Source organism: Prinia subflava, chromosome 7, assembly GCF_021018805.1.
Source record: "Prinia subflava isolate CZ2003 ecotype Zambia chromosome 7, Cam_Psub_1.2, whole genome shotgun sequence".
In the NCBI taxonomy this organism is placed as follows: Eukaryota; Metazoa; Chordata; class Aves; order Passeriformes; family Cisticolidae; genus Prinia; species Prinia subflava.
Window position 1 is genome coordinate 10,160,919 of NC_086253.1, and position 72,089 is coordinate 10,233,007.

The following is a 72,089-nucleotide window of genomic DNA, read 5'->3' on the forward strand; positions in this document are numbered from 1 at the left end:
ATGAAACTGTAGCTAATCTACAGATGGAAAGACAAAATCTCTAAATCTCAGAAGTTTTGATTCCAATCTGACATCTAACTTCTCTTTATACTCTCACTCACACAGGATATCTACACAGCAAGTATTTAGCCTCTATAAAATAGGCTTCAAAGAAAGCTGAACTAATGGGTAGTGATGGTAAAAATGAAGGAGTATAATGACAGCAGCATGTGAACAAGTTAGACTTAATGCTTGAATTCCTTGTGGATCTAGAGCTTTTTTATCAAGCTGAGCTGATTCTTACTCCACATAGTATTTCATCCATTGCCAAAGCTGGATTCATGCCATTTTAAGGCTGTGGATCACGTAGGAAGCAACGATAGAGAATTTACATAAAACAGCCATTTTATGCCTTCAGCAGCTACTTTCACATACAAATGTGGAATTATATAAGGTTCGCATTTGGATGCAAAAATGTTCTCTTACCACTTCTGCAAACAACAGGAAAGTTTCTGTAATTCCAGGACATTTGCTGGCTGGCTCGCCACCTGCAGGGATGCCAGACGTGGAGGGGACCAGCCCTCACACATCTGTGACAGAGCTGAATGCTGGTGAGATCACAAAGCCTGTATAGAGGAGGCAGCATGCTATAGGAACAGAAGCTATTCTAGTTATCATAGCACTGCACAGATAATAAAAAAGTAGTTTTAAAACTAATTTACTCGTCTTATCAGGTGTATATTTGCAACTTCAATGAGTCAAGCACATATTTCATTCCCCTTTTAGTGTAAAGAAGAAACAAAACACTCAAAACCAATCTTTTTCCAGCTTCTTAACCCTGACTTTCTCCAAGCCCACCTAAAAGGCTCCACAGGCAAACTCAGGAAATCACCCTTTTCAACTAAACACATCCTACCCAAAGGTGAATTCTCAGGGTACACATCAACAACTGGAAAATAACTCAAAGTCTGTTTTTCCTCTTTGCACCACTTGGAAATAATCTCCATCAACTTTATTTTACAGGGGCCTCCTCCTCAACAAACTTACCAGCATGTCTACCACAATAAATAAGCATCCTAAGGAACTCTTCTTACTCTACAAATAGCCAAACAAAGGCTAACTCAGGCAACATCATCCTTTGGTTAAGTTCAAGTTCATGCAATTTCCTCTCTTTTCTCAACTCTTACCCTCTCAATAAGCAAAACGTTTCTCTAATTCTTACAGCAGTAACTACTCTACCAGCTGTGTTCCCTTTCTGTGCTGTCCTGTTTCATGGGAGTTGCAGTTTCCCTACCTTATTCTATTCTTTCCCTTAGTCCAACAACCTTCGCTGAATATCCAACATGCCCCTTAGTGGGTAATTCACCTAAAGTTCTTTTTTCTTTTCTGAAATGTGCAAATTCTGTCCTGTCTGTAACACAGGACTGATTAGAACTGAACTCAGCATGTGATACCCAACACAACACTGCAAACCAGAGCTCCAGGAAAGGCTCAGAGCCCACAGCAGTTCCTGGCAGTAGACCAGGTACTCGTACTATTTAGCTTATTGGATAATGTGGTACATGAGCCATGAGTAAGATGCTGCTGCAATTATCAGGGTCATTGTGATCTAACAAGTGCTGCTTCTTTCAAGATCAGAGGAAAAATGCAAAGGAGGAAAGGAGAATATGCAACACTTCAGTCAGTTCTTTGGTCCTATCCTGCCAATAGATTTAGAGCCTGTTTAATCTTCATGCAACGGACTGCACCCTACTGCTCGAAGTTAGGGTGTGTGGAACTGTTTTGAAAAGTGTTTCCAGTGTCACCTTTCATTTTTTTCCTCTGCTTTGTATTAATTTCCTTCCTTTCTTCTGCAGATTCCCTGAGCTCTTACAGAGTTCTCACATGGCTAATTCACTCTTACCCCTAGATTTCACCTGCACTCACTTTGTGTCATTGCTCCCACCTCCACGTTTCTTCTATAGGAACTTTTTTCTGTAATTTTAATCTTGCCCTTTCCTCAGTAGGTTTTGCAGTCAAAGTCTTGTCTCGGCAGATCAGAGCAGAGTTTTCACACTATCAATGTACAAACTGGGCCAGAACACAAGTCCTTGTCACAAAGCTTGTACAGCACATACTGAACTTCACAAGTACTTAACAGGTATGAACTATGACACCAGTTCAATGATTGTCACTGAGTAATTATTAAGTTCACTGCTAAGTTGATAGAATCATAGAATTGGTTAAGATTGGGAAAGATCTTTAAGGTCATCAATTCCAACCATTTACCCAGCACTGTCAAGTTTACCACCCTGTCCCTAAATGCCACACCCACCTGTCTTTTAGACACTTTCAGCCATGGTGGAGTGATACACAACCTGCGCAGCCTGTTGTAATGCCTGACAAGTCTTTTGATGATGTTTTTTCCTAATATCCAATCTAAACTCCCCTGGTACAACTTGAAGCCATCTTTTTTTTAACCTGACACTTGTTACTTGATCCCACCTGGCTACAACCTCCTTTCAGGCTGTAGAGAGTAATAAGAGCCCTCTAAGCTTCCTTTTCACCAGGCTAAAAGGCCCCGGTTTCCCGAGTTGCTCCTCACAGGACAAGTTCTCTAGACCCTTCATCATTCTTCTTAAGGATGTGCATTTAAAAGTTAAACCTTTTCAAGAAAATAATAGTCTGCCAAAGAAAATCGTAACTTGCTCAAGCTACTAAATGTTCATTTGTTATCTGATACACAGAAACCCCACCATCCTAATATTATTAAACACATTTTCTACTTTTACTCCTTACTTGGAAAATAAGAAAAGGACAGGCCAGGCTGGATGAGGATTTGAGGAATCCAGTCTAGTGAAACATGTCCCTGCCCATGGCAGAGGAGTTGAAACTAGATGATCTTTAAGGTTGCTTCCAACACAACTCATTCTGTGAATCTATGACAGTGTGGCCTACAAACCCTTAAAAACCTACACCTACATCTGAAGGCTTCCACAGTTACTTCCCAGAATGTTCTTCTTGCAAACCAGTTACTGTGAATCAATAAAAAAGCAAGGAAAGGACTAGGAAGGGTATTATATAGTGTTACTGCACAGTAATGTGGAAAGGAAGCTATCAAGCCAGGAAAGAGTGAAATCTCTCTCATTTCTGACTCCCAAAAGCCACTAAGAGTTATAAGAAATCACAAATCCTCCTGTTGAGGAACACATTCAGTGCAGGTAGCAAGGTGAGCAGCTACAGTGAGCTGCAGGCTGAGCTCTGGGTGGTGGGAGCCCCAGGCAAGAGGCTGACAAATGCCACCCTTTGCATAGGAAAGGGCCTGGGGACCTGTGGCACCACCTGACACCCAGAGATGAGGCAGGAGCTGAGGACCCCAGACTTTGTGTGCTGGGCCTGTGAGGGTATAAAAGCCCAGGAGTTCCTTTGTACAAGGTCCCTCGTCAGAAGCAGCAGTTTGAGCTGTTATTTTGTTGTTGCACCAAGTTTAAATTATTTTAAGGATTGAGACATGTGAGGCTGTGCTTTGGGAATCCTGGGCCCAGGGAGTAAAGGAACCTTGTCTGACTGTGTGAGTGTGAGGGGTGTAGGAGCCAAGCAGGGCAATTGTGGCTCAGTGGAGCTGCCTGCTGTGAAGGGGTTTCAGTCCCAGCTCAGGTGCTCTGTGTGTGGCTGCCAGAGTGGCACCTGGATGGTTGGACAGAGAAGTTTCCTTAACACTCCTTGAAAATGTGCAACAAAACGGTAATTTTCAGGCTTTGAAAATGCTGCATCGTGTACTTTTGATCTGATTAAGGATTGAGAGGAGTTTCCCAGGAAATTAAGTTTATAAACTTTTCTATTTACACAAACGCATGCTAGACAAGCCATGACAAATCCAAAAATATTTAAGTATTTTACTATACCTATTCCCTGTTAATAGAAAAATAAAGAATTAGAAATACAGGAGAACTTGTAAACTAACTGCAAAATCAGATGCACAGAAATGAGGAAAATCCCTCCATATTGTACAGATGTTCACACACTAGGCAGTCCCAAAGTCAATCATAGATTCTGTTATGTACATAAGCACAAACACAACCTGCAACATTTTATTACTGTATATGTTTTTTCTTTTTAATTATCTGGGACTGCCTTAGCTCCTCAGTCCCATGGGCATATGGGCAAGCCTCAGAAGGTAAAGAACAACCATCAGGATGATGAATGAAAAACCAGCAGAGGCGTGTTTTAAATGCTTCAGCTGAAAGGCGCCGTTTCACTTCAGGTTTAGCTTTACTTGGTGGCTTCTCTCTTCTCCAGTCACGAATATGAACTCTCCCATTTAGAACTAGGATTTAAAAACAAACAAAAATGCAGCTGTTAATAGACAGCCATGGTAATTATACTGGAAAAATTGCAGTGACTTTCTGTGAATAAAAAACACTCTACAAATGGATCACTCAGGCAAAACCAGATGAGCCATTTGTACAGAAACAGAAAGAAGTACACAACAAACCAAGACAATGCAGACACAGCACAAAGAAGACTTGACTGATTTTCCTGAGAGATGTTTTACTGGGATGCTCAATAGTTCAAGGCAAGTTTGCATCATCTTTGTAGAAGTTTGTTAGGTCATTTTAAATATAGCAATTGGGATCCTTTAGACTAAAATCATCTGAAATTAGATTGCAAGTTCTAACAAAAGTTTCAATTTCAGGAACCATAATTCTTCCCATGTTTTTAACTATGATTCCACATTTAAAATGTGATTATCAGAGTCTTCTACTACTTTCACAGTTCACTGACCCAAAAACACCCTGCCCCAAGGAGATGACAAGTCTAATCCTTCATGTGAACCAACACTGAATCATCATTGGTTGATTAGGATTCAGCACTTTGGGTTTTTTAAATTCATTTGCTGTATTAGGACCATAAACTGCACATGCACACACTTGTGAATCTCTGTCAACTCTTTAAGTGAGTAAACAAAATAGATGAAAGGAAGTTAGCCAGAGAGGAAGCAAAAAACAGATGACAAACAGCAGTGAAAATTAAGTGGGAAGAATCTGCCACTTTTAAATTGCCATGCTCTATTTTCATATTCTGCTTCAATGACACTTTCTGTATCATAACACTTGTAGCTTGGGATAGTTAACCAATACCATTCTGCATTCTGATAATTGCTATTCAAAGAGCAACAAGTCCAATGAAAGCTGAATATCACACAGTCTGCATTGGATGAATCAATGTCTCCAGGTTTCCCTGTGACAGACAGATCTGAACTCATATTAAGCCAATCAAGAAGCAATTCCAGCTGAGCTTTAAAATCTCTTGCAAAAGACGAAGAAAAATTAGCAGCTATTTATGATCAAGCTATTTACAATCATAATTTTTCCCTAGCAAATCAATCTTGTATTGGACAAGATACCTGATCTAAAGAAACTGCCACTGATCAGTTATTCTAAAACCCACTTTTGTTTGGGGTGTGTGTGTACCTCCATCCATTTCCAAGTTTTAAAATAAAGACAATTCCATAAAGATGACAAAAGACCTGTAGCCATGTTCTTCCCTGTCCTCCTAGGCAGGAGCAATGTCCTTGGAGACCACCAGAAGTTTCTTGTTATGGTGACACACTACTAAGGGAGGAATTACATGGTATCTCCTCAAGCCCTGGGGAGTATCCCTGTGATGTAAATTACTGAGATGGACTAGGATTAAAGCCAGACCTTTCTCCATAGGTAATGTGCACAGTCTCCAAGCCAATTTAATACACTCATTCCATTTACAATGTAACACGTTGCAAAACCCATTCACCTAATAGGGAACCAAATTCAGACACATAATGAAGTCCATGTGACCAACTCTTTTCAATGGATGGTAATTCAGGAGGATTTGATAAGCCAAGTGCACAGAAATCTTTAGTGGATTCTAAACTTGCTTAAGTTGACCACTGGCAACAAACAGGTTGCATACTCAGGATTGCTTGCCATGGATTAGTTGAGCAGTATTTTACAGGAGACAGAACTGTTAGGACATAACACACTTTGAAATTTGAAGCAGCTTTAAGGCTTATAAAACCTTGAAGATCTCATATTACTGCAAAGCTACATTTTGGTTTTGCAAAGCTTCACACTGACAAAAAAGCTCCAAACCAATTACACAAAGCACACTGCCACCACACATTACATCAGGGAAAAAAAAACTAAAACCAAAAAACTGCTATCAACAAACCCAGCCAGCTATGAGACCTGGTACTGAGTTCTTTCTGCCATGCTACCACAGGCTACACAAACACAAGCTACACAAACAATCAAGCCTCACATTTATAGGTTCTTAAAGAGGCTAATTTTGTTTCATGTCATCATTTACACTTTGGGGCTTGGTATGGTCAGACTAAGTCTCAGTTAAATGCTTCAGTAAAATTGCTCTGTATTTGACAGCCTCAAAGCCATCAGTACTTCTTAGGAAGAAACAAAAATAAAATGTCAAAGAATAGCATCAAATTAGACACTTAAGGTTTGTCTTTTCAGATACAGTCAGTGCAGAACATTTTGCTGATAGATGCCTTACCAATCTCATTCATAAGAACTTCACTAACAATACCTTGGAGTAAGGGGCACATAAAGAATATTCAGCTTTCCACAAAGATACAAAAAGCAGTTAAAAAACAACCTCCACAGTAATTTTTCAGTTAAATTTAACTGCATGTACAGAAGATATATTATATGGTTAAGGAAAAAAACCCTTAAAACTTCTTTACCTTCAAATACTTGATGATTGTTCTTGAGGAGTGTCTGCAGGCCTCCATATTCACTTTTCAGCTTTTTTAAAGTCTCTTTATTCAAGTGTTCTGCCACTTCTCTCAAGGAAAGGCTTTCTGCAATAAAAAATGGCAGAATTATTAAAAACTTTTATATATAAAACCTTAACACAATTCAACTTCTATATAAGGTAACGATTATGTGCAGAATGTCAGAATTATCTAGCAGTACTGCAGCAACTTTTTTCTCACAATATGATGGATGGTATGCATTTTATATGTATATTGTCTATAAAACAGCAGCTTTCATATTACAGGACTCAGGTCAGAATTTCCACAGTAAGACACACTTTTTATTTGCTCTGCTTTATTTTACAGTAGCTTGCAACCCCCATTGCAATAAGCACTGTTTATAAGCATGTAGTTAGAAGACAGTGAGTAACATATGACAAACTACAGTGAGTAAATAATAAAGTCAGATGGAAGAAAATGGAAAGATGGTAGTAGTGAGAACTGATTGCTTATACAACTAACAGCAGCTTAACATTCTTTTTGTTCCTAAAATTAAACTAAAAAATCCCAATCATGTTGTAACCTAATGGCACTTTGAAGCACTTCTTATGAAGTCTTACAGACTTACAGCTGATTATTATGTTAATATTCTAAACCATGATACTCTCCCCAAATAGGGTAGAGTTGTGGGTTTAGTTGGATTTGGTTTAATAAAAATGGATTCTATAATTGTATTTAAGTGTAAACCAGGAAAAAAATCTCACACCAATTTCAAAATATTCGGAATATTCTTCTATAAAACACAGTGGAAAAAAACGCCCTTTGATTACAACAGTGTTGTTCTCAGTGATTCCTAAAAATCTGCACATAGGCAAACAAAGGCTAAAAATCTATTCATGTAAATTTGCCGGAAAAGACATGTTCTACCAGCTAAAGATAGTGTAAAGGAAAGATGACCTCACCTCCTTGATTCCAGGTATTCGTATTTTCAACCAGCTTATCACAACATGATTTTTGGGGGGCTGCATTTAACAGCAAGTTCGCCACGTTGAGAACCACTTCATCTACAAAATCCCGAGGGAGGGAAGCACAGTTTCTGATTTGTTCTACTTTTTCTCTGGGTTGAAATCCAGGCATCCAAATTGTACCAGCTGTCTCAGTCTCATCTTCAGGAGGTTCTGAGCCTGCCTCTTTGCACAGACCACCACAGTGATGCTTGTGGTTAAATCCAACCCTGTTGTCACTCGTGGCCACAGCACAGGTCCGACGACTGTTAATAAACTGTGTTATCTGCTGGTCAACCACAGCACCCTCTGCAGCTGCATAGGTCCTGCTTTTCCCAACAAAGCTGACCTATTTTAGTAAAAACAGGTAAATCACTGTCAGTCCTGTGTTTATACCCAGCCCCACAACCTCCACACATTCTCACCACCTACAATAAAATCCAATACCAACTAAATGCTCAGTAACACCTGAGGGGTTTTTAACTCCAGTCTTTGAATATTGGTGCCCCAAAAGAAATCCAGTAATCAAATCATAATCCATCATGCTGTACAATCATACAGCAAAAATATTGTTCCTGACCCTCAAATTATTTAAAGTCAAAGCTGGACAACTCTTCCTACTCTGAAGACATTTCACTTTGAACTCCACTGGACAGGAAAAACAGCAAAATTAAGTACAAAAAAGTAAGACAGGCAGCTAGAAAAATTAACACAAAAAATAAGGATTTTTAGGTTTTCCATTATATAGAGTAACATAAGTGAAAACCATGAAATGTTTCATTTTTTCCTGTTTTTTTTCTATAACATTAAGAGTAGGATTCCCAAGAAAACAATGAGTATTTTTAATCTCTTTTCAGAGCACACTGTATCAAGTAATGGAGCTGACTACAGTCTTACAACAATAACAATGGACAAACATCCATATGCTTCAAACAGAGCAGATGAAAAAACAAAAAAGACAAAAGCTCTACAGAGGCCAAAGTTACCCTTTTTGTTGATGGAATTCTAAGGCAATCTTCTTCCACGTGAAAGCCACATACAAATCCAACCTGGGCAACAAAATCAAGATATTCTCTGTACTGAGTTTTCTTGCTTTGTCTTCGGCTGTATTTTCCATGGAAATCAAAGAAGCAGCAAGGCAGCACAAAGTAGCAACATGAATAGGAAGACCTACAAGAAGGATAACAAACTGCTGGACAGTAAGTTAATTCAGAAAGCAGAAGAATTTAACAAGCAACCTATCAAATAAAAGCAACAATGGAATTTTTTATTAAACAACAGTGCTTCATGCAATATTTATAAACTTCCTCTTTCAGTCAAACTATTAGTTTAGTCAAAAATACCGTTTCACAAAGTATTTGATGTAGCAACCCACTTTGGCAACTTAGTTTGCAGAAGTAAAACTCCAAATTACTGTTGCTGGTTGTAAAGAGTGCAACAGCTCAGGGGAAGGTAGAACCATAAGCTTGTACTAACAAAGAAAAAAAAAACACAACAAAAAACCAAACAGCTTCACACATAAGGAATAAAAACCAGTTTTGGTTTTTGAATTTCAAAAGCAAAACACTGACTTGAACTTCATGAGAAAGTAAATACTGCATCTGCGCTTCCCCACAGGAACAGAAATATTTTGTAAAAATTACCAACTTGCATCAAAAGTAGCCAGTCTTACAAGAACAACAACTGTGGAACCAAAGCTGACAGCTCGGTAAAAGCCCACATGGGTAATTAGGGAGGGGTGGTTTGGGTTTTTTTCTGCCTGTTTGTTTTTTTAATTCCTTCCATCCCACTCCCCTCCCTCTGCAAAAATACCTAGCTGCAATTACAGGTATCCATGGTGTTAACTCATCTGAATGGTTTCCTATGAGCCAGTCAGTATCTGGAAAGAGATGATCGTCACCTGGAATGATCGTAGCTTCCTAAAAAATAGAACACAGGAAGTGAATCCTATTACAGGTTTCTTTAAAGCATTTTATTTAAAGCACTAAGCAATAATATAAAGTAATACCAGCTGACAAATACAAGGTGAATGAGCACCACAGACACCAACGATGTTTTCCTCAGTTAGCAATTTTTTATAGCTACAGAGAAGTAATTAAGCAACAAACACCCACAAAATATGGCTCAGAAAAAAAGTGGAATAACAACTCTGATTAACATATCTAGAATTAAAATATATATAAACAAATATCATACACTAAATTATGATTTCTTGCCAATCTCCTTCTGTCACTTGTATGCCTGAACTCAGTTTTTCAGAAAGGCACTTAATTTGCTGTCTTGCCACCTGTAGGACTCACACAACAATTAAATAGAACACAGCTTCATTGTTATTTTCTCCTCCTTCACAGATGCTGCCCATATCAAATCCTAGTATACAGAAAACCACTCTTCACACCCTATCATTCACATATAATAAAACAACAACAAACAAAAGGAAGCCCAAATAAAACCAACAGGATGAATTCTTCATACAGGCTAAATTCAAATGTTTGTACCTCATAAATATGTTTTCTCACTTTTAACTAAGTTCAGCAGAGAAAGTACTGAAAGATGTTGACACCATGGAATTAGACACTCTTCCCTGAAAATGTTCATCAACATTAAAAGAATTATTGGGCAATTTTGAAAAAAGCTTTAGGTTTGAATTTCCACAGACCTTTAGGAAATGTTCTGAAAATGATACCCATCATCACTTTTTATAGAGAAAATTTATGGTTTAAGAGTTTAAAAATCACATGTACATGCAAAGCAGTATTTGTATAGGAATTAAAGAATAAAATAAAACAAAAACACTTATTAGGGAATTTCAGGCTATCTTGGTTACTTTACAATTCCCTCTTAAGGATCGGTATGGTGACTGTCCACTTAAAATTGTTCACTTTACATACTACAGCTCATTTTTAGGTATGTATAAACATTTCTAGATAATGAATGTAACAAGGGTTTTTTTGGCAGATTACTGGATGTTAAATTACCAATCATTAACGTGTTTAAGGTGGATTAAACACATTATTCATACTTTACATTTCAGTTTTGATCATTCAGTATACGCATAGCATGAATTATCAGAGCCACACTGCCCATTTTGACAGCCACCCCTAATCAAATTTGTATTCACCATGTCTGACAGCAGTTTGGAAACCCAAGGTGTGACCTGTTACATCCATTTACGTTGTTAGCATTGTACTGAACCACGCAGATGGCAACATCCACCCTGCAACTCATGCTGTAAGTAAAGATCAAAACAAAATCAGCTTCAGGGGGAGCAACAGGCTGTGAGCAGGTGCTTTTTCCTTCTGTGCCTCCTATGGCTACAGGAGCCTGGCAAAATCATTTCACCCTTCCTGTTCACTGTCTAACTCCTTCCAGCATCAGTCATCACTTTCCTCACCATATATTTTTATTTTTTCTTTCTGGGCAGAAAAGAGAACATGCCCACACAAAGATAAAGAGACAATGCTGTCCAGCATGATCAGATGTGACTAAATACGGTACAACAGGAATGATGGAGCACCACAGCTTGATGGTTTGGGCTGTTTCTTGAAGCTTTTCAGTAAGATCTGCTTGCAGACTGCAGCAAAGGAATACAGCAATTTTGGCAATCTGTACCCAAAATGGCAGGGTGGCAAAGAGAAGGCTACAAAACTCTGAAATCTGTGACCTCCCATCTGTGAAAAATCTTGTTCTCTCCTAATTTAATGTGTTAGCATCCAAAGACATGTTGAATGAACTTTAAACAATACTACAAGACAATAACTACAGGTGGAAAATTGTTTTACTGTATTAGGAGGTGACAATTTTTGACAGAACAGAGTAAGAAATTTTAGACCTGCAGAACAAGAAACCTCACCTCCAAAGAGCAACTGTTCATTGGCACCATGCTTTAATGAGTGTCAGATTAAGAATGCCTGGAACCAAAGTGAATGTTTCTCTGCTCAAATTGTTCATAAAAATGCTAAGAAACTTGAAATATAACCCCTTTTGCAGATTCATTTTCCTGTTCATTTTCAAAGGCTATTATTGCAATTATTTAGGTTGACTCCTTTGAGGTTCAACCACAAAACCCCAAAATAGAACATACCACTAGAAGGTCAGAATTACTTTCAAGAAAATATACAAAATTATGAGTGGCTTTATTATCTTTTATGAGCTAGTGGTGCAAACAAAGCTGCTCAATATTGATCCTCCACTACAAAGAAAGCTTGTTTCAAGGTGTGTGTGTCTGTACACGCAGTGAGAAGTCATGCCAGTGGTGCTGGGCTCAGAAATAGGCAAGTTGTAAATATGCAAGGGTACAATACAATATTTTCCTCATAATTTCCTTTACAACTTAATTTACCCCCAAGGGATGAGGGTAGCATCACACCAAACCCATGGGACCCTTTAGACAATTGTCTGTAACCCAGAATTCTTCCTTATACTTGCATCAATACAACCTGAAACAATGAAAAACTGAATAAATGTACATATCAGTAAGACTGACATACTTTTGCATAATACCTCTAAATGTGTCTCTGGTCCATACATGTCCCATATTTTTCTTCTCCTCACATCAATTCCTCTTCCTGAATGCTGAAATATTTGGACAACAGAAAGATTCAATTTAAGTACTACTTTGAGCAGAAATTTCAAATAGTAAATGTACATATTAACTTTGATTATTTCATTCATGCTAAAATTCAGACACATAACAAAAACCAGCTTTGCCATTTCAGGCAGAAGGTGAATACTTTAATTCTCTTTCTTATCTTTGAAATATGAAGGGAATTACTAGGAAACCTTAAGAATATATCTGGTTCAAAACTTTACCTGGGCATACCTATTGAGACAGCTCTTGAAAATCTGTATCTCTACAAATGTAAAAGCAGAGGTGTTGATTTTTGCTTTGGTTGTTTTTAAAATACCAAACCTTTCACAAGGTGAGTACTACTGCAGCACCCACAGGGCTCAAAGAATGCTACTCTAAGCAGTCCTTAATGGAGAATCACCTTTCAACTACTGAAGCCCAAACACTTTTTTCCCCTGTTTGAATTAAAGGGAAGAGGAAATAGACTGGAAACTAAAGCAAGAAATGAAGAATGTGTAGTATTTGAAATTCAAGAACCTTGTGCAGAACTAAGCAAAATTAAATACTAAAAAAAGTCTCATATAACTCTCATACATGTTTTTTTGACAGTCAATGTTTGTCAGCACTGACTGACTGACTGACTGAAAAATCCACATAGAAAACGGCTGCTTATATTACTCAAAAGTTTTCTGGCCACACAAGAATAAGAACCTTGTGCTAGGAGTACGTGGAACATTTCCCTAACTTCCCCAATGACATCTTGTTATTTAATAAGAGATATTCATTTCCTCTATAAACTTTTCCATGTTCTCCCAAAAGTGGAAAATGCAATTTTCTGAAACAGACAGACCCAACTTCAATGGGTTTTGTTTAGTCTCACTTTTCTTTTCTTGTTGTGTCAGAAACGATGCCTGAAGAAACTGAATTATGCTGTTGCCACATTTTTACTGCCGAAAGTACAGTATCCTGTTAGGCATTTTTAATTAAGAAATCTCAGGACTGCTTTCAAAGACATAGAAAAACATTTTCAGGACATCACAAGTAGTACTCAGTTTGGATAAAAATAAGTTCATGAACCATCTTGTGAGAGTGAAGCTATGTCAAAAATCCACATTTCTTTTTGCAGAACTAAATATTCCATTACTTTTTCCTTTTCGTGTTAGTTTCTTACCTCAGAAAAAATAGCCTTGAATTTAAATGAAATACATTAATTAAGATAAATAAATTAATGCCTTCTAATCCTCTGGTAGGATTTTCTGTTAGTAACTAGAGTAACAAAATCCTGTTTTAGCAACATGAATTAATTGATTTTGGCTATTTGCATGCCAGATAAAAGGAAAGCATAACAAGAATACTGACCCTAGGTTTTAATAATTATTTTCAAAAGCATTCTATTTACCCCTTCATTGTTTAGAATATGAACCAGCAAACCATTTCCACATCCAAGATCTACAAATGACTGTTTCTTGGTCAACCCTTTTTCTTTTCTCTCTTCTTCCCAAAGAATCTAAGACAATAAAACAGAACATATTAGACTTCTGCTCTCACGTGTCCCTATAAGAAACCATCAAAGGTTATTGGAGATGAAAGGAGAAAGCTGGCAATGCAGACTTGACAGAAAACATTCACTGCACTCACAGGTAAAATAACTTTAGAGGGGAAAACAAACAAACAAGGCCACAGTTTTTGCAGTGGAACAAGAATTATTTTGCAAAATATCAATAGTTTTCTAAGTGCTAAGCACATCCTCCACTTTGTTTTGAGTCACTGGTAGTTGAAATTGATTTGGGCTTTACAACTCTGGGCTAGAATGAGCATAAATATAAAACAAGTTGCTAAAACAATGGGTGCAAGAGAAGAACAGTGGAAAGCAAGGGAAATATCAAGTATCAAACTGCATCAGTGTCTCTGCAAGTAACACCACAGCTGCACTTATAGCCACTGTATTAAGTAAAGGGATCTAAATGCAGCTGTGGTGTTAAATGTGGAAAGTAAGCATCGATGACAGAGCTGAAAATAAACCCCAAAATATTCTTTGTAATCACTTGGTGATATACTGGTACATGTAACATCCCTTTTACTGAACTTTGAAGCAACAGTGTTACCCAGCAAGTTAGCTGCCCCAAATTCTCCCTCCACCAGCTAAGGGACTCCAAAGCCTTTATCCAAATTCTAGTCCCTGATCTGTACATAGGTAGGTATTTTTAAACAGATATGTAATCCATAATTAATAATTGGCTGTTTCTATGCAGACCATGGATTAACCTTTAGCACTTTCCAACTCTTTTTCCTTCAATGAGAAGTTAGAGACCACACATTCGTAACTCTGCACTCTGATTTCCCACTATGCCTACCAACAATCCTGAAGAGTATTTAACTATGCAAATTAGTATTTGTAACCTTGGCACTTTTGAATATCAGTTTTGCTAGAGGGGAAGAAGCTGAAGATAGACATAGTCTGCTAATCTCATGGATTATGTTTTTAGATTTAACTATCATTGCACTTTGGCATTCTAGGCAGTATCCCAGAAATCCCTAATCACCTCCCTCAGAGATCCTACCTATCCTCCAATTCCTGCAGAGTTTTTCACAACACAAATTCAAACAGCCCCATCCTTGGCCATGCCCCTGGACATCTCAACAGGATTGCAGAATTAAATTAAGTCACATGTAGATGCCATAATAACTTAACACTGCACCTACCTTTTCTGAATCACCTGTGTAAAGTACTTCTAAACAATGAGTTTCATACACCATCATATACACACCTGAACATTTTGCAGCAGGTTATTAACACCATACCTTAAGTTTTCATTTACATAAGCTGTATATTGAATTACTTTAATAACTTTCTGAAAACTATTGCTATATTAGCAAAATTATAATCACTGTAAATCAACATTCACATGTATAAAAATGTTATCACTCCAGAATTTTCTTGTAGCTACAACTGAATTCCTAATTTTCAGTGCTGAATATTAAGATGGTGGTAAAAATGGTAAAGATGAGTCTATCACATAGCTCTTTCCACAAGCCAGTATCTAAGGCTCTAAGGGGTTAAACACTTAATTATCAAAATAAATTAGTCCTCAGTGAGTATTGTAAATGAGCTAACTTACTCACAAATACTGAATTAGGTAAGATGCTAGAAGTATAGTTCAATGTAGACATGCTCTCACCACACCCTGGATGGCAAACAAAAATATTTATATACCTGCCTTTTAAAAATCTGAAGTTTCTAAGAACTGCAGGTGGCAGAATTTTCATAGAATCTTAAGTGGGTATGTGCTTGAGAAAACTGCACCAAGCATTTTTCTGCACTCCTAGCATCTGCAGCTGAACTTATTACACTTGAAGATGAGATTTGAGCTGAAATTTTGTCAAGAAAAGGCACAACAGCGAAAAACCATAACTTTCTATTTGTTCATAGTATAAAATGACCAAGTAATAGAAAAATTTGTAAAACAATAAATCCTAATATCCAACTGATCAATCTTATCACTTCTACACTAATGCTTTTGGCTTTCTCACTTAGAAATAAATAAATCTTGTCTATGTAGATGATAAATTTCCTTGTGACAGAAGACTGCAAATCTTCATACCTTCACAAAGATGTTTTTGTTTACACCTCTAAAATGATCTTCTTTAGAGAGGTTCTATTATTAGGAAATATAACCTTACAGCATATTATGAGGTAAAGCAGTTCCCTACCAGCAAGTAAGTGGCAATGGCAACATCTTCATAAACAAATTTCTCAGGATCTGTCACTTCAGGCCACACCTTCAGGAAAAAAAAAATAGAATAAAAAAAACAGATGAAAATTTATTTTCTGCATCATCTGAAATAACCTCAAAAATGCTCAAACACAGCAATTTGGATACTTATTCACTTCAGTAAGTTTCTGGACTTCTCGGATTTTGCATTTTAACCTTATTAAAATATACCCAGAGAATATAAAGACTGCTTGTTTCAACCAAACAAAGTTTCTAAGAACATTTTGGCTCCTCATTTGCAGGTCACAAGTAAACAGCTATGTCTGTTCTGTAAGAGACCATGTATCTTTTGTTTAATTTTCTCACCAGAAAAAAATCTTATCTATACCTCTGCAATACTGAGAACATGAACGTTTGTAAAATTCCTTTCACAAGGGAACAGACCTAGAATTATCCCAGCACAACAGAATATGAAGAATCAAAATCTGAAGTAGGAAGACAGAAAATGCAAGTATCATTCCCAAGTGTTACTTTCTAAATGAAGAACTGAAACAAAGACTAAAATGCTCAACATCAGCAATTCTACTGCAGAACTGCAGACTGAATTTTTGCCTTACCCAAAACTCTAATTCTCACCTCCTATGTATCTTCCTGTTAGCACAGAAATATTTACAGTAAAACCTTTCATCATTCTCACTGTATGTTTTACAAAAGCATTTACCAATTTTTTTGTTTGCAGCAAGAGCCAAGTTTGCAACAATACTGATATTACTTCATACAGCACTCTGTTGCTCTTCAGGATCTCCAGGATAAGAAAAAAAATTACAACACTGCTCCTGTAACTCAAACACATATTAAGACAGCATCTAAAGGTTTTGGAGGAGGTGTTTTATGTGTGCCTTCTAAAATGTGGATGACTATTTATTCCACTGACCTACTGCTTCCTTTTTATCACAAGTGGTGCATCCTGGAAAATGCCTAACTCCTCCAAATATTGATGTGAATTTGGCTCTAAATCCTGCTTTTCCAATTAAGTTCTTCTAAGTACTAAACTGTTTTATTCTCCACATACACCAAAAAAAACCCCAAAAAACAAAAAACATACATTATAATTCAATTGCTTCTTTTATTAAAAAAGAATTTATTGAAAGAAGCAGCTTCATAACCCAAAGTTAAAAAAAAAAAAAAGGATAATAGTACTGCATTTAATGCTAAACTTACCTTTACCATCTCTTTGTAATTTTCTTTGAGGTCCTGATAAATCTTGCTGTATTTTGCTACTGAAATGAGTGAGAGCGTGCTTTTAAACTCACTGGGCTTTTGCTCCACAGACCATTTAGCCAATTTGGACAAAAGTTCATTTCCAAGCCATGCTAGTTTGGGGTACACAATTCCATCTGAAAACCAATCTTCTGGAAATGGAGCTACAACAGATATGGACCTTAAAAACAAACAAACAACTAACTTAGTATAAACACAATATTTCATTATTTCAGCTATCTCAAGCACAGAGAAAACAAGGATTAAGTGGAGAAAATCAGCAGATCAGAGACATAAAACTAGACTGAAGAATAAGTAAATATGTACAGAAAGAATAGAAAAATAAACCAGTGAAGTTACGGAATAATGGAAGTTTCCCCTGAATCCTGTTAGCTCATTATCTCTCAATTCAAACACTGTACAGAAGAGTCCATGCTGCATTTAACACAACAAATGAAGACTCGCATATGATGAGCAATCTGATTCACAAGATAGCCAAACACTAAACAGTGAAAGCCAAATTATGAAACTCCTGAAAAATAACAGGAAAATTTAGGAGAAAAATATACCTATTGTCACAGCTCATTATTTCATCATCTCTAACTTTATTCAGATTTTATTAGAGCTGCATCCCCACATGCTCAGGACCAACCTGAAAGGTCTACATTTCTGTGACTGAAGCTCAGTGGGTTTACAGCAACTCCAGTCTGATCCTCACCCCTACTAACACCCACAGAACCCTTCTCACAGGCACTGCCACATACTCGTGATCAGAAGAGGCATATTTTTTCTAGACCACATAAAGGTACTGACAACATTTACACTCAAAGGTAAAACAGGTTTGCTTTTTGTTATTCAGGGTATTGTGGATGTTTCTTTTTAGGGAACACTATGCACTCATATCATACCACTACTGTAATTTACTAATCAAGCAGACAATTACAGAATCTGAATTGCCTACATACCAATACTAAACCATTGTGTGACTCTTGCAATAACTTACTATTTGCTTCTTCTCTCACTCCCACACTTACCATTCCTCATCTTTTATGTGTTTAAGTTGAATTTGATAAATATTGCACTTTTTAACCAGGAATTTTCCTTCATTGTTTTCCTCCAAAGGCAGAAAGGTCACGGTTCCATTGTAAACATCTGAAAAGATATGCAAAGAGGGGTTTATTATTCCATGGTGCAGCCCACCTGGTTAGCACCAAAAAGAACTGCCTGCAAACCAGTGAGGCAAGATCTAAGACAACAAAGAACCACAATGCCAGGAATAGATCTGTTTCTTGGTGTTCCTGACATCTGAAACTACCACACAACTTGAATTCTCCAAATTTACTATTCTATTTCCAAATGTCTAGGGCTGACCAGGATTATTCATTTGCATCAAACCTAACTTTTTTAATAAAGTAAAAACTGAACAATAAGATTTTTCTAGTATACAACTGCTGCTTTTTCACATCCCACAGCAAATCCAGAGTCCTGGCAAGAAGGTATATATGCAGTAATATTTACTCTTTACTTTTTACTCTTTTACTGTTTACCCAGGGCAGTTTCTTTAGAATAACTTATTAAGTTCTCAGTTTTGAAAATGGCTTTTAATTACCGTCAAAACAAACATTCTTGCAACTGAAAATGCTACATTGGCTACATAATCAATTTTCAGTGGACTCCAAATTTTCTGAGTTAGACAAAAAAAAATTGATTAGCAACAGAGTGAATGTTAAGTTGCTATCTTGTCCCATCCTTAGCAATTCCACCTCCAACATTTTTTAATTGTAAACCAACTAATTTTAAAAAATCTAGGCTTTTTCTTAGAGATACACTCTATAGATGCAGCTCAGGAGCATCTTGGCATCAAAAGAAAAAATAAATCAAAACTGCAACATAGAATATTTTTTGAAGGCACCAACTTTTTGAAGGTATCATTGAAAAATATGGGATGTTAATTGGTGTTCTTATGGGTTATGGTATGTTAGAAATTATAAAAACCACTGCATATATATGAGAATATAACCTTAGTTTCAGTCTGCCTTGGAATTCACTAAGGAGGCAGACACCACCCTGGAATTTCCATTTAGAAAAGAGACAAGGGATTTAGGGGAAACCCTGGCCTTCTCTTTGGCATCAGAAAGAAGGACACATTAAAATAAGCAATCAGTCCTTCCTCCCATGGGCAGAGCCATCAGAGCACCATCATCGCCCGGATCCCCGGAGACAAACTCCCCTCCATTCATAAACTTTGGTGTCCATTCACCCACGGGAAACCAGAACTTGACACCTTGCAACAGAGGGGGAAACTCTTTTCAGCTAACCAGAGACGACTATGAATTCGAATAACCAGCCCTGGAAACAAAAGGACTATGGGGAAATTTTGTGCCAGAGGCAGAATAAAGTCTGAATAAAATAATAAATAAAGTCGGAATAAAATCTGAGCCCCGAACAAGGCAAATTTGTGAACTCTGGCAGTGTGCCAGATACTGCATCTCAGTTCACCCTTGACGATTCCCTGGGTCAATCGTCAATGTAACTCTGCAGAGGGGGTTTTGCCGAAATTCTGCAATTCGATCCTTTTTAATAAACCAAAATTATATTTTTAATTGGACTACTGTATTGGCATTTATAGCACAGGTAAGAATCATAGGCCTCAAGAACATCCCAAGTGTGCCCCATAAATTATGATCAGTCTTTCTGAATTGTAAGTCAAGTTGTTTCTGGAATTCTGATTCTTTCCAAACCACTATTACTAGAATTTAATCCTTGTCAACATTTTTTTCCAAAATTCATCTTAAAAACGGTGTCAAGTTCTACCCTATGGAAGTTTCTTTATATTTGCGGGATTTATTGCAGCTTGTTACCGTCACACGGTGTAAAAATCCACCCCAAAGCAAAGCAAAACCGAGTCGAGCTTCTTTCTTAAGCAACAGTAAACATTAATAAAGTCGATACAAACACTTCCCCTGGGCCAGGCAGGTGCCACAGCTCCCTACACTTTTCAGTAACTCTGTAAACTTTCCAAACACTGCAGTCATTCCTCACAAGCCTGTCATTATATCTACGATCTAGTGTATCTGTCATCTATAATACGAGCAGCATCTGTGCGTGAGCAGCTTACTCACGACAGGAGCAAATGTGTCACAGCTTTTGGCCTCTGTAATTTGTATTTCCACTGCTGAAACTTCCATGTTTCAGCGCAACAACGAAAGGTAAAAATAAACCCTAAGCACACGATGGGGACCACAGTCCATCTTCGTTCCCACAAACAGGGGAGAAGAAAGCGGCATTTCTCCCATCTGAGACAATCTCGGAGGGGACAGGCCCGCGGCTGCCGCGGCCCCGCTCACCTTGCACCGCCAGCTCCCGGGCCGGGGCCGCGGCGGGGCGGCCCCGGGGCAGCAGCGTCCTCAGCACGGCGCGGAGCTCGCCGGGCCCGCCCCAGCCCGTGAGGGGTGGCGGCAGATGCAGCTGGCCCCGCACCTCCCTCCAGAGCCGGCCCAGCTCCGCGGTCCCCGCCGCTCGCCCCTCCGGCCCTTCGCCGCCCCCGCCTGCCCCCGCAGCCGCGAAGGATGGAGATATCTCCCCGCCCTGGCCGAGCGGCACCGTCCCCTCCGCCTGGACGGCGGCGCCGCTCAGCCGCCTGTTGGCCACCTGCGGCTTCTCCAGCCACACGCGTACGGCCGCCCAGAAGCCGCGGGGCAGCGCGGCGCCGCCCGGGTCCCGCACGGCCGCCGTGCCCACCGGCCCCATCGGCCGCCCGCCGCCGCCGCCGCCGCGCCGGGAGGCGGAGCGCGTCGCAGGCTGCTCCCGTCAGTTCCCGAGGCGGAGACGGCGCCGGCCGCAGGTACGTACCGGGTCCCCTCGCCCCGGCCTGCGGATCGGAGTTCCCGAGATCGCTGCGGTGCCGTGCTGCGGCTGAAAACGCGGGCAGCCGCCAGCTCCCAGCAGGGCGTGAGGCTGGAGGGTCGCACCGCGTGTGGTGCTGTGTTTGGGGAGGTCTGTGCCCCTGTGACAGCTGCATGGAAACGCCACCCGAGGGCAAACTGCAGACCGGGACTGACACCGGACAGTCAGCCCGGCCCGTCAGGGGGACATCTCGGTACACTTTTTTAACACATGACAGTACTTTACGTAGTCTGGTTTTTTGCTCGAGTAGCGGTCGGGCACCGATGGACCCGCACAGACGCGGTCCGTGCCCTGCCTTCACCCTGCCGGGGTTGTCCTGCTCTGGGCCACTGCCAGCGGCACATTGCTCGGAAATGCAGAGCCGCTAGAAAATAAAAGAAAACGAAGCACTGGTTATGTCATCTCGTAGCTATAAGGGTACAGTATCATCATCATTCTTGACAACTGCCAAGTGTGTGAGCTGTGTCATTGTTAGGTGAGATCGCTGAGTTGGGGACAGTCCCCTGCACACTGACCTTTGCCCTCGAGATCTGTGACCCGTTTTCGGTGTCCAGGTATGAATTTGAATTACTGGCAGGAGCACTTTCCACTGAAAAAGGTTTCCAACTCAACATTTCGCAGTGAAACTGCAGCAGTTCTTCAAATTGAAAGTAACATGATTTTTACTTCCACCCTCACACACGTTTCAAAATTCCAGAGCAAGACTGAAATTTACACCAAGTTTAGTCCTTAGGGCAGCCTGTTGTTACTTTCTTATTGTAACCACCTGTTTTGATTTCTTAATTAGTTTTGAAACTGTTGACTTGGAGCCAAATTCTATTAAAACATTGTGTGAAGTCAGAGAATTTGTAATATATTTTAAGTACAGTACACTTTTTTTATGAACTCAGGTTTTCTCATTTGGGTAGTATCACTGATCTACAATGTAAATAAAGTTAGATGCAATAGCTGCAGTATTGCAATGTAACTTTTTTTCTTTTATGAGTGAAAAGCCTCCAACTGATGCCTAACTTACCTATTTTCCAGTTAGAAGTGTAGTCGTATCTGTTTATTTGGCTGGAGGTTGAAACACTTTCTCAATGTTTTGGCTTTTTTTCCTTTTTTTTTTCCTCTCTTTCCAAACCCATTGCTCAGTACTGGAGCTGCATCTTCCTAGAACTGATTTGAAAGACACATGCAAAAATACTACCCTGCTGTTCTCTCCCACTGTGTTTGTATTGTTCAGAACTAGAGGATGACCTTCATAAAATGATAAGGTTGAAAGAAAAGAGAGGTATCAAGGAGATATATCAAGATAACAAGGGGGAAAAAGGAGTGGAAAAAGCAGGCTGCTGAAGTAGTTTCTGTACTTCATTATGTTCAAAGTCTATACTGAGCCTTTGGCCAGCCCTGGGCCAGGATGTCCTACCTAGACATTTGAGTTGCTTCTTTCTGCCGGTCCCATTAAATCGTGGCCAGCTTCTGCTGCCCTGCATGGTGGTTTTTGCACCCTCCAAGCACAGCCGAGATCTCTGTCTGTGGTGGCACACAGGCTGGCTGTGCTGTGAGCAGCAGAGGGCTCTCCAACACCAGCTTCTGGGAGCTGCAGAGGATCTGCTGAAAATAATGAAAAGTGAGATTCTCCTCCTGAGCCAGTGCAGTTGTACCTACTGAGAGGGCAATCCTGCAGGCTCTGTGCAGGTTTGTACTGCTCTTGCCTGACCCGTAGATGCACACAAGTTTCCAGCAGACTTCATGGGGCCTTACTCCCTTTGATGTTTAAGATGTGTTTTTTTCTTGCCTGAGTCTTCTATCACCCCCTTTCTTATTATACAATATGGTGATAACCAGTGGCGTCCCTGTTCCATATTTAGCTCGTATTTAATAACAAAGATGATGTAATTCATTTATATTGGATCAAAGCATTTTTTCTTACATTGTATCAAGCCAGTTGAATTAGAAAAGGGGAAAAGCAAGCTTTTAGTTTAGTACAGCACTCTGCAGTGCTGTACTCATACATTTAAACAAGTCCAGGGATGTAATTAACAACTCTTTTAATTTCTTTTTATAATTAAGAAACCAGATACCTGTGGTGCTTCACTTTGTGTTATATCTTTTCTTGTTTGCTACAGTTTAGCTGACAATGGCATCCACACCAAATCAGAAAGAAATGACTGGCAACCAAAATTCCTGGGATAGTTTGCTCCCAGATATCCCTAAAGGCCCACTTTCCAGATATCGTAAGAAAGCTTCCTTCAACTGGAAGGAGATGGCAGTATTCATAGATACTGAAGATATCATCCAGCTGAAGGTAAATTTTGCAAGAATTGTAAGCATGTTTTAATTGTTGAGATATCAGTACAGGTAAGTGAGGGGTTTTTTAAAAGGCAATATATTTAATAATACTCTGTAAATATGGAGCTCATGGTTTTGCAAGGCAATTATGCAGAGCTAAGTTCAAGCCACTGCAAACAGTATTTCTGTCTTACTCTGACCTAATTTCTTATGATGTTCTGTGCTTGCATTAATGTTTATGTGGCATTGCAATTGGAGATTAGCATGTGAACCTTGCTGAAAGCTAACCCTACCAAGAAAAGAGATTAACTGCAGCACAAGAGATGGTGTGGAAATGCATGACTTGGAGAAATAGGAGGAGAAAGAACCAGCTTTCTGAGGGTGGTGTAGATTTACATGGATTTAAGCTAATCCTGAATCTTTACCCTAATTATTAAAATCCTAGCAGGTAGATCAGAGAAATCAAAAAGGCCTGATTCTGCATCTGAATGGTGTGTGTTGGAGCACAGAAAAAACCACAAGTGCCCTGTGTCTGAAGGAGTTTCAAAGCTGTTTAGGCATGTAGAGTTGTTTACACAGAGAAAAGGAATGACTGCCTTTCAAAGGAAAGCACAGGAAGTCTGGATTTCTTCCTTGTTATGTGAAAGATATTTAAGGAGTTGTGGATATCTTGAAGGATATCTTGATCTGGGATAAAAAAATGCCATAATATGTTGTCTAATACAAAAAAGGATCCAAATGACAACCTTAAAAGGTGCACATCTCCACATCGAAGGGCTGCATATGATGGTTCCATTAAATGGAGCCTTTTTTTTACTTTCATCTGGGAACAGAGCAGTTGGGTTACCTTAATGGCTTTACCATCATGGCATATTTCTAACTGAATGCAAGCCCTGGAGTTTTACCTTTATCCTCAGACAGAGGGACTTCTGCCCCTTAGATTCTGCCAGCAGCTTCATATATTGAGATAGTGAAGCTGCTGCACAAAGCAAGTAAATTTTACCATATTGTTCTTGTAGAGTGAATCAGTGAATCACTTTGTGGTGAAGGAGATGTCATAAAATTCAGCTGCATGAGCTGTATATGTGGCAGACCATTTAAACATATTTTCTAATTCTCTGGAATTTTTGGTTTATAAGTTTATACCTTCCAGCAAACTATTGTAATTTGAGACCCAGCATTACTCTAGAAGAAAGTTAACTGTTTTTATTACTGCTTTTAGGTTAATATTCTCATGTCAGCTTTTTCCCCTTCAAGAACAGAATCTTCTCTGCTCTGGAAAATGATCCTCTCTTTGCACATCATCCTGGAGAAGATTTGTGCCGTGAGAAGTATCAGGAGCTGACATTCCTGCGCTTTAAAAGGCTCTTTGAGTATAACTTTCTTACTCAGCAAGAGGTGATAGAGAACCCACTCCGCATGTTTAATATGGTGCTCTTTTTAGGAATGTACGATTGGCCTTTGTGTGCCCAGTTTTCCTTACATTGTGGTGTAAGTTCAAGAGCTGTAGTGGTGTATATTTGAATTTAAGTAACTTCTAATACTATAATTCTGTTGTTTTAAGCCTATTTTATTAAAACTTTATCTTTTCTTCATCCATTCTTTTCAAAATGTTTAGAAGAGTCAGAGAGTTGTGGATAATCTCTGTTGTTAAACCCCTGTCTCCACTGGAAACATCACTTCCATGGGGGGCCTCTTTTTCCTCACCAATTGTCAATCAGTGCAAAACCAGCACAACCACCTAGAAAGTAAAGGTGAAACAGTACACACAGAGATACAGAAAAAAAATTGATGCCTTCTTTTGTTTAGTCCTCTGCCTCCTCTCTAAGGCAGCCAAAGAACTTGGTTGTTGGTGGTTGTGCGTTTGCTAAAGATTTGCAGGTATCAGAAACTTACCTGCTCTAAGCCCCAGTGTCTTAATGAAGGGCAGAATCCAGAAGGAATGAAAAGAAGTTTAAAATTTCTCACTGATATTGGTGGCTGAATTCTGTTAATCAGTTGTTTCCCAGATGGGTCTCTCATAAAGAGTGCTCCACATAGTTGGTCAAATATTATCAGTTGAATTAATTAATTACTACTATTCACATAGCTGGGGAGCATCTAGGAATTAGAGTTTTGTTGTGTGAATATCCATGTGGGAAAACTGAAGGTAGCTTTCAAATCAGCATTCTTGTTTGATCCTGAAGCAGCTACCTTCAGTTCCCAATCTGTTTGCAGTAAAATGAGCTAAAATAGTCTTTAAGTTTTTCCTTGCTCAAGGGAGCATCACTAAGGACAAGTGGAAAGTATTTTTAAGTATTTGTAATGAAGACTTGAACAGGTTAGAGCTGGGACAAATCATCGTAAAGAGGCCTTGACAAGATGAAATCCTGACTTACCTCCCTCAGCTATAATCTAATTATAGTTTACTGTGCAGCCCACTTTTCCTTATCTCTTTACTGGACACCACTATTAAAAATCACGTGCAATTTGTGCTTTTCATCACAGGACACTGATTTCATTCATTATTCTGTCTTTACAGGTATTTGCAGGTCCAGTTATGAGTGCTTCTAAAAGATTTGCACACATTTTGGAACAAACTTATAACATGGAGGTAATTTTTTCTAGTAATTTGTGAGAAATGGGCACTATTAGAATTGTGTCACTGTTAGCAGTTTTGTGTTATTTCTGATGTCTTTACATATCTAGGTACCTCTAAACAGCAAAAGAAAAGACCATGCAACCGATTCAAGCATTGAGCTTTGACTGTCCTCTTTACTAGCTCATAAACCACTTCCTGGATATGTTTTAGACTGTCCAAGTTAACACGCAGACAAAATTTGGGAACTTTTCCCGAAAGGCAATATAGATGACATTACACCAGTTTAGGCTCTGTCCAGAGTCATTTAAGAGTATCCTTCTAGGATAAACTTAAACTTGACATGTTGCCATAAAAAATCATTCTAATGGAAATGGAAATGGAAAATAAATGGAAAATAATAATGTCTTAATGCCAAAGGAACACCCAATGGAGTTCAGTGAGGACTCAGGTACTCTGCAGAATAAATGCAGCTTGTCTGATACAGAAGGTGCCAGTGCTAAACAGTTTCCCCAGTCTAGGCCATGTGGGCAGCATTCACTGTCTGGCCAGACCCTCTTTGATTTTGCAAGATAAATATTCTGAGTTCACTTAACTGAGCTTTGTGCTTCTTTTGTTGCTCTTTATCACTCCCTGTTTTGTTTTGGGTTTTTTTTTTTTGCCAAGTTGCTCTCCAGTAGCTGTATTTGAAATCATTTGAAAGCCTTGCAGTTTTAATTAATGTAATAAAGTGGTCTTGAACTGTGCCCTGTATCTCATTATTTAGATTTTTGGATGTTTTGCTCTGACTGAACTCAGCCATGGAACTAACACCAAAGGCATACGGACTACAGCCACATTTGATCCCAGCACTCAGGTTGGTCCTTGGCACACACTGTCATCCAGGCTTCCTTTCCATACAAAACTGTGTAAGAAGGGGTTGGTCCCTGCACAGGCTTCACCTCTCACAGCTGAAACAGCTCTCTCAGTTCTTTACTTGAACTCACAGCTCAGTTTAACCTAAGATCTAGGAAATACTTCCCAGTCTATTTATCTGCTTTTCTTTTTTTTTAACTGCTTAAATGAGCAATTAAAATTTTAAGCTGAGCTTCAGGCTTTACAATGAAGTAATGAGCTTTTTGGACTCTCAGGTTTTTTCCTTACTACATGTGTTCTCTCCAAAGCTGAACACAGTAAGAGAGATCTCAGGTGCTGGAATGCAGTACAGAACAACATCCTGGCAATTAAGGAATGTTTTCAAAACATTGCCAGGGTGATGAAAAAAAAAACAGCTGTGACCTGATTTTTATTATTTCTATAAATTTCTTTTTCTTTCCTGGCTACAGGAATTTGTCATCAATACTCCTGACTTTGAAGCTGCAAAGTTCTGGGTTGGTAATATGGGGAAACATGCCACTCATGCAGTTTTGTATGCCCAGCTCTATACTCCTGATGGAAAGTGCCAAGGAATACATTCCTTTATTGTACAGGTAGGGTTGAAATATTGCTAATCCTTTGATTCTTTTGGAGAAGAGTGGGTTCAAATTAAAGACTTTGTTATGCTGTTATTTATACCTGACCAGCAGATTCTTTATTTAATGCTTTCACAGTTCATTGCAATTGTAACCAGGATACTTTTTTAAAATGTTCACTGATTTTATGAAGGTTGTAGGGCTAGTTTTATACTATCAGTTTTCTGCAAAAACTTCTGAAAATACAAAAGACCTGAAAAGTCTCCAGATGATCGTGGTACTTATGTAGTTAGATCTCATCTGTGTTTTATGAAGTCCTGAACGTCTTGCACAGGGCTCAAGATGATTTATGTCTGCCAGTGCTGCAGGCTGATCTGCATGCAAACTGAAAATCTTCTACCACAGAAATCATTTTATAAGGGTAAAGGCATCAGAAAATATGGTGGTGCAATAGAAAACTTGTACGTAATCAAATGAAGTAGTTGCAGACTGAATAAAGTTTATTACAGAATTAGGGAATATCTCAAAGCTGACTGTTACATAAAAATCCCATTGGTTTCTGCTGTGTCTGTGTACACCTGAAGGAGGTTTCTGTGGTAGTCTGATGAGAGAAATCATCAGTGTTAAGGGATATTAACACAGTATGTAATTAGTGTGATCTTCTAAAGTAATTTTCATTAAAGTATCTATGTCCTGAATGAGAGGATGCATAAGTACAAGTTATATCCAGGATTATGTGCTTGAAAGAAACTGAGATATCTCTTTATCATTAATACCAGGGTACAAGTTGGGAATATATTCAATCTTTGAAAAACTCAGCCAATAACTTTCATTGTTCCACTACTGAAATGATTTGTTTCACTTCTTTACAGATTCGAGATACAAAAACTCTCCTACCAATGCCAGGTGTGATGGTAGGTGACATAGGAAAGAAGCTTGGGCAGAATGGGTTGGATAATGGGTAAGTCAATACATTTGAAGGAGAAAAAAATCTAGGTTATATCACAATGTAGTGGTGCAAAAATCCCCCTTTTATCTCTTCTATCTTTACTCCTGAAGTGTTCACTAGTGGTTTTAAATTGTTAATATTTCTACAAAAAAACAAACCAGACTGAAAGATCTTGAATTTCAGTATTTCCTATCCAAATAAACAACGTTTCAGCCTTTCTCTCTCTTTAAAATGTGAAGTGCTCCTGGTATTCTGTGAATATCCCCAGGCAGACTTGCAGTTCTAGACTCTTCAAAATAATAATAGAAGAAAGATCTAGTAAGTTGTGAGTACAGAACTTTATCCGCCTCTGCACCTACCTGGGTGTGAGACTTTAATTATTTTTTCGGTTGATTTCCAGCCCACAGTAGGGCTAGTGGTGGTCCCCAGACAAGGTTTATTTTCAGTAAAGATTAAGATTGATGAGACTGAAGAGAGAAAATATGTATCTTTTTAAAACCATGGGATTTCTAGACTGCAGCCAGGAAAGAGAAGGCGAGTTATTTTCTTCTGTATTATGTGTGTACAGCTGAAATAAAAAAGTACCTGGCTCCATTTCTTAGTCATTGACTCAAGGGCCTTTCTGTGTCTACTTTACTAACCAAAGGTATCTGATAGGGAGGAGATACAGTGAGGAAATGGAGGTAGATTTCTGCATTAAAATAGTCATTATGTAAAAATTATTTAAACTCTTGCATTAGTTACATAGCTCTATATAAAGACATAAAGGTATAAAGACATAAACTTTAAATGATAATGAAGGGGTTTACTTCTTTATGCCTCAAATTTGCTTCTTTCTGTTGTTTCAGTTTGTTACAGGTTTAGGTATTGTCCTTCAAAACAGACAATAGCAGTAGAGACAGTATAGATATCTTAAAGTATCCTGGTTTCAAATATTATGGCTTTGACTGTCTTTCCAGAAGATTGTGGGAATTTTATGGTTATTTAGCTCATTATCATTGATTCTCTGTTTCCTGAAGACACAGAAGAAATAAATTTTAAAAACCCGAATCAACACAAAATCAATTTATAGCGGAAAACTGTGAGAAAGACTGGGAAAAGAGGCATATTTAAGGCTTAGTAGGTATTTTTTCCTGCTTCTGCATTACAGATTAGTAGCCACCAGATGGCACAGCAGCATGGGCCTGAGTAATCTAAATGTTATTCAACTTCGTATTTCTGTAGAAGTGTTTAAATTCTGCTTTTCATTCTTATATTGCAGTATAGATTTATGTGCAACAGGGGAAAGAAGAGTATTCTTGTTATGTGACTTTAAATGTGTGTAATTTTAAATCCATTTCTCCATTATCTACTGGGAAAAATAGAGTATTTCTTAAAATATTGGTAATAACTGAATAATTTGAAATTATAATTCATAAAATGCTCTTTAAATGAGATACCAGTGACAACCTGTCTTAATGTCAGATGGAGTCCCAAATCTTAGTTGACATTATGTGTCATTTAAAGCAGTCATAGGGCATTTCTGTTTACTTTGTATATGTGGTTTTAAAAAATTTATGTTCAGTCAGTAGTGCCCAAAGAGCCCCAGTCATGGATATAGATCTCCTAAGTGTTAAGACAGTCCCTGCATTAGAAAGTTTTAAGACAGCACTTGCAGATTAAGAGAGAAGGATGAGGGAGCCCAAGGTTCCCCACAGATACCATTCATTCAGCTAAAAACTCCAGAGGCCTGTGGTCCTGAACTACCTCAGCTGCTTTATTTTTGGAGAAAATGTTAGATGTTAGATGTCTAATGTTAGAGGCAGGCCAACATTGTTCTCAAAAACAGAGAACCGAGTTTTGTTCTGCAAGCTTCCTGCTCGCACTGAGGTGTCAGAAGTGTCAGGGTTTGTAGATGTCTGCTCTCAGAGGTACACAAAGGTCTGGATGGGGACTGGAGAGGAGGTTCTGCATTTGTTTGCAGAGACAAGCCATGCCACCCTGGAAAATGGACTCTTGGTTGCATGATCTGCAAAATGCCAGCATCCACAGGGAGCTATTGCACAGATACTGCCTTGTCAAGGTGTTCTCCTTGGCCATTTAGCAATCTTATATCCTCATTTGTCCAGAAAAAGCACGGACTTATGTGGAGAGGAGAAAACCTTCTCTTATGCTATGACTACAAGTATTGGTCTCCACTACATGCATTGCCAGGTTTTTTTGAATGTGTGCATGAAGTCTGGTTCAACTGCCATGAACACTTAGTAAATCAGGTCTATTTCCATGTAGTTACACTCAGGATATGTTGTCACAGTGGGGATCAGAGTGACATCTCTGGCAGAGATGTTTGATTTTGTTCCTGTACTTCAAGAAATTTATGCTAATAATTTTCAATATGGATACATGGAGGTAAGTTCCTGAACACTAATGAAGGTCATGGGGAAGAAATTCCCGAGCCTCCTTGGAAAATCTTATTGATTTATGCTATATAAGAAAATAGAGTAGTTAATTGAAATTGTCCATTCTTGCTTTGAAAAACAATCTATTGGGTTGTTTGGCTGAAAGCTGGTTTCCTGCTAATGCAGAGTCTAATGTTTTTAGTAAGAGAAAGAATTTCAGAACTAATGTGGGACTTTTTGCAGTGTAAATCCATGTCTAAAATTATCTTTCAAAATAATTCTTTCAAAATAGTTTCATAATTTGAATGTCCAAAAGTCACATGGTGTTTGCAGGTCTTTCGCACAGAATCACAGAATCCCTAGGTTGGAAGAGACCATCAAGATCATTGAGTCCAACCCATGCCCTAAGCTCAACTAAACCATGGCACCGAGTGCCACATCCAGTCTTTTTTTAAACACATCCAGAGATGGTAACTCTACCACTCCCCCGGGCAGACCACTCCAGTACTTTATCACTCTTTCCATAAAAAGCTTTTCCCTCAGTCATTCCTCACAGGGTTTGTGTTCCAAGCCCCTCACCAGCCTCGTTGCCTCCTCTGGACGTGCTCAAGCGTCTCAATGTCCTTCTTAAACTGAGGGGACAGAGCTGGACACAGCACTCAATGTCCTTCCTAAACTGAGGGGACACAGCACTCAATGTCCTTCCTAAACTGAGGGGCCAGAGCTGGACACAGCACTCAATGTCCTTCCCAAACTGAGGGGACACAGGTGGACACAGCACTCAATGTCCTTCCCAAACTGAGGGGACACAGGTAGACACAGCACTCAATGTCATTCCTAAACTGAGGGGCCAGAGCTGGACACAGCACTCAACGTCCTTCCCAAACTGAGGGGCCAGAGCTGGACACAGCATTCGAGGTACAGCCTCACCAGTGCTGAGTACAGGGGCAGAATGACCTCCCTGCTCCTGCTGGACACACCATTCCTGATCCAGGCCAGGTGCCCTTGGCCTCCTTGGCCACCAGGGCACACTGCTGGCTCATGTCCAGCTGCTGTCACCAGAACCCCCAGGTCCTTTTCTGCCTGGGCACTGTCCAGCCACACCATCCCCAGCCTATAACATTGCAGGGGGTGATTGTGGCCAAAATGCAGGACTGTCACTTGGACTTATTAAACATAATCCTATTGGACTCTGCCCATCCATCCAACCGTTCCAGATCTCTCTGCAGAGCCCTCCTAGGTGCCAACAGATGTTCCCAGCTTAGTGTCATCTGCAAATTTACTAATGAAAGACTCAGTACCCTCATCCATGTCATCAGTAAAAATAGTGAACAGAGCTGGCCCCAGCACAGATCCCTGAGGGACACCACTGGTCACTGGCCCCCAGCTGGGTGCAGCACCATTCACCAGCACTCTCTGGGTCTGGCCATGCAGGCAGTTCCTGACCCAGCACAGAGTGCTCCTGTCCAAGCTGTGAGCTGCCAGCTTTCCCAGGAGTGTGCTGTGGGAGACAGTGTCCGAGGCCTTGATGAATTCCAAACAGACAACATCCACAGCCTTTCCCGCATCCACCAGGTGGGTCACTTGGTCATAAAAGGGAATCAGGTTGGTCGAACGTGACCTACCCCTCCTAAACCCCTGCTGGCTGGGTCTGATACCCTGGCCATCCTGTAAGTGCTGTGTGATGACACTCAATATAAACTGTTCCATTTGTAACTTCAGCTGCCCTGACAAAAAAAAACAAAATCGCTGTTAAATATTTTAAAATACTTTTCTTTCTCTAGGAAATTTGCAGTAATTTGTGTAATCAATGCATCCAGGAATAAAAAATCGAACTCTGTCTTTTCTAATGGAGAGTTTATACTGGTTTTGTGTTTTGTTACCAAAGTTAAATCAGACTGCCACTGGGGGATACAAATGCTCCAGTCTTTATTTTTTAATATTAAAATGTCCACCTGTTGCTAGTGCTCTGGCAGTCTTTGAAACATGCTGATCACTGAGGACCCAAAATGGTAGTAGCTGAGGAAAAAAAAAACTAATGAAAAAAATCTCTGAGTATCTGGGATTTCAGGGGCTATTTGGTAAAATGTGTGGCGGGCATAAGGAGTGGGGGGTGACACACACATAAAGCAAGAGCTGGGCTATGTGTGGATTTGCATTTCTCTTTCTTTCCTTTGCTGTGGGGGTTTTCTTTTTTTTTTTTTTTTTTTTGGTGGGGGTGGGAAGGATGTACCTTAACTACTGGAGCGTTGCTCAAATTACCCATTACTTCAGTGCACATCAGTAAATGATTGACACTGAATTGGAGAACCAGTTACATGTCCAGTTTTAACTAGCAGCAAATTTCTGCTTTCCCCTCTCCAGATATGGAAAGGATGCCCAATTGAATCTGCATGGGGAAGAGTGGAAAATCAGCTATAATTGTATTACTGAAGTGGTGCTTACCATGCCTGTCTTGTAAAACATGTTCTGAGCTCATTTGGCTGTGTCCACTGATTACATGTATACAGTTTTTTTGCAGATAAAACTTTCTGTAAGGGAAGAACTAGAGAAATGAAACTGTCATTTTACCTTAAGTCTTTGTAGGAGAGAGAAGGGTCTTTCTGGAGGAAGAATTATTAACTAGATCTGATGATAATTATGGGCTTGGGAAAACTGATGGGGTTTATTAGCTGTTTAACAGCGTTTTGTGTACAATTAAAATGTGGTCAATCTTTGCACACATACAACACACTAAGATGTTCAGCATGTTCTCTACCAACCAGTCAGGTCAGATTCAGCTTTCTGGACACTGAAAACAAAACCAAATGCCCACGAAGAAATGGGCAAAGGGGATTTATTGGACAGAAAAGCAATAAATTGCTTTTTTTGTAAAAGAATCTCTTCTGGAAATAGATGCCTCAGAAAGCCCTCACTATAATTCCTTGTATATTGTCAAAGATAGGATACATCACATGACTTCTGAGCCTTTACAAATCGCTCTTAAATGGTTAATTCGTAATTTGTTTCTTTGTTACTACAGTATCACCACCAATAATACATTATGATTTTGCTACTGCTAGTTGAAGGGCAGAACAAATTAAAGTCTAGTCATTTTTGTCTTCTGCTATTTGTTCTCTTCATGCGCATTTAGATTTTGCAACTGTCAGAGTTATTTCACTAGGAAGGTAGGAGCTATACTACATGGTTGAAGCCTAAATAGTCTTTGGAGCTTCATCTTTCTATCTGAAGCAGTAGTTGAGTGAAGATAATACCCGTTATCAGCTTCTTTGGTTGTTTGCTTCTACTCCCAGACTGCTTTTTTCTTTGAGCTGCAGTGAACGTTTATGTAGCTGTAGGGGACTCATCTAGGGAACTGGAACTGCCTGAACATTAATGAAAAAAACCCCACCAAGTTTTGCTGTCTTCAGTCAGATAATTTGTCAGGTCTCGTTCACTGCAAGGCCTTAGGAGTGGCTTTCAGTACAGGAAAAAGAGCAGAGATGTAAGAAGTCAAGTTTAAAAATCACTGCTTCCCAAATAAACAAGCTTGAGCTTGTTTAATTTTTTTTATTCACTTGCAACCTCTGACCTAAGTTTCAAACAATTGCAATAGCAACAGCAATTAAGTGGCTATAGAAGAAAGAAGAATGTTAAAATGCCTGGGCCTGTATTTATGTTATCTGAATACCATGAATACTGAATATACCATGAAAAGTGCTACTTCCACAGTTAAAGCTAGGTATTTTGCAAACACATCTTGCATATTTACAGTTTGCGTTAAAGCCATGACTTTTGCAGCAGAATCATTGACATTTCTTTGCCTTCCCCTCCTAAGGCAGTTTCTGCAGGCAGAGTTGGACACGTGTTACTGGGCTGTGGTGACATTGCTGCAGAGTGTTGCCTTATCTTCTCATTTTTATCATGTTATGTGCCTCAAAACTCTACAGCCATAGCTACTTCACACTGAAAGGCACTTGATGTGAGTGAAAATGGGGAAAGGAAGATTTAGATCTGGTGACACATTTGTTTTTTGACCCACAGAAATACAGCCTCACATCTGCAGTGAACTTCAACCAACCATTTTTGTTCCTTAGCAGAGCTCTGTCAGCTCTCAGCAGCTGCAGGAGTCTGCACATCCAGAGCTCCTCACAACACTGGCACTTGGACTGTAAGAACCTAAGTGTGAGTGGGTCTTTGTGAGCCTGTGAAGTCCATTGTGTTACCATTAGGAGGCCTAGAAACTGCTGTGTTGTTCTATCCTTGCTATTGAGCATAACAGTACAGAGCTGCATTCTTAGATTAGAGCCTTGATTGTAGGAAATAAAACTAAAATACTGCCATGCAGTTTTCCCCAGTTTCACTGTAACTCTTTTCAGCTCTAGCCTTTCCGTGAGCATAAGTATAGAATATGTGGCAGTTTTCTTTCCTTCTAAAAGTTTTTCATCAAACCTCTGAAATGTTATTCTTCCCAAGGTTTACTGTATCCCATGAACAGCCTTCCAATACCATTCATCTGCTTTCTGTTTCTGGCTGGAAATCTGCATTAGAGATGATTGTACCATCTCTAAAGTAGTCAGTAACAAAAGCTGGCAGAAAAGGCATTTTAGTGAGTCTGAAGTTCACCAAAGCATGTTTGAGCTGTTTGTACTATAGGTAACAGTTTAGTACTGGCAAAAGGAGCTCGTAGCTTTTCCAGCTGCTCCTCTTTTATCAGCATTACTGCACACCAGATGAATTACTATTGCATGATTTAAAGTCAGTGAGATTAATTTAGTTTGAAATGTTCCCTAAACTACTGGCCAAAGAACCCAAACAAGAATGCTACTATTGGAATAGCACTTCACTCTGCTCAGCTGCTCTTGGCAGAAATCTGTGTGATACAGGGGTTTTTTATCTGTGGTAAAAAATGTGTCTACATGAAGCAAAATTGCACATGGCTGTAGAGCCCTGTGATACCTATTTAAAGTGACAGCTGTCTGTCTGTCTTGCTGAGAGGACTTAATCTCAGTCATGCTGTTTGCTGTGCTGAAGGGGCCCTAAGTAGGGCAGCTTTCAAACCTCTGGTCTTGTCATCACTGTGTGAAATCCAGCCATTTTCCAAACTTGCTGGTACATGATATCCCCATGACTGTGTATACAGTTCCATTTTTGTAAGATATTTCTTCAGTTCTTTAAGGAGATTTTTCCCCTATATGCGTTGACAGATGTGGGCCAAGTCTACCCTTTCTAGGCTAATAACCATTAAAAACGTGATCATTGACTTCATTAAATCTTACTATTTATTTTTAATATGTTCCAATATCAAGTTCCAATTGGCCAGTATGTCTAACAATTCCCAATAGCAAAGTTCTTGGAGAAGGAGCATAACAGCAGTTGGCAGCAATCTTACAAGGTCACTTAACCCACCAGTCCTGTGAGGTTCTGCTTTTATTTTCAACACTCGTGCTTATAGGCTAAATATCTTATTTCTTTACACATGGAAATTTTCTGTTGAATTTTTAATTGCTAGTTCTGCCGCTCTGCTTTGCTTCCTAAAGTCTTTGCCATCTCATATGCATATCCACATATCTTTATATAATATATCTATAATGGATAATATCAAGGGAAAAATCTAAACTTTAAAAACCTGTTACTTGAATTCATTCTGATGTTAAGAAAATAGGCTATCATGCGATGATAGGAAATTCAGTATTTTGGCTCACGAGCTGTGAAAGAAGTTATAGAATGATGTGCTTGTAGTTTTTAATCATAATAATTTTAGGTCATCTTTTATGTGGTACAGAATTAGCTTCCTCATATTTGTGTCAGGCAAATCATAATAAAACTTTCTTGAAGGTTTTTCACTCTTTCCAACAGAAGACTTCCCTTAGATTTAACTGTTAGGGATTGTATTGCAGCAAGTGAAAGTGGGTAAAATTGCTTAGGTCATTTTGGGAGCTGTTTTGTTCAGCACACATCTGTCACATGTTCATTAGGAGTAGGGTTGGAATTCCTAAAAGTAGGCAATTGGTATATGGATTTATAAAGTAGTGGCTTTCAGTTTTGTTTTTATGAACACCTGAGTCTTAAGCACAAGTCAATATAAAAAATTTTCTATAACTGCACAGCTTTGCTCAGTGAATTGAACTAAGCACTGCAATGTAAAACACAACACATAACAGAGGATAATTTTATTCACTGTCATTATCTCCCGAGTAACAAATGACAGAACAAAAGGAAGTGTCCTCTAGTTGTACCAGAGGAGGTTTAGGTTAGATACTGGGGAAAATTTCTTCACTGAAAGAGTGTTCAGACAGTGAGACAGGCTGCCCAGGGAAAAGGGGTGGAATCATCATCCCTGGAAGTGTTCAGAAGAGGTGTGGATGTCGCACTTGGGGATGTGGTTTAGTGGTGAACACGGTGCTGCTGGGATAATGGTTGGACTCTGATATCGGAGGTGTTTTCCAGCCTAATAACTCGATGAATGCTGCCATGAAATGTTATGATTCATCACATACGAGGCTAAGCATGTTCCAGATATGTATTTGCAGAGAGAGAGCCCAAGAGCTGGAGCCCTTTGAAATATTGTCCTAATATGTGCCCCAAAGATTGTATCATCTCTCTGTTAGGTCAACTCTTCCTTTAGTCTGTCTTATAATCCCAGTTTTTATCACCCATTCAACAGCTTTTTAAAATAATATTTCATTGCTTTCTTCCATGCATCCCTTCCTACTTGGGAGGGATCCTTATAAACATCCATGGACCTCCCTTATTTTCATCACTCTTGGTTTTTTGTAGAACTCTTGTTTGCTCTAATGATTTGTTAAAAAATGCCATTGATGAGCTGCTGGTGTGCTGTGCCTGGCAGGCATCTTGTCAGGAAAATATTCTTCAGTAATTAGTGTCTGCTTCACTGTTTGAATATTTTTGTAGCTTCCTGCCTTAATCTTGCATTGTAAGGTCCTAGGAGGAAGCACCTTCCTGGAATTCTATGGATGGAGACAGCAACTGTGAAAAAAGAATGTAAACTAGAAACCTAAACCTTGCCTTGCACACTCTTCTGCAATTAAAGTAATGAGTAATAACAGTTAAAAAGCTCAAGTTCTTTCTAAGATGCATGCTATTGCTTAAAAATATTGTGGTTTGTACAGGTTTAGTTCTGATTCTGTTTGGGATATAGGTAACAGAGAATGTGAATTTGGCCAAAAGATCTTTCTAGAAAGAGATTTTTTATTTTCAGTGATATGAAAAAGATATTAACATAGATGGAAATCAGATTTTTGGAAAATCTGAATTTGCTTCTATTACAAAGTAGTGTAGTCTCACTGAAATTGGCATTTAACAAAGCACTTATTAGCATTGTTGAGGCAGCTGGTTCTTGGTTAGGATAGCACGCCTTTCTCTGTGTCTAAGTCCAAAAATACTGTGTATCTCTAAGGCTGAATAAATATGGTATTCAGATATGTTTCCTTGGAAACAACTCATAATTTAAAAGCGCACACACAGCAATGCAGCCCTTATGTAATTTATTAATGTGAAAGACCTGGCTCTTATGAGCCATATTAAATAGATCAGCCTTTATTGGCAGGAAAAAGGAATTTTCTTTGATTACAAATACAGCTTTTCAAGTGCTATTAGATAGTGAGATATTTGTGAGTGGGGTTGATACTGCTGCTGTTGTGCCAAACTGTGTTGCCCATTTGGGTGAAACAATTCAATCACTTTCTTCCTGAAGAATATGAATACTCAGGACATTCTCCATATCATAAGAACTTCCCTCTTACTGCTGCTAGAGTGCTGCAATTTAGGAAGGGTTATCCTGCTCTTCCTTTTCTAAGATGCCACATTTCAGGGAACAGAATTCCTAGTCTGAGTTTAAACAAAGGAAAACTTTGCTTTTGGTTCCTTCTCAGGGCACTGTTTCAGCTATGTCCTTAGTTGTATTGCAGTAGAATGAGTGATCCTCGCAGATCTATATTTTAGACTCATAAAAATATATAGTGACTCTATTCCAAAGCAGTCTCCAGACTGGACTGAACAAAACCTCAGTTAAGAATGTAATTCTGCAGAACTGTTTGAGGCAGGGAATTATTTGGAATGAGAATGGCCCAGTCCCGTTCTAGGCAGCAGAAGGAAGCTGTTCATCTTCCCAAGCTTTTGGACAGCTGAGATACCAACCAAGGCAACCTAAGTTATGCAGCCTGAGAAATCCGTTCAGCTTTCTGAGGTGTCAGTGAAAGTACCTGTCAGACTACCTGTGTACAAGGTCTCTAATAAGGAACTTTACTTGTCCCTTCCCTTAACCAGAATACGTTTTATTTCTTTCCTTACAAAGCTGCTGAAATGGTCTCCTAGAGTCAATGAAGTGGGTTATTGGTTTTGTAAACGTCATCTTTTTAAAATAAAAAATCAAAAAACAGAGGAGTTATGACAAATTCTCTTCTTTAATTTATTGTGCTGCACAGAAAGTCTTTGAAAATCTTTGTTGTCCCAGGCATACTTCCCTAAAATTGCCTACCTGGCCTGATGGGCACTGTTTTCAGTTCACTGACATGCCCGAGATAATTTTGCAATCTCATCTTTCTTGTGACCTTTTTTTGTAATATCAACACCTCAGACTATGTAGACATAAATTTTATACTGTTTGTATATTTGTTTAAACAGATTTGCCATGTTCCACAATGTCAGGATACCAAAAGAAAACCTACTAAATACAGCTGCAGATGTCACAGCTGAGGGGAAGTACTCAAGTTCTATCAAGGTATGAAACAAGGTCTTGTTTTAATAAATTGTATACAAAGGTGTAAGTAGGTTGAGAGATAAAGCTTCCTCTTATGTCAGAAGCTACTGGCTACCAGAACTTAAGAAGGCTGTTGACAGTGTCCCATGAGGTATGAATGTTGGTTTTTTTATTGCATTTCAGAGATGTCTCAACTCACCTTGCTGACTTTATTGGACTTTGTGCTCTTTCCATGACCACACTGATCCCAAAGAGTTTAGAGTTTGATTGTGTTCAGGCAAGAGTATTCTGAGTCTCACCTGAATACCTCATCTGAATGAGTCAAGAAATAAGATTGGAAAAAATGGCTTCTGATCATGCTACCAAGTTACATCTTCAAGGGGATAAAATGAAATATTAGCCTGAGCATTCATTCTGTGCCTTGTATTCATTCAGGATGTAAAAGAACGTTTCAGTGCAGCTGTGGGATCCTTGTCCACTGGCAGGATTATGATCACAGGATTTTCCGTGACCAATTTAAAGCTTGCCGTGGCAATAGCCATTCGCTTCTCAGCAGCTCGCCGTCAGTTTGGACCAACTGAGGATGAAGAAATACCTGTCCTTGAGTACCAAACACAGGTAAATACTTTGGATTTCAATCTACAGGCTTCTATATAACGAAACTCACATGCAGAGCTACTGCAGATCACAGCAGTGACTCTGCAGTTATTGAAATTAAAGTTGTCTGTGTCACCTGAAGCATCATTCTAGTACAGCTGTGGGGGTTCGTTACAACTCAAAACCTTCTCTTGGCACGACCAGTCTTTTAACATAATTCTTGGAATAGCAGGACCAAAAAAATTCATGTTTTTCTGAAGTACCTAGAAACATTTGTCTTCTAAAAGAGTAACTTTTCAAGAGAAAGACTGTCTTACATGCACCTGCAAAAGTACTGCAGATGTAGAAAGTAGCATTTGTTTCAAAACATCGCTGCTTCTTTTGATGCTACACTGAGTTTCTCATTTTTAGCCTGTATGCTTTTAAAGCATAGAACTCAATGACATTCACTGTGGAGAAGTCTCAAGCTAATACTAACTTAAGAGGATTATAACCAAGGTTTACCTGCAGTTTATGCAGACGAAAAACACTTTTTGCTCTGAAAAAATGTATATAGAATAACTGGGAAAAAGGAAAAACTCAGATCTGCTGGATGACAAAAGTATATATAAAAGAAGTGCTGAAAACATACCTGCCCAGTTGGTCCTTGCAGTGTGGGTCCTTGCAGCCTTTTTCCAGGTTGACACTTACCTTGCAATGCTAAAAGATTTTATGGGTTTCTACAAACTGGTGGATGGTGCCTTCCTTCCACCCTTTCTGAATAAGCCAGGGTCTGCTTTCCACTATTCTTTGAGTCTCTCAATTTTTCCCAGTTTTGTCTTGTTCTATGGCTGCTTGCTGAAACTCTCATTCCCTTCTTCCTTTACCACAAAGACTTTCAAACAGTTTTTCTTGTCCTTCTTGAGCTCTGTCAAATGGTTACAACCTCTGTCCTGTTTGTACTGAAGAAACTTGTGAATCATGAGTGACCCTAGCATGCCAGACATTTTACAAACACATGGCAAAAATATGTCTTTGGTCCCCAAAGCTTCAGTGAACTTTTCCCCTGGTTTAACAGAATGTTTATCACAAATTCATGAAATATGAGAACTAAAACAATATAACTGTAACTTGTATAAAGAGAATAATAACCACCCATAACATAATTAAATGTAATTAAATGTAATTATAGGTGGTTATTGTTCTCTTCTCCATTAAGCAGTTTTCCATTTTGAACACAGTAAAAATCAATGAGTTGGTTCAATAGAATAACTGTTAAAAACATACATAAATCTGTGATCAAATCAATTTAACTCTTTTTTTTTTCCAGCAATGGCGTCTTTTACCTTATCTGGCTGCTGCATATGTCTTAGATTATTTCTCCAAGTCCCTGTTTCAGAACTTTGTTGAGTTTTTTGCAGGTGTGTTGACAAAGCAAAAGAGTCAGAGACAAGTGAGTTGTTTACATATTTTTTTCACTGAGTTCTCACTATAACAGACTGTAAACTGTTAAATGACCTATTTAGAAGTCTTAGGCTCTCTTATGATCACAAGTGATAGAGCAATGTCTCAGAAATATGGGGCATACAAAGTACTGATTAAAGTTGCATTTAAAAAAGCATTCAAATTAGTTTTGATGGAGTGATTGAAGTTTTATTGATTTCTGAGGGATTGAAGGTTATATTCTCTTGCAAATTTTTTTATCATAAATATATTATGATGGTGTAAATTCAGCTTATAACTGTTGTAAGTGATTCTACAGGGAGCATATATCAAAGATTTTCTGAAAATATACTAATCTTAATTCCTGCACAGACTCTCTGAGTCTTGCTTGAGTTTGCAATTCAAATTCATGCATTAAAATAAATATTTTCAGTGCAAAAAGTTAACTTTTGAGTCTTAATGCTGAACTTTTCATCCACAATCAGCCTACTTGAAGTTATCCCTTTGCAGAGGAAATAATTAAATGTATTAGTCTCTGTGCAAGGACTGATTCTTAATAAATTAGCTGCAGTATTGTGTTTTTACAGCATATAAATTTTATTTATTTATTTAATTTCTGGCAATAAAAACTTTTAGGGCCTGCATACTGTCTGCGTATTTCTCAGGTCTTACTTAAATCCTCAAGTTTTTTTCAGCTGAAGTAAAGCTCACGACATAATTTGTACTAATGACAGGTATTTTAATTTCTCCTCTTTGCACAAAACACAGAGGGATTTATTTAATTTTTTTTACCTGATACTTCATCTCTGGAGGTCTGCAGTCTGCAGTGCAGTCACTGATCTTAGGAAAAGCAGTGGGTATCAGGAAAAGGTCATGATAGTCATTTTGCTGAAACAAAGGGAATCCATTGTTGATTATGTGAAGAATGTAATCCTTATGGATTTCTTTTGATCTACAGGAGATCTTAAAACAAACCACACCAATCAGGGAGATGTTCTTAAACATGCTTTGGTTGCATCAAACCCCTGTCTCCAAAAACCAGAATTCCAAATGCATTTTCAAAGGAAAGCCAACAGAGTCAGTGTAAATGCAGGCTACTGCGATTCTCTGGAGTCTCTGAGGGTGTACATAAGTTTTCCTGCTCTTTGCAAAACTGATGTTTATGAGATCAGTGAAAACTATGTAAGGCAATAAATATTATAAGTATCCTATTGCTGGCTGGGGAGAGAGAGCTACTGCTTATGTCACAGAGGGGATAGAAGCTTTTTCTGGACAGACCACCTGCTTCTCCATTTTTGGGAGGGAAAGCTTGGCAGGTGGTGAATTAACTCACTCAATTCTGTGCCAGCTGGTACAGCTGAGCTAAGATGCACCCATGTGCCCATTACCTGACACAAATTACTGCTGTGTCATATAAGAAAGTTGGTGCTTTCCTCAGTTGTGACACCAAAGAATATGCTTTGCACTTACATAGATCTCAGAGAGTTTTATGTCTATATTGCCAGTTACTGTTCATTATAAAGCAGGACGTGTATCTATGGCTTTAGCTGGTTACCAACTGAATTTCTATAAAAGTTATTCCTTGTTTATAATTTGTTTTTGACCAAGGCTGATTTGGGACGTGAGATTCATGCTTTATCTGCTGCCAGCAAGCCACTGGCATCGTGGACTGCTCAGCAGGCAGCCCAGGAGTGCCGAGAAGCTTGTGGAGGACATGGTTACCTGGCCAGTAAGTTACTGACACTGCATGCACTGATCAGAAAGAGAATGGTTATTTTGGTGTGTTCTTTGACTGCTGTTGTGCTATGATTTCTGAATTTTAGCAATTTGTTTAGAAAGTATTTTATCCTCATATCCATATTTTTAAATTTTATTTCATACCTGAAGTCACAAAAACACCTCCGTAAACCTCTACAGGATCTGCACCAGCATTTGGACAGACTGTATAAGTAATCCAGTCTCAGTTCCAAACATAAAGGTGCAGACTTTATAGATGAAAATTTCTCTTGTAAGTTTAATGCCACACTTTTCTAAAATCTTTAATGTGCAAAGTAATCAGTGAATTTTCAAGCTCATCTGTTTGTAACAACAGTTTTACATATAGGAATAGACAGGTCTCCTGCATTTTGTCACAGAATAATTATTTAATCTGTCTTAGTTTCTACTAATATGTTGCAATATATTAAACGGTGCACTTGTTTTTCTTAAGTGAATCGTTTGGGTGAAATCCGAAATGACAATGATCCAAACTGCACATATGAGGGAGATAACAATGTCCTGCTTCAGCAAACCAGCAACTACTTAATGACCTGGATGAATTGCATAAGAGGTATGTTTTCATTGTGGAATCTTCTGCTAGACCCAACAGAGTGTAGCTAATGGAATTAGGAGGTAATTTTATACTGAAAACCATTGACAGTCATTTAATAATTAAGTGGAGCATAAATAATGTGCTTCAGACTGCATCCTATGGTACATTCACAGTACAGAAATATTTGCTGCAAGACATATTCTTTCTCCTGTCTTGCTGAAGCTAGCTAGGTGTTTTGCCATCCCTAATCGGATTAAGCTGTATCTCACTCCCTGAGAAGTGCAATTTAGTTCAACCAGATTGAACTAAAGCCCTGCATCCAGGTCTGGGATCCTGAGCAAAAGAAAGATAGGGACCTGTTGGAGAGGGTCCAGAGGAGGCCACCAAGATGCTCAGAGGCCTGGAGCACCTCTGCTACAAAGACAGGCTTGGAGAGTTGGGTATCCTCAGCCTAGAGAAGAGAAGGTTCTTTATGGCCTTCCTGTACTTATAAAAAAGAGGGAGTGCCACTTTTTACATGCGCAGATAATCATGGGCCAAAGGGAAATGGTTTTAAACTAAAAGATGAGAGATTTAGATTAGATGTTAGGAAGAAATCCTTCTCTGTAAGGGTGATGAGACACTGGTATAGGTTGGCTGGAGAAGTTGTGGATGTCCCATTCCTAGAACTGTTCAAGGCTGGGCTGGATAGGGTTTGGAGCAGCCTGGTCTAGTGGAAAGTGTCGTTGTCCAGGATGGGAGGGTTAGAACAAGATGACATTTAAGGTCCCCTTCAGCCCAAACCATTCTATGATACTGTGAACTCTGTATTGGTAAAATCATCACAAGTTTGTTTATTGTACTTGGAATAGTTCATATCACCTGACTTGGTAGCAATATCCATCATCACATCTTGTGGTTCTCTAGATTTTGTTTCAGTTTTCCAGCAGTGAATTTCAGTAGGATCTTACAGGGCTGGAAAACTCAGCAGTTGGAGTTGAATCTTATGGGGAATAATTATAGGCAGTGATGTCAGGTTTTTCCACACTTGTCTACCAGTCCTCTTTTGGCTGGACTAGGCCATAATAAAATAAGTATTATGGTCTAATTACATCTGGCCTGTCAAGTGTATGCATGGCTTTGTAATAGGCTTTTAGTTCCAAAAAGTCTGATTTCTTTTCTCATAAATCATTTTTATTTTCCCTGGTATTTCAGATAAAGCTCCTTTTGAATCCCCTTTGGGAACAATAAACTTTTTGCAAGACTACCATCATATCCTTGGCTGGAAATTCACAGCCATTAGTGTTGAAGATTGCATGGACTCCTCAGGTAGGCTTCTGCTGTTAATAAACTGATTCTAGAATTTTAAATTCCTTTCCAAAGGAAAGGATCCAGAGGTTTGAGATTTAACCTCTGCTACTTATTAGATGTTTGTCATATTTACTGACATCTTTTGTATTACATGCATTTTTATTTACTAAGAACATAGTTTACATTTCAAAATACATTATATTTTTCCCCAATTAATTTCTGGAATGGAGGATAGCATCAGATATTATTTTTTTCTTTTGTTCCTCTAAAATAACATCTCTGAGTTAGGGATATTCACCACTGTATTGCTGTTTTCCAGTTCTAAGGGGATTGATTGCCACTACCTTCTATAACTAAAACACCATATTTTAGAAAACCATACAAGAGATTTACAAGTATGTTGAAAAGCCATGAAGTTCATCTGCTTTTTACAGTGGTTTTTGGTTGTATAGAGAAAAATGAGTAATGGTGGAAAAAGAGTTCCTGTAGTATCCTTGCTTTACTCTGCTATAATCAAGTCAAGTATGACGTTGGGTGCTGTTCCCATTTGTGTATCACTGTGAGCCCAGATTGGCCCTTGGATGCAAAAATTAAAAAGAGCACCAACACATAATGACAGGGCAACAGCACATGTTCTCTCCTCTCATGTAATTCCTACTGAACCAGACAACAGCTTAAAAAATATCTGAGTCTATTTTTTGATCCATTCTGCTAGAAACTGGACTGTTTAGATGCCTTAATTTAGGCAGCATGTAAACACTCTCTGTATCCTAAGGTATGCTCTACATTAAATCTCCAGCTAAGAAATAAGCAAGCAGGATTCATGCAGGGACTTTATGCTGAATAACTTTTTACCTTAATAGTTCTAGGCTATTCTAGTTCTGTGCTCTTAGAAATATGACATAATTATGTACAAAACTAGTAATTTAAATGTGATTATATTCAGCCACCAGTGAAAACAATGTTGCAAGTCACATACTGCAGTAATTGTGGATGTCTTCTGTTCTTGTATTCTCAGAAGAGACTTCATACCTTGCAGGCATAAGTCTTAATATGGTAAAAAAAAAAAAAGAAATAAATAATAATAATAATAATAAATTTATTCAAGTAAGAAGTCTAAACTAAGCTGTGGATACACCTTGTTTTCCAGCATGGGGTCAGTTTGAAGTAGTGTATGGCCAGACATGGTTATGTCTTCGCTGTACACTCACAATCTGGCTGTTCTCCCCAGATATTTATTGTATCTGCATTAATGGACAAAGTGGCATGTCAATGGATTGATTAATTACTGCTTTCACTTTTCATTTCAAGTTACAAAATCTGGGACTGCAGTAGAATTTTCATGTGGCTTCTGTCATAATAAATGTTAAGAATTTTGCTTTTTTCTTTTTCATAGTTCCTTTAGCAGCTTATAAATGGCTGGTTTGCTACCTGCTCCGAGAAAGTGACTTAAAAATGAAAAAGGAGAAGCAAGCTGGACGAAGTAATTTTGAGGCAAAAAACAACTGCCAGGTAATACTTATTAATCTTTCTTATTTTATTTATTTCTTTTCATCCAAGTCTGTCAGTTTCTGTTAGTTTTATCTTCTTGTGTCATAAAGTACAATTTCCTGAAACATAAAGCAGCAAATCAAATAACTGATAAAACTTAATAGCTGACCATGTGCATTGCACAGAACACGATAGCACGAGGACAGTTACCATCAGCAGAAGTTTTCCAGGATATACTCAGGACATATTTCCCTTCAGAAGAGTTGCAGGCATGGGCTGTGTGATGTCTGCAATTTTGACAGCACAACTGCTGAAGACTAAATCTGTGAGTATTAAATACACTGCAGCATCTGATTATTACTTCTCCATCTGCGCTTGTGGCGAAATACATAGTGTAGGAAAGAATCTTGCTCTGGCAGGTAGGTAAACTAGATGACCTAATAGGTCTTTTTCATCTCTAATTCCTTTAGTGCAAAGTATTCATGAAAGATACCAGACTGACAGCATTGGAACCTGAAAAGGAAACACTGACAATTTACATATAGCAGATCCACATTCTCACCAGAGAGTTTTAACAGCTAGGAATGGCTTAACTCCAAATTTCAGTATTTATCCCCAAGCTCGCCAGATTCCTCGACTACCTCCATGAGAAGAATGGGCTCACATCCAAAGAATGAGCACTTATCATTTGTCACTGAGAAAGGTCAGTTCCCTGAAGATGGTCACTATCATTTACCTTGTCTGCAAAGCTAAAAAGCAGCAGGAAGGAATAGTCAACATTCAACTCTGCCCCTAGAGAGATCCAGCCTGGCTTCAACAGGGGGTGACCTGTGTGAAACCACTGGTAGAGGGGAGGAAATCTTGCCTGCTTTTACCCTAGAAGCAGATTATTAGAGAAACTCTTCAGGGTCAAATTCAGAATGAGATTTGCCAGAAGCTCCAGTCTGATTGCCTGTCACTTAGCCAGGTTTTGGTGAAGGTAGTGCTGGGGCCAATGCATTAGAGAGAATGGTGAACTCAGAAGTATGAAGTTTTTCTTATCTATTATATTTAAAATTCAAAGAGGTTCAGGCACAAAACTGCTTTTGAGATAGTTGTTGATATACTTTAAGTCATTAGTTTTTCTTTTCTCCTAACAATTCATCCTCAGGACAGCGAGATTTTTATTTTAAATGTCATGCCTCAAAAACATCTGAAAATGATTTACAAGCTGTGCTTTGAAGATACGTACGTGTTTGATTTAAAACTTTCTGGGCATGAAGAAACACTTTTCTGTCAGCCCAGTGGTTGACTAATACAAAATATTTGTTCATGCTATAGGGGAGCTGGAAGAGATTCCTAGCCTATCCCGAGGTTATTTTGGTTTGGGGGAAGCTTGATAGAAACAATACAGAAGTGCAAGCAATAGTAAAGAGGAAAATAGAATTATAGGAGAGAACAACAGGAGAATAATTCTTAGTGTTTCATTTGTGATGTTAAGACTTATTTCAATCTGACTGGGGAATTAGCATATCTCAAAAACACATCCAGTAAGGGAGCAGTCCTCCATAATGCTGCAGAGAATAGCTGATGGGTATTTTGCTGTTCATATTGGCACCTGAGCTTGGACATAAATGTGCCACTGGGCATCTGCTGTTAATAGAGACAGTGATCTTTGGAATATGTGTTTTTAACATGCTGCAGTGGATCTAACTTGCATTTGCAAGGATAACGCAAGTATGTAAAAGATAAGAATTAAAACTAATTAACTAATTCTACATGAAAAAAGTTAAACACACAAACCTTAACAAAACAAACATGAGTTACATCATTGCAACAAGTCAGCAGGACAGCAATGGCATCATATTCCCCTGCTAGCTAGAATGTTGACAGTCAGCAGTCTATTCTATGGCAGCACGTATAGCAAAGTTAAGTATGTAAATGTAGACAAGTGTTCCTATGTAAGTACATACAGTCACTTCAGGTTTTATACTCTGCATTAACAATAACTGGTGACTTGACTTTCTCATCAGGTAGTTGGCAAGGACTAGTTGCATAGTTCCTTCAAAACATACTGCAATCTATTGCAATCCATCAATTCCAAAGAATCCACTCATGAACAGATTTTTTGTTTATTATTTAAAGGGACTGTAATAGTTTTTCAATAGAAAGATTTTATCCTCTTCATAAAACTGTGGATCATATTAAATAAATATAAAGCTACCTTTTTCTTCTTAGATTCATGTAGGTTTCTTAACCATCCTAAAATCAGCAGACCTGATTTTACGTTCTCTCTGATGTAGCCTCTAGATCCCATAAAGCCTGGGTGCAGCTGCCAAATTACACTGGTAACAGACATTCAATTGTACTTCTAATAGGCATTTCATAAGACATTTCATAACTAACCTTTGCACAGACATTGTCAAAAGTGTTTTCTCCTACTGTTTCTTAGAATTTCTGAAGCTGGATCATCACACCTGAATCAGCAGAGCTCCACTAACTTTCCCAGACCAGTGCCATTCTGCATGGGCTGAGGACTGGTTGTGGGTATTTTGTTGCTCAGAATTCTCTTTCCCTGTCTCCTCAGGTGTACTTCTGTCGGTCCCTGGCTGTTGCTTTTATCGAGCAAGCAGCCTTGCAGCGCTACCACGACCACACTCACGACCCCAGCGTCCCGGCGGCTCTGCAGCCAGTGCTGAGGAGTCTCAGCGCCCTCTATGGGCTCTGGTCCTTGAGTAAACACCTGGCTGTGCTCTACCAAGGTGAGATCAGCTCCCTCAATGTGCTCTGCGTGTCGCTTCTATAAAGTCCTCACTTGGCCAGGGCAGGGAATCCTACCAACGATTGATGTCACAGCGTTTTATTACTGCTTGTTTAATATAAATCATTCTCCACCAAATTTTCAGGCACAGGAATCTGCAATGAAAATTAACCCAAAAGGCTCTCTCTTACCTCAGAGTTGATGGAGAAATCACAGGTTTTGCTGTAATCCAGTGCTTGTGTGAGAGGATGAGGGATAGGCAGTAAGACACTGTGGTGTAGCTTGTTACTGCAAAAGGCTCTACATAACTTAGATCAAGAGTTTTGCAGTCACCTCATTAATGAAAGACTGTCAGTTCAATTACACAATTACTACTTAGTCTTGACTACTGAACTCAAGAACTTGGCAAAAAGTTTGTGTCAGTGTAATCTTAACTGGTATAAACTTCTCTGTGAATGTTCTTAAGGTGGCTATGCTTCAGGTGAACAACCTGGGAAACTTATTCAGGATGCCATTCTGGAGCTCTGCTGCAGGGTAAGCCCATTTAATTGTGATTAAATATATAGTATATAAACACTAAAAAAGAGATACATGGTTTGTAGTCATTAGATTATTCTGTACTTCAAGGGGTAGGTTAGCAGGATATTACATTAATAGTTTCTGAATAATTTTCTGTGAAGTTTAGCAACTCATTGAATCTAGTCTTAATTTATTTATCAATAAATGGAAAACAATGTGTCGTACCAAATAACACCATAGCATTTGTGGCCTTGCAATCTTAATTGGAAAGCCAGTGAAACATTTCAATACAGTGCTTTTTATTTCATTATTGAGTTAGATTGTGGGTTGTTTTTTTTTTCTTAGCACAAAAGCTTTCCAAACTGCAACATATTCTTTACAGGACAGCAAATTGCAAAGAAGAATTTGGTCATTATGTTTTTAAAGTCCAAAAATATATGTGTTTATATTTGTAGACAGCACTGTATTGGTTAAAATGTGTTTAAAACCTCCTAGGTTAAGGAGGAAAACATTTGAAATACAGTCTCTTTTGGCAGTTACCATGGGAGTGAAAAAAATCAAAATAAAAGCAGGGCTACTTATTATGGATTTCTCTTAAATTATCAAATTTGCTACTTTATGAAAATAATTCTTATGCCGCTCTGTACTTCAGCTATAGACAACTACAGAAGTTGTCAAATGTATGTCTTTTGGTTTTAAACAGTTGAAAGATGATGCAGTTGCCCTGGTTGATGTCTTTGCTCCTCCTGACTTCATTCTCAATTCTGCCATTGGTAAAGCAAATGGAGAGGTAAGAAAACCCATCATAAAATTTGTAAGTTGAATCATGAAGAAGATTATTGCCTGTAATTAGCCTTAACATATTCAAGACATTTCACAAGTACAAAAGAAAAGAAGGACCATTTTTCAGTGGAAAATACTGCCACAGTTAAATAGATGTCAGCAGAAAATGAACTTTTCCATTTACTGGAGATAAGCTTTAATGGGAAATGTATGGTACTGCTGTAGTTGTTGTGGGCATCTGTGCCCTGAACTAATAAAGGGCTGAGAGAAACCTTTTGGTGTAGTTACACAAAGCAAGAGTTAAGAGCATAAGATGAGCCATACTGGATTCAGTTCACAGAGTACTCTGTGACTGACAGGGATGGATGGCCAAAGAGAAACACTGTGAAAAAAGAAGAAACAGCGAGGTGTTCTTTTCCTGATGCCTCAGCTGTTGGCAGTTTAAGAGATGTCTCATGCCATAGGTTCTGTTTGTATCATTCTGTTTAGTAGCCACCAATGTGTCTATTCTCCATGTTTTTCCATCCATTTTCAAATTCATCTGTCATTTGGCTTATATCACACCATCATTTCTACAATTTAATTATGAGTATTGTGAGAAAATACTTCCTAGTCCCAGTCCATATCCATTTACTGTCTGTGGGAGCCTTTTCATTCCTCTGACAGACCTTGTTTTCCTTCTCTGGGTATTTTCTGCTTTCTGAAGTGGCATGACCAGACCTACAAGCAGGACTCAGGATGTGGGTGTCCCATGGAGTTGGCTACAACAGCTCCTGTCCCTCCCTGCCTTTAGTGACATATTTCAAGATCTGTATCTTATTCCTAAGTCTCAAAAAATCAAAATTCTTGCTTCCTGAGCCAAACCTACTCATCAGGGCCAAGCTGTGGGATAACTATTCTGTAGAGACGAGTGTCACAGTACAGTGGTTTGGGTTGGTGTGGATGGATGCTGTAGATAATCCCTGGAGCTGGGGAGCCTGCCAGGATGTGTGACAAGAATGCTGCATCAAACAGGCTCCATGGTTTTCAGTATTTCCTGTGACTTCTTGTCTGAAGTTGTCCCTTGTTCCCATGGTGATCCAGCAATACAGAGGGCAGAACAGATGTTTCTAAGCTGACCTAACACAATTATTACTTTGTTAGCACAGTCTTTGCAAATGAGGCAGGAAAGGCTGGCTCTGCCTATCCAGCCATCTCCTAGAGGGCTGTAACCATCACTGTAAACTTTGTTTCCATTTCTATAGGTTTTTGAGGATTAAATTAATGCAAGAGGGCATGGGAGGGAAGCTCTAAAGGTAGCTCTTCAGAGAGGGAAGATTGTTAGAATGTCTGTATTGGCCGAAAACCCATTTTAACACATTTTTCTGTCTCTAGCAGAAGCTGTGAGCAGATGCTATAGGCAGAAATATAAAATATGGTACAAGTACACAGTGATCCATTCCTAGAATAATATCTCCTTTCTAGCAGTCACCTGGAGATATCTTATCAGTAACTGATAAAGCTGTCGTGATGGATTTGGCAGCTCCTCATTGGGTAGCTCTTAGCTCTTGCAAATTTAAAAGTCACAGAGACTTATTAATTTAGATACTAATATTAGGAGTATAATATATGAGAAATGCATGTAGGAATCTAAACAGTTCCTCGTGTACTTAATTTTTTACAAATTCATTGAATCATTGAGAAAATAATTGTAATCAGTGCTATTCAACCCATGTTCTATAGAATTCAGGAACGTTTTCTGAACTGCCTGTCTGTGGTTTTCAATTTGTGTAAATATTTTCAACTGAAATTCAAAAAAAGGGCTGCCAATCCCTCACTCAAAGAAAATACTGAATAAAGATCCTTGTCTCCTGGCTGGCTGTGTTTAATCCTCTATTTGATGCTATCTTTGCACCTTCTAAGAACCAATGCAAACATTTTAGTAAAAATTACAGTATTGTAAAGAATAGATTATCCAAGTATAACAAAAAGGTGAGTTTTATTCAGGATAAGTTGTGTTGTGCTGCAGTGGTGTACCTTGCACCATAAGCCACAGATCATAGTTGGAGCAGAGGAAGTTTCAACATTTTTTATACGCAGCTTTAAACCCTAAAGAAGAATTCAGATTCTCTTTAAAAGAAACTGTGATGGTGCAGACATAATTTCTCCATAAAAGTTTTGACAATCTCAGCCTAAGTCTGTGAAGGTATTACCACATTTATTTCAGGATTAATTAAAACTTGTTAGACAGTATTTAATCAAAATTAGAATGGAATAAGTAGTTAACATTTCCCCATGCAATCAAGGTAAAATAATATTAGATATATTTCAATACTTATTTAATAAATATTGATATTTAAATAACAATAAAAATAAATAACACATATTTAGAGCAGCAGCATCTTTTGATGAAGAAAAAAGGCATTTCACTTTATTTTATACTACATTAATATTGTGTTACACCGTACTCTCTTACCGAAAATATGTTCTTTCTTTCCTGATTTTTCTGTAAAGTTATTTAAAGTTTTAGGCTTTTGTTAATTATGAATTGACAAATATTGCTAAAATTATACTTTTGCAAAATTTGCTTCTTTTTAACTCTTCCACAAAAGAAATTGCAAATTGGTAAAATGACAAATAAATGATAAGCTCTTGAGAGAAGAATTTCTTATGCTCAAAATCAAACAGTTCACAGTGGGAGAGAAGTTCTATTACTCTCCAGAAGCGTGTTCAAGGAAAGATAACAACAGACGTGAATGTTTTCAGACACAGTCCTCAGGTTTGGACAGAACAAAGAGCTTAATATAATCTTGTTTCCAAGATTATACCTTTGATAGTACAACCCTTGTCAAGTTGCAAATGAGAAATATTAAAGGTTACTGGTTTCCTGCTCTTATGCCAAGGATGGTCTAAATGATTTACACAGAAATCTGATGTTTACAGTACTTTAAATTTTGTGCTTATTGTTCTCTTTGTTCTTGCCTGTACATAATCATTCACATTTGTTATCTAGAAATTCAATCAAAATCTCATTTCAGCCAATAAGTTAACTTAATAATTTGTCTTGCAGAAGTTTTGTTTCTTCTCTATGCATCAATCTTTTTTATTATTATTTTGCAGTTATATAAAAATATGTGGGGAGAGATCCTTCAAGGCAACAAAGCTCTGAACAGACCTTCGTGGTGGGCAGAATTTTGCATTAATAAACCTGTTATAGGCAGGCTGAGGTCAAGATTGTAAACCAAACAACTTTTAAGAATCTGGATGGACCTGAGATGGATACCCTGTTGCAAACATCAGGAGGAAATTAGACCATATGTCTAACACTGAAAATGGAAGAGATTTTCATTGAGAGGTGCCAAGTTTTAAAATAACTTTGAAATCAAGTCCAGCTTGATCTGAGGGACTGTTAACATAATAATGACAAGAGCAACAGCAACACGTCTGCACACTATACATATTTACTCAATTAAATTTTAAAAAATGAAGATTTATTATAATTGCTGCTTTGCAAAGTTTATATTAAATTTTTTTTCCAATCAGTCTGTTGTCGTTACTTTTATATTGCAGAAGGTAAATAATTAAAAAACATCTGCAACCAGGAATTATGAATAAGGTGATAAAAGAAAAAAAAAAATAAGGACAGGCAGGACAAAACCTGTATTAACTATGATTACAGTGAGAGAAGATTGGGGGAGCATCTCTCCCTTTGCCCCCCAGTTCTGAGGAACCAAGCAGTGAGTGACGTGGCAATATGGAAAGATGGCTCTGATCAGTGCACACTCTGTGTTGTCCTAGCTCAGAAGTGGGAAGCTGGAAACAATCACACTGTTAGCTTTTAGCTGAAAGGAATGTTCTTTTAGTAAAGATAACTTCTTAGCCAGACTGAGAGAGGTTTTAAATATTAATAATTTTACCACCACAAGTTCAAGGTCAATTAAAAATGATCACCCTCCACACACTTCAGTTAAAAAAGAAAAATAAAACAAAAAAAAAAGCCTGAAAATCTATGGCTGTTGTTTATAGCCCCACTGGAAAAATGTATAAAAGCTATCTTGTTAAACTGTATTTCTTTTTCCTTAATTTCTGTTTCTTCACCAGAGATAGTCATTGTTGCCTGTGATTTTTCTGCCTCTATTATTTCTTCTTTTCTAATGAGGGACCATAAACTCAGGATTCCCTAATAGGAGTTCTTTTTCTTGCAGTTGAACTGTAGGAAAGTTTAATCTTTGCTAAAAAAACCCAACCAGTATATTTTCTTTGAACTGTTTTGCCTCTTTTAATAAAGTCCAATAGGTGGCATCATGCTATGAAAAAAAAACAGATCAGTACAGCTAAACACCTATGATTAGATGTTAATCTTTAGGAATTTTCCCTATCAGTAGGGAATCCAACAAGTGTCTCTGAAGGAAGGAGGCAGAGCTTGTTATGCCCAGTGTCCAGTTTAAACACCAGGAACTCTGGCAGTGAAAAAGGCAAATGGGGAAGAGATGCCATGCTACAATAAATGTATTAGCATTGATCTGTCAGTCCCCATTCTGTTATCAGTGCTGATCAGCAGCATTATTTCACTGTCATACATCTGTGTGATTTCACCGTCACCTCTGAGCTCTTCATGAGTGACTCGGTCTCTTCTTGCCTCCTTCCCCACAGCTGGGAAACAGCTGTGTGTAAATCTTGTGTGTAAGCTGTAAGTCTGTTTATGAGGCCTTGGTTGCCCAGAAGAAAACACAAAGGTGTTTGGCATATGGTTTAAGCCACATTCATCCCAATAAAAAATCCACAGCCAAAGTGTATCACAGTAGCATAGACCTGATGAACCACAAGGATACTCACCAAACACATGACACGATAAAGAGACACCATGTAAAAATATATCCCTATGCCATTCCTGCTAATCTTATTTATTATGACTATTCCAGCAATAGCCAAACTCCCTGATAAAAGCTGAGCCCTCTCTGCTGATAAGGACTGTACAAACTGGCAGGAAAAAGTGCTGTTTGTTCTGAAAAGCTTCTAACTCCAACTGGACCAAGCACAGCAGAGACTGCACCAGTAAGGACAAGATCACAGGCAGGCAAAGTGGGATACTCAGTTAAATAACATGGTTGTGGAGCCTAACTATGAAATGTCACACAGCCTGCAGTAACTCTGGAGCTTTATGGGACCCTTGAATGCCTGGTTGATGGCAGGAGTTCCAGGCCTGAGCACCAAAGCTGAAATAGGTAGAAGCACTGTGAGGCCGTGGGCATTTACTCTTTAGAACACCCCGCATCCCCAGCCGCTGGTGCTGGTGCTGCTGGGCTGTTTGCAAGCTCAGTGCAGGTGTTCAGCAGCTGTCAGGCTTTGCAGGCTGCAGCAAAGGCTGTCACTCCTTACTCACACCCAGCACCAAGCCACAGTGCAGCAAAGGCACGTGCATTCTGTGGGCCAGAGCCCCTCTGCACTCAACGTCATCAAAAGGAGTATTTTCTGTATAAATACCTGGGTAACTGTGATCAGATTCTTTAATCAGGTATGACCGTGAATTTCTGACCTGTATTTTTAGCCAAATCTGTGTAATCAAATGAGCAAAATATCCTTTTCCTCTAAAGCCAACAGCCAAAGGTTCCAGAGGTATTCTGTGTCCAGCTTCTCAGAGCAGGAGAATTTGTAACTTTGAACTTGCAGAGCTGCAGCATGGAAAGAGAGAGATGTAATGAAATTTGGCATCCAATTAGCTACTAAATCATAGGGCAATAATTCAACAACTACCACAAGATGTCATTATTATATGCAGTTTCTTCCTCTTTGTAGAACATTAAATAAAAGAGGCCTCTGGCAGAACAGAGAAGTCATTTCTGTCCCACTTCAAATGCCAAATAAAGTTGGATGTGTCATTTTATCTTGGTTGGGGAGCTGGGTCAAAGTCAGTCAACAAAACAATTTGGCCTCAGGAATCTGTCCTTTTAAGCTGCCACGTGAAGGCACCAGAAAGCTGAATCCAAGCAAGCCTGGAAGAGACCTAGCACTGCTTCCCCCGTCCCCTGTGCCCTGCTCCTCTCCTGGAGTGGCAATTTTCTGTCAAACCACCTACCTGCCGTGGGTATTTCAAACCAGGTATTTCTTCTCTGCTAAGATACTTCTGCTGATGTGACTCAAAGCAAAAAGGTTCTAACAGAAAGAATGAAATTGTTTATGTGCACTAGAACATGCTCATGCCTCCCTTGCTGATGTGGCGAGATAAAAACATGAATATTTCACATCACCTTTTCAGGAGCGGTAGTTTGAGGAGGAATGCTTTGTGGGCCAGGTGGAAGCCCTGCAATTCTGTGGATGTGGATTCAGAGGTGCTTGTTTTCTGCAGAAATAACTAGACTCATATGCTGCTATTTCTGTCTGAAAGCTCCTTCCCACTGTAATAAATGATTTATCATGCATTCTGCAGAGATGCAAGTTCCTCTTCTGTTTGCCTTTGTTCATATGTTTTCTTTACTGACTTAATGTGTTTTCAGACACGAGTGGTGATTTCATACCAGCCTGTGCTACCAGCATGACCAGTCTGTCTCTGTTCCAGCCACAGGGACATCACAGAGGCCTGTGTGTCCTCTGGTAGCACCTCCACAGACCTCAAGTGTTTTGTTATTCCCAATTCTCATTAGCCTGAGATCAGAATGAGATCATTTTAACTCGGTTCAGTGGCCTGAGGAGCACCCTAGGCCGAGGGGAGCTGGCTGCAGGAGGCATCCATGTGATGGTCTAATCCACACGCTGCAGCCAGGCGGGGTCAGCTGGATCACAGCGGGCTGCCCGCAGCGCCGGCAACAGGAGCAGAAACCTTCATCCTGCTCCAAGCAAGTCAAGTCACAGGTTTATGAAATACAAGCAGAGCATTTCACATCAGCTCCCTTCAAGGCCAAGAGAGAGGTGAATGCTGAGAGCAGCAGTTCTGCTGACTACCTTGCTTTGTTGTTTTTTCAAATGTTTGCAGCCTGGTTGGGTTTGTTCAGCATTGCCACAGCATGAATCTCTCTTGAATAAATTCAAGTTCCATCAGGAATTTCTTCACTGTGTTTGTTAAATAATAGACTAGTAAGTGCATGGCTAGAAGAATTCCCAGTGTATTTCCTGAAGGCCATTTACAGATTTTTACATTTTTTGCATGGTCAGCTTTAGTGTAGAGCACCTGCTGAGATTTGCATCAGTCTCCAAAGACCCAGCATCATTGGGCATTAGCTGCCTTCACCTGCCCATGTTCTTCCATCCTCCTGCCCTTCCCAACTCATTTCATTTGTCATCTCTCTACTCAGAGCTTTGCTAAATACTTCTTTTTGTCAACTTATAGAATATTCATTGTTAGACCTCCTTTTAAGCAGAGGATATTTTTAAATTACATGTTCTTGGATATTAAAAATGCCTCAATTCATAATGGCAGGTTTTTTAGAAGGGCAGTTGCCTGAAGCATGTTTGACATGGAGATATAACCATGAGTTAGAAAACAACCTGTGGAGGAACCAACATGGATCTGGAGTTTGTCTTGTGACTGTGACTGGGGCATGACTAAAACTTTCCTCATGTGATCCATGGGCCAGGACAGCTTCCAGGGCATCCAGAGGAGAGCCACCATACTGCCACTGTATTGTACAGCATATACTGCAAATGAAACCTCTTTTAACAGTGTGATTTATTTTTGTAAAATGTAACAATCAAAACAAGAATCTATAGACAGACATAATATCCTATGGCAAAAATATGAGCTTCGATGACAAAATTGTTCATAAAGAGACAGAAGAAGTATTCAACAAGTTGTTCTGTGCTGTATTTACATGCTCTTATCACTGGGATGTGATGAAATGCTTTCCAATCCCGCAGTAACCCAGAAAGCTGTTAAGCAACACTTACTATGGAAAGCACTAGAATCAGCAGAGCCATGTAACAAAAGATGGTCAAGACTCAACTGGCCTAAGCATACTCATTTCTCTTATATTGAAGAGTATCAAAAAATTCCACCAGATTAGAGTTTGCTGTTTTACCAATATTTTAAAAGGAAGAAAAGTGGCAAAATTGATTCTATTACAAGCAAACTAATGGAAAACCTGAAGTGAATTAAGTTGTTAAAATAATTAGTATATAACAATACAAAAATATCAATCAGAAATTCTACAGAAAATACAGTTTGTCAGACAAACCTGACTTCATTACAGGTATTCTCAAACTCTGTTTTTTTGCATATATGTGAAATGAAACATAGATCCTTACCTCTAACACACCATATTTAGTGTCTCATGACATTGAGATGAATAAAATCAGCATTTTGTCTATCAGCAAACACACTTGAATTGGTTTAGGAGCTTCATGTTTGACAGGATCTCAGGAAGCCATCAGTGGAGAAATCATTCTCTGTGCTTTGGGGATGTTAAGCATAATCCTAGACCAGCCACTGCTTATTATTTTCCTCAGCGAGCTGGAAATAATTTCAAAATCTCTTCCATTAAAATGAGCAGAATTGGTGGACTGGTAAATTAGGTGAGAACAGATATAGTCTAAAGTGCTTAATAAGTTTAAATCAGACTGGTTTTGCTGACCCAAGTATGCAACATCTCCATCAAAAATGTAGGGTAAAGAGAGAATTTGGCATCCTAGGCCAGACAGAGCTGAGGGAGGGTGAGTGCTTTTCTCTCCACACTGGCTGATTGCTTTCATTAAAGACTGACCTCAGCTGATGTATTTGGGACAGAATTGAATTTTTTCTAAATGCCACAGGAGTGTCACAGGAAGAGTAAGAAAATGCAAGATCATTATAACCTTGATATGATCAGAGAATTGATTCTTGTCCAGTCCTCCTGTTTAAAAAGCCAGCTCCAAATGCCAGCCTGCCTAGAAAATGGAAACTGTATTGTGTATGAGTATTCATCTGTGCCTGCAGAAACCATATGCCAAACTCCTGCTTTCCTTAGAGGGCACAAAGTAACGGAAAGGAAAAAAATACTGAATTCAAAGCCAGAGAAAAGTGTGGTACAACAAGAAACTGAACAAACTCAATGTTTAGCACGTCAAAGAGGAGCTTAAAATTTGGAGCAATTGCAGTATTATAGGCTTCTCCAAAGTGGAGCAAAATGTTGTACGTCAAAACAAATATAATTTGTGTCTGATCACCGGGGAGAAATTTAAGGGTGTGGTTTACTTTGAAGGAAGGTTTGTGCATATACACATTATTTGGGATGACCAACCATGGTCTATGGTTTTGTTACATGCTGTACCAAGATCCTTTAAATCAGAACAGCTGGTACCATATGAACTGCCCTCCAAAAACATACTTGTCTGAGTGTCATTAAATAATGATTTTTTTTTTTCTAAGCCCACACAAACACTTGGCTTTTTCCATCCAGTTTATCAATGATGAGTGTTTGCAAAGTCCAGAACTGAGCACTGGCTGTGTTTCACTAGTGTGAGGGAGAAGCCAGGAAAAACATATCTCCTGGGGAGTATTCCCAGCTGTAAATTTATTTTTGACACATATAGGATTGAATTGGGTTTCTGTGCTTGTTTTGATCTCCTTACAGATTCTTATTAAAGGGATGTCTTCCAGCCCTGCAGAGCTGCATATCCTGTTCCAGTCCTAAATCTGTGGGTGGGTCCTGCAGCCAGAAGTGTGGGGCAGTGGGACAAACACCCAAGTGCCTCAGACACTCAGCAAGCAGCAGCCCAGCTCTTTGCTCAATACATAAATATTTGCAGGGTTGAGCTCTCTGTATTTTTTCACAGCCGTCGGTTGCACTCAGTGTTGTTCGCCCAAGGCACAGCCCATGGGCACAGCTCCAGCCAGGGCCACTCTGTGCTCTCCCTGCTGGGCTCTGCTCCAGGTGGCCTGTGACACTCACCAGGTGATCCTTTGGAGTGCTGCAGGGCTGTCCTGCTCTGGTCTCTGGAGCAGAAGGAACAGCTTCTTGCCCTGCACAACCCATCGTGGTTACAGAGAGAACATTGTCTTCAGGGTTTTCCCTATATCTTTATGGATCACTTTTTGCTTTGAGTTTAATTCTGGTTCTTTTGATGAGGAGGGAGAATTAAAGAAAATTTCACCCTTCTAATGGCCAGGTTGTCTGTTTTGACAATAAGGCAATAGGCACAGAATTAGCTTAGCTATGTTATGGTTTCTCCTCCTCAGAGTCCAAATTTCTGGTGTCTTCTCATCACACTTCAGTTGTGAGGACAGTTCAACAGCAAAAGCTGGAGCATTTTCAGTTTTATTTCTGTTGCCAGGCCCCCTGTTCATTGTGGGAGCATTCCATATGCAACCAGATATGATTTTCCTCTGTGTTAAGAAATAGTCCTGGCAGTAAACTGTTTGAGTCATCTTTCTGTTTTCTTGACTTCTCCCATAATAATATTATTCAAAACTTGATTCACCCACTAATCTCACAAGACAGGATTTTAGATGTTTAAAGAAAAAAAAATCTTGTTGTTTTTTTTTTTCATTTTGACCTAAGAAAGCTCAGAGTTGAAAGGCTCATGCTCTACTTTGCTTTAATTGGGTAGAAAGTAAAAAACTTCTACAGAAAGGCACATTCTTCTGCAGAAAGGCACATTCTTCTGCAGAAAGGCACATTCCTTAGAAGGTGATTCTGCAACATGATTGATTACAGCTTGTTTCAGTGGGGAGGATATGGTGGCATCATCATTACTAGTCAGGTGTGTCTCACCACTTCCCAGAACCATCATTTCCCCTCTGAACTAGCAGAGGGTTTCACTCGTGTGTATTCAAGTTGCCAGCCAGAGATGGAACCAAGATAAACAATTAGGAGGTCCAATAAAGACTCACTCATAGAAGTTCCCACATCACGGGAAATGAAGCAACTCCAGTGTCATATGGTCAAGTGCTGTTCTTCAAGGCAAGATTAATGGTAGCTGTGCTAGTCCTGAAATCTCACCTTTTCTTCAGTACAGAGCCAATGTTAAATTGTAATTAGCTTCCTGGAACAGGCAGGCATAGATCTTGTTTTAGAAATCTAATACTTTTTCGTTACATGTTTTTGTAGATTCTTGGTGGACTTGTAATGCATGAGAGAGGAAATCACAGCCCAGAGTCCCACCATCCCAAGTGCTGTACACAAATAAATCCCCAAAACACTGCAATTTAAAGAGAAGACAAGAAATTATGCACTTTGAACAAATCAATATGTCAGTACTGGCTAGCACTCTGTGCAGCAATCTCAATGCTCCATTTACCATTTTTAGCCAAAATTTTCTGAGGCCTTTCTAATTTGGAAAAGAAGCTTATGTGAAAAAACGTAGCCAGTTCTCAGCATCCAGAATGGCATCATGGAGGCTGGAGTAAATATCCTGTCAGTGAATAAAGATTTCAAATTTAGGATTACACCATGATGAGTCCTGAGAGTGAAGACCAAGGGTTTACACTCAATGTAGGAATGAAGTCAGTGGAGAGACAAAGAAAGCAAGGGACAGTGCCAAGTCCCGTGCTAAGAGAAGGTGAAAATAATGCCTTGAATTTGGCATGGAAATGATAAGGACAGAGGTGCATGTTCCAAGGACAGAGAATAAGAAATAATGGGTACACACTTCTGTGTTTTGCTGTTTGAGAGGGAAGTCAATAGTTTTTACAGAGAACTCAAAAAAGTTTTAAAGTCTAGAGATAGTTTGGACATAAGAACAAGACTGGCTGATAATGAGCTTTCATCCACCTTGGAAATCTCTCCTTAAACCACTGCTTTAAGTAATTACATCTGTTAAAATTTTTGTTCAGTTGTTTTTTGCTTCCATATGTATCTAGGCAACACCTGCAATAATATTATTTTCTAAAAACTTCTAAAATCCAGTGTTTCACTGCAACATGTTGTAACATTTCCATGTGCAGATTTCATACACACACAGACACACACTTTTTTACAAAACTCAACCCACACATGTGTGTTCAGAAGCAAAAATAAACAATTTTAGGCAGGCTTATGCAAATCGTTCTTTTTCTGGGTGCTATTACTTTCTGTCAGAATTCAGCCAGAAATAAATATCTAAATCTAGGTTAGCATGTATATTTTTTTAAGTCATAACATTATCACAGTAATTGTCTCCTTATGAAAGCATAATGAATGGCAAAGAAATAATAAGGAACTATTTGTAATATGGCATATTAATTAGAATCATAATAAAATTTAATAAGATCATTATATCAAGAGTTACACTGTAAAATGTGGGAGAAGGAATTCTCTAATTACATTCAAGAATTACAGCAGAACTGTGAGCATACTTTACATTTTAAGTTCATACAAAAAAATAATTCAGTAAATCTAATTTTCGTAATGAAGTTGCAGTTATATTTTTGAGTCACATAGGGGAATTCCTGTTATTTTTTCAAATGCTTCTTACAAAAGATATTATCACTGTAATTACCTCAAGATGTTTAGAGACATTTCCTCTTAATTAAAAATCAGAGGATCTAATGGCAGTGGTATGCCTGAGAGCCCAGGGAAATCATTTGTTGATCTGTGGTTGCTATGAGGCTATGGAGAGCTATAGATTATCTGTAGATTAACATACAGCTATGTCAACTATAAAAGGTTAGAAAAGCTTGAAGGTTTCATGCAAACTCCATGTCAACACATACACCCTCTCTGATTACTGAGGCAATAAAATGTGTTTTAAATTATTTCATTGTACTCTTTCCACACTTCATAGGCAAACTCTGCCTAAACCCATCCCTTGAGTTTGTGACCTATGCAAATTGTGCCGTGTCTCATGCAGGTTATGGGGGGTGTGGCACAGCAAGTCAATCAGGGGTTAAACCACACCAAAAGAACCCAAACCAGCAGTGAATAGCCTGCAGTAAGCAGTGCTCTCTGAGCCAGAGGGTTTTAGAAAGAAGCAGCAGCAGGCAGTGCCCGAGCATACGAAGCTGCTCCACAGCACCGGGGCTGAGCACTGGCTGAGCCACAGGAACCTGCGGGCAGAAGACCCAGGGCAGCAGCTCCATCAAAGTGTCCCTGGCTGGGCCATGGCACAGGACAGGCCACGCTGCTGAGTCACTGGATTACAGTTTGGGAAATGTCTGCTTGCTTTGTCTTCAGATGTCACGCGATATCAGAGTAAAACTGATTAATTCTGTCAAAGGTCACAGGTATGATTTTGTACGAGTCAAGAGGGGAGCGCTGAGAAGATGAGCTGTGCTCTAGCCTGGCACCAAGCCTGAGTGTAAGGCACAGCCTGACCCAGCTCCTCAGCCCCGTGTTGGACAGCAGCTGCCCTTCCCCAGGGTGCAGGTGAGCACAGCACCTGCAGGGCTCCGGGTGAAACACCTGAGTGTCACTGCACAGACACAGCTCACCACGCCTACAGAACTGCCAAGACTGCCTGTGATCCCAGAGCAGCACTTACACTGAAAGAGAGGAAGAGTGGATGTGAAAAACCCTCTTATTTACAACACAGTGGGACCAGAAGCATATTTATAATTGCTTTAAATTGTTTACACAGCAAAGTAACGACTGACGCAGCCGTTTCCTCTTCCCACCAGTCAAATTCCTTTGGTTTTTTTCCTTTTTGCTATTTCAACATTTTGGTTATTTTGATGAAATACATTTAACCATATCACTTTACTGCCTCCCTTGTTTTGCCACAAGATTTAAAGATGCTGTGAAATGACTTAAATCCCAAATGTGGATGAATTGGCATGTGTACCATGACATCTGCCTCAACAGGGATTTATAGGTGGAATATGGCTTTTTCAGGAAGTTATCCAGAACACAGGAAGAAAACTGTTTAGAGCTGCCCCTTTGCAAAACTATGCAATGTCCTCCAACAACATTACATCAGAGGATCCGTGTGATGAAGCAAAGTCCTGCGTTGCCTATCCCCTCTCTTAAAAATATTCCTATCTCCAGGAAACAACATTTCAGGAAGCACCATCCATCTGTTGCCAGCTGGCATTTTTGACTCAGTAGAAGAGCCAGAGGACAGACACAAAGGCTGAAAATCAAGATTTTTGGTCTGTGCTCAATTTAGGTCCAATTTGAGCAGTTACTGTGGGTTTGTTTCTTTTTTAATTTCCCACAAACAATTCCTCAGAAAATCAGCTGCAGAGAAAGTGCTACATGCTATTACAGAAGCTACGTTCCAGAATCCTCCCACTCCTTTGAAACTGCCTTACTGTTGTGTCACAGGATCCCGAAGGTTTTACATCCAGGTGAAATGTGGACATGAGAGAACGTTGTTCAGCCCCTTTCTTCTCTCTTCCCTTCATCACTTGTACTCTCCTCTCTCTCTGTAAGCTCCTCTTCCTGTCCCACAGCAATGCAGAGTGCAGAGTTTTATCCATCACTGTCAGTGGTCCATACTGGTGAGCCACAGGCTCATGCAGCTTGGCTCTTGTCTTTCCTTCTGCTGGCACCATAATTCAACCTTGTCACACCCCACTTCAAACCTTTAAATTCCCAACACGAGGTATTTGTATGCAAAGATGAGGTGGCCCTGTGGAAGCACTGTGCCTCAGAGCAGGTGACAAGCACACCTATGAGCCTGCCTAGTCACAGGGGACCAAGAAACCACATCATGTGGTGATGAAAGGACATCACAGAACGTTTGCAGTGCTGCACTGAGGTTTTCTGAGATGCACTGACCAGCACACAGATCTGAGTGAGTGTGTCAGCCTGGATTCCTGTCCTGAACCTGTAATCTGTTTCAGGAGTTCTCATGCCTGACCTAAAAGCAAGAAATTCAGCCACCACAGGGTTAGCAGATGTCACAAAACCATTGGGAGGCAGGTAGTCACACTCTTCATCTACTAGCCCAGAGGTCTGAGTATGTGACAGCAAGTACAACACGCTTGACATCATCTTGCTTCATTTTCCATCAAAACAAATCCTCTTTTCAGGAGGATGTGATGCTCTCAGCCTCTCCTCTATGCCTCCAATTTGAGCCCAGGGTTCCCACAGTTTCCCTCTCATCCCACAACACTCTACCTGTTTCCCTCTTTTCCTCTGCTCCTCAATGTCCCCTATTCTCCTCCCCATAAACACTGATGTCAGACACTCACTCTGTTCTTGTGCCACTCTGAGTGCCGCTGAGGTTTTGGCACAAATTCTGAATAATATAACATACTGAAAATCTTCCCTTGACTCAGGTGCATTTACAGCCAGAGGCTCCTTATTTTCCTTTCCTGGCTCTGGGGTTTTGCCAGTGGGACAATGAGCATTGCCCCAAATGTGTCATTGTCCCCTTGAGTCAGAGGGTGTGAGGACTGTGCTCTCCTCCACTGCCTGGCAGGTGAGCATTCAGCTCTCTGCAGCTTAGCTCCTCCCTGGGCACTCTGATATGGTATCCCCAAAGCACCAAACACAACGGTAGAATCACCTTGTACACATAAATAAATAATAATGCAACATGTGAAGAAGCCATTGCCATTTTTCTTTCCACTTCCACCCACTGTGAGCAGCCAGCAAAGAAGGGACCTCCCAAATGTCCCTCTGCAAGCACTGAGCAACCCTTATCCTGTTACAGATCTTCCTCATATTAGAATTTCTACAGGCACATGGATCTAAATTATGTGCTCACATTTGAAAAATCTAGGCACTCACAGGTTAGATGTCTGTACTGAGTGGCAGTGGAAGCATTACCATCACAAGAGAGGTTTTCCAGCATCTTAAAGGAGCTGATGACTTGGCCTAAGGGTACATAAATTGATAGTTTCTATGGCAAGATACTTCTTTATCCAAGATAAAGGTCAAACACATCTGGAAGATATAATAGATTTGTTCTATAGAGACTGCATCAACTATCTTGCTGCCAAAATCTACTATAAACAGGCACAAAGGGCCAATCTGCTGATTTTCCTAGCTGTCAGTGGTTTATTTAAGGGGCTAAGTCAGTTTTCAATTCTTGTTCTGTAAAGAAAAAATGAAATCTATTGTGTAAGCTCTGTGCCAAATTACCATTGCTGCATGCTATGATTCTTAAAATTCTGAAAAAGCTCTGTTTCTGTTCTATTTATCTGCTTGGACTCTACATAATTATTAAATGGTCCCTAAAATCTTTTAGCCATTTCACACAACAAATTAAACTTATTTTCATGAAATAATTAAAGCAAGAAATCTGCTTAAAGTTGGACAACCATTCGCTGTCCCACAAACTGTCCAACGCACCTTTTAAACGTACCGATATTCATTTTTACTTTATTTTTATAGTGCTAAACTCTCTGTAATCACATTACTCAAGACTGCCTGGCATAACTATGAGTGGAAAATGCAAGAGCACAAGTGTGAGCAGGATATGTATTGTGAACAAGAGAGATGCAGGGCTTGGTGACAGGAGGCTGCAGACAGGTGCATCTAAAGCCCTGCTCCTCTCTGCCCCTACCGAGCCCAGTTCAGGATGGTGATGGACACCCAGGAGAGTGCAGAGTCCACAGCCCCCTCTGTGGTAAGGCTGAGCCTTTAGAACTGTGCTGCCAGCAAGGAGGTGATTGAGTCAGAGAAGGCGAGGGCAGCATCGAGCTCCCTTCTAGCATGACCTGCACATCCCTGGGAAGCGCCTTCACCACTTGCTTCTGACTGGAGCAAACTGAAGCCAGCCCTGGATGCATCCCGAGGTGTCAGAAGCAAAGCTACAGCTCAACAGTATATGTTTAGGCTTGGTACATGGTTCCCAGCTCCTTCTGTGCTTCTCAAAGCCCCCAGCACAAAACCTTCTGTGATGTCCTTGGCTGAAGGTGAGGAGGAGTGTGGTCAACTGCACAGCTGCACCACACCCTCAGAGACCAGGGCTTCTGACCAGGGCCTCACTGCAGCTGACAGTGCTACCAGCTGATATTCACCACACTGGATACTTTCTGTGTTTAAAAGGAAACACTTTAGTCTGATATTGGGTTGTCCATTTCATTAATTGCTGCTTAAATTAGAGCTTAAATTAGCAAAGAGGCATTAAATGCAGAGAAGTATTAAAACAGCTGGACTTGTAGCAGTTGGTTTGAATGGACAGGCAGGAGGTGAAGCATCAGATGTTGTTTTTTGTCCTTACTTCTGGAATCAGAGAAAGTGAGAAATGTCATTGCTGTTGCTTCTTCTGCACAAGCAATCTTATTCTTTAGAGAGCTGAAGTAAAGAAATAGACATAAAGAAGCAGAGAAATGAAGAGTCAAATAAACTTTTACTTGTCATTTACTCCATTATTGTATGAAGACACAACATTTGGTGATACACCACAGAGAGCTTGCTAGGGATTTTTGGTAGGGATTCACAACATTTGGCTGTGCATTAGCTGCCTTCAAACTTATTTACTCATGGTCTCAACTAAGTTTTAGAGTGCTGTCTCCTTAATGGACTTTTCTTTATCCTCAAACTGAATTGCTTGATCAGCCTTATAGATATAAAGAAATCATGAAGATAGATAGATAGTTGATAGATAGATAGATAGATAAGGAACAAGCTTTCTACCAATACTGGTCAAAACCTCTCCAGTTCTTGGTTATACTTTGCTAAAGCAGGACAAATTGGACATGTACAGTATGTTTATAAAAATCTTTTTCTACTCTTATCCTGTTTTATTAACTGGGTTAAGTTAAACATTCATGAAAAAGATGATTCAGCTCCTTTATTTACATGCAACTTTCGTAGCTCACCAGAGGTGGAGGACAGTTAAATACTTGTCTTATGAGGTCATTCACGAAGGATGATTTGTTTTCCTGGAAACTCTGTGCTATTAGAGGTGATAAAGTCTGGAGAAACTCCAGGACAAAGGGAGAGACTGCTCCAGCACATAATGGGAGAGGCTGTGATGAGTCAGCACTTCTGAGACAATAGAAAACCCAGACCACAACCAGGATGTTGAGAGGGACCTGTTGGAGCAGCAGGTGCACGTTAGTCAGCATCCAGCAGGAATGTTCACAAATGCAGTCCCCAGTGTACCTCTCTGGGCACAACCCCAGCTCTTGAAAAACCTGAAAATGCTGATTCTGGGAATGGAACACGTAGGCCTTCCTCAAATACCAGTCAGGCAGGCTGTAAGGAAATTTGGGCTCCGTCTGCAAGCTGGGCATAGGCCAAAGGGTGCTGAATACACAAGAGTGGAGAGAGACATGCTGGAGGGACAGAAGATTTGATCTCAGATTATTGCTCTGTAGATGGTATCTGTGTGAGAAAATCTGTGATAGAATCTGTGATACTTCATCAAGTGATGAACCGAGCAGCCCCCACCTAGACCCACATCCAGCAGGGGATTGGTGTCTGAACCAGCCTCTCTTGGCCTCAGATATCTGTCAAAGGTGCAGCTGAGGTGATCACCTAGAATGCCCTTATAATCACTGAATAGAAACAGGGTCTTGCAGCAGACAGTTCGTAACAGCTATTTCAGAGGTCTGTGGTGGGGTGAGATGAAACACATTTTCCTCAGACACTAAAAAGTTATTTGTTTCCAGACTGGAATATTTGTTAGGGCACATACCTGTAGGTCTATTTCACATGTCCCCAGATCTGCCGCACTTGCACCCAACCAGCTCTGGTGAGATCCAGAAACAAGACTGTGAGTACCTACACACAGCCTCTGCCACTTCCAGCCATCATGAGATGGAGAGAGAAGAGCATCCCCCTGAGGGAGTGATGGAGAAAGAAGAGCACCCCACTGATGGAGTGATGGAGAAAGAAAGAAGAGCATCCCACTGATGGAGTGATGGAGAAAGAAAGAAGAGCATCCCACTGATGGAGTGATGGAGAAAGAAGAGCATCTCACTGATGCAGAGATGGTCTCTCTCCTCCTGAAGCACTGTTACTGAGAAGAAGTATGACCATGAGTAAAAGAATCAAAAAGAGGACAAGAACCATGACATTTTAGATTAGGTAACTTTTGGTATCTCAAGAAATCAAACTTTAGCCAACAATCAACATTGTTTGGATGGGGGATTTTTAGTTAATTAAGTCCTACACTGGCTATTAGACACATCAGTCAAACTGCAAGTTCTGTAGGAAACATCCTGTTTATCTGGAGTCTGACATGAGAGGGATGAAGCAATACTGTTCCTCTTTAAGTGGTGTTAGAGACAAAAGTGAGGAAGGACCACAGTGAGTACTCACCAGAGAAAGGTTCCTCAGCAGACTCTGAGGTTAAGCCTCTGCTAGGAAATGAAGCAGGTTCAGAGAGCTGTCAGACACCCAGGCCAGCAGGCACAGGGCAAGCTCTGCCACAGAGCTCTTCTGTCCTCCAGACAGGGCAGCAGCAGGAGGACACCACCGTGGGGAATGGCCCCAGGAGCTGCAGGGGACAGCTGGCTGTCCCTGTCACCCCAGCACAGCCACTGCTCAGCCTGGAGCCATGTCCAGCAATGCCTGATTATCTGTAGGAATTTAATGGGTAGATGAAAACAGGTGAGAAAAAATTAGGAAGTATGAATAAAAGTCAAAATCATACTTTGACCTTTCCCTTACACAACAAAAATAAAGATTTAAGCAGGAATTTTCAAAATTTAGCAATCCACGGCAGATTAGTTTATTCTTTAGAAGTGCTGAAAGGGAAATCTCTAATCTATAGAAATGCTCTTAAATTCACAGGGGTCATCAAAGATGGCAAAAGGTAGAGAATTTTCTTAATAGGATGCAAAGGTGCCTCAGTTTAAGAGCTGAAAAAATAGCCAGTACTCCAGATGGGAAGCAGATTGAAAAATATTCTTTGTTTATGTTTATTTTTTCAATTTCATGGTGTCCTTGGTTGCCCAGAGGAGCTACTGAGAGTGGTTTCTACTGTGCTGTTTGTTAGAGTTAGGTTACACACACTTTTAGAAATTCAGCTGTCTGCCACTAATGAATTGTTCAGTGGAGCTTGAGGATAATGATGCAATTAGCAAAAGTAAGCCAAATCTGTCCCAGGTGAAACTCTACTGATGTCAGTGGCTTAATTTGGGATGATGTGCTTATTCCAGTGTGTGTAGGGACAGTATGTAAAAAGAAGAGTCTTGAAAAAGGACTTACATGGATTTCCTTGGCCTTTTCTGACACTAATCCTGCATTACATTGAATAAAATGTCAAAACACAACATTTGCATTGACGCAGCAGTGCATTTCTGTGGGCCGACTCACAGGCTCAGCACATTAATGCAGAAACATGATCTGGGGGGAGGGATGAGAAAAGATGATCTTTATGGTCCCTCCCAAACCAAACTATTCTATGTTTTATGAGTCTGTGATCCTAAGTTTAGTAATTATTTTATATTTGCAATAGTGTCCTTCAAAATTCTACCCATAAACATGTAAAATATCAGTTTTTCCATTACCTGATGACATGCTTCCTTTTGGAATGTGCAAAAGTAAAATAAGTACCTAAAGTCCTTATCCCTGGCTGTTCAGGACTGAATTTGCTTCAAAGTAGACCCTAGTAAATGCATTGCAGACAAAATAAGGGTGAATTTTGCCTTCACTTCCCTCCTGATTAGGACATTGTGAAATACAAAGCAATAATTTTCCATGGCCAAAATGCTTTTAAAATCTGTTGCAACAATTAAAGATGTATTTTATTGCAATGAATGACTGCTGCCCCGATAACTAAGAAACAAAATAAAGATCAAAACTGAAAGCACAAACCAGCCAGGTTGTACAGGAAGTCTGTGTCAGAACTCCCAGATCATTCTGATTCAGGGTTACTCAATTATTTTTCCTGGACTTTGCTGGAAAATGGAGTTACTGTGCCCTTGGTAGAAAGCAAAGCCTTTTGCAGGTCTCCCCAGCCAGAAAGCCTCTCCAAGCTGCGTGAAGCACTGGCCCACATTAACATGGGAGACATCAGCATCTGTGACTGACAAAATCCCAGTGAGTCATGCTCCTGGTCAAGATTTTGTCCAGAAATCATCAGTCCTGGTGGATGTCTTAAATAAAGACACATCCTTCTTCCTACTGCTTTTGAAATAATGAAGGCAAATTTATGACTAGCAGGATAAGTCCACTTGATAGTAACATAAAGAGTGCAACCTACAGTCCTTGGTTTATTATCTCTGAAAAAAGCAGTGCTTTTTTAATGGATCTGCTTAAGTGTGACCTCTTAAATGATCTCTGCTAGTGGGTTGTAGCAACAGTTCCCCAGCTGTGCTGTTATTCTTAAGTAACCATAGAAATTAAAATGCTGCCAAGTATGTGCTCTTTGTTTTTTTCAAAGGGCTGAAAGATGATGCAGTGATGTCTTTGCCCCTCCTGACTTAATTCTGAACTCAGCCCCTGGCAGCCCTGATGGAGAGGTGAAGATGAGGCTTGTTGTTGGAAAGCTCTGTCACCAGAGAGCTCAGTGAACGGTGCCACCTCAGCCACTGGGAAGCTGCTGCATTTTCAAAAGGCCTGCAGCTAGAAATAGGATGTGGTGGGAAGTTATATCTTGTTATTCAGTAATTGCTGGGTTTAGTGAATAATATATTTCATTGATTTCTATTGAGATTAAACTGAAGCACTGTTGGTATCTTTAGCCAAATAATTTCATTTGGGTGGACAAAGTTGTATAAAATCTCTTCT

At 39.4% G+C, this 72,089-nt stretch overlaps 2 protein-coding genes across 4 annotated transcripts; one reads left to right on the plus strand and one right to left on the minus strand.

The window, feature by feature from the left end:
- Positions 1-3,778: 3,778 nt before the first annotated feature.
- Positions 3,779-21,052, minus strand: TRMT44 (tRNA methyltransferase 44 homolog). The gene is made up of 11 exons (XM_063401557.1): positions 20,604-21,052; positions 18,291-18,408; positions 17,218-17,437; positions 15,995-16,063; positions 13,683-13,790; positions 12,217-12,288; positions 9,526-9,632; positions 8,700-8,883; positions 7,672-8,062; positions 6,698-6,814; positions 3,779-4,285 (listed from the first exon to the last, which is right to left on the minus strand). Exons 1-11 carry the CDS (start codon positions 21,004-21,006, stop codon positions 4,053-4,055), a joined length of 2,022 nt encoding a protein of 673 aa, XP_063257627.1. The 5' UTR covers positions 21,007-21,052; the 3' UTR covers positions 3,779-4,052.
- On the plus strand, positions 20,959-54,167 carry ACOX3 (acyl-CoA oxidase 3, pristanoyl). Of its 3 annotated transcripts, none has more exons than XM_063401554.1 (18): positions 20,959-21,100; positions 23,274-23,452; positions 24,694-24,927; positions 25,958-26,029; positions 26,781-26,870; positions 27,340-27,483; positions 28,338-28,426; positions 39,418-39,514; positions 39,929-40,111; positions 41,400-41,522; positions 43,121-43,241; positions 43,722-43,841; positions 45,018-45,131; positions 46,510-46,625; positions 49,171-49,345; positions 49,811-49,878; positions 50,567-50,653; positions 53,746-54,167. In XM_063401554.1, the coding sequence occupies exons 2-18, from the start codon at positions 23,285-23,287 to the stop codon at positions 53,863-53,865; spliced, it is 2,121 nt and encodes a 706-aa protein (XP_063257624.1). In that variant the 5' UTR covers positions 20,959-21,100; positions 23,274-23,284; the 3' UTR covers positions 53,866-54,167. The 3 variants fall into 3 exon arrangements, with proteins under 3 accessions (XP_063257624.1, XP_063257623.1, XP_063257626.1); XM_063401553.1 differs by lacking the exon at positions 20,959-21,100 and adding an exon at positions 21,120-21,355; XM_063401556.1 differs by lacking the exon at positions 20,959-21,100 and adding an exon at positions 21,120-21,355 and having other exon boundaries at positions 24,694-24,834.
- The last annotated feature ends 17,922 nt before the right edge of the window (positions 54,168-72,089 follow it).

Bases quoted from the DNA above. Each gene is read 5' to 3' on its own strand.
- TRMT44 (XM_063401557.1), bottom strand. From the start codon at position 21,006: ATGGGGCCGGTGGGCACGGCGGCCGTGCGGGACCCGGGCGGCGCCGCG. The intron at 8,063-8,699 runs GTAACTTTGGCC...TTACTAAAATAG, and splicing joins GAATTCCATCAACAAAAAGG to GTCAGCTTTGTTGGGAAAAG. The intron at 6,815-7,671 runs GTGAGGTCATCT...TTTTTATTGCAG, and splicing joins GAATACCTGGAATCAAGGAG to AAAGCCTTTCCTTGAGAGAA.
- ACOX3 (XM_063401554.1), top strand. From the start codon at position 23,285: ATGGCATCCACACCAAATCAGAAAGAAATGACTGGCAACCAAAATTCC. The intron at 46,626-49,170 runs GTAATACTTATT...CTGTCTCCTCAG, and splicing joins AGGCAAAAAACAACTGCCAG to GTGTACTTCTGTCGGTCCCT. The intron at 49,879-50,566 runs GTAAGCCCATTT...GGTTTTAAACAG, and splicing joins TTCTGGAGCTCTGCTGCAGG to TTGAAAGATGATGCAGTTGC.